At 38.9% G+C, this 72089-nt stretch overlaps 2 protein-coding genes and 2 pseudogenes across 2 annotated transcripts; 3 read left to right on the top strand and 1 right to left on the bottom strand.

Annotated features, from left to right (window-relative positions):
- Positions 1–26065: 26065 nt before the first annotated feature.
- On the top strand, positions 26066–27112 carry LOC134367519 (melanoma-associated antigen B10-like). Its single transcript, XM_063084260.1, has one exon. It carries the CDS (start codon positions 26066–26068, stop codon positions 27110–27112), a length of 1047 nt encoding a protein of 348 aa, XP_062940330.1.
- A 5117-nt stretch (positions 27113–32229) lies between these two features.
- LOC134367974 (grpE protein homolog 1, mitochondrial-like) lies at positions 32230–36473 on the bottom strand (annotated as a pseudogene).
- LOC134367632 (melanoma-associated antigen B10-like) lies at positions 36472–37509 on the top strand. The gene has a single exon (XM_063084375.1). It carries the CDS (start codon positions 36472–36474, stop codon positions 37507–37509), a length of 1038 nt encoding a protein of 345 aa, XP_062940445.1.
- An 11278-nt stretch (positions 37510–48787) lies between these two features.
- On the top strand, positions 48788–49835 carry LOC134367975 (melanoma-associated antigen B10-like; annotated as a pseudogene).
- The last annotated feature ends 22254 nt before the right edge of the window (positions 49836–72089 follow it).

Consider the following 72089-nt stretch of genomic DNA (forward strand, 5'->3'; position numbering starts at 1 on the left):
TATGTTGAACCAAACTGGCATCACTGGGATGAATCCCACCTGATTGTGGTGAATAATTTTACGTATCTGTCGCTGTATTCTGTTTGCTAGTATCTTGGTGAGGATTTTTGCATCTATATTCATCAAGGATATTGGCCTGTAGTATTCCTTTTTGGTTGTATCTTTACCTCGTTTTGGTATGATGATGATGTTTGCTTCATCCTGAAGTTTGGGACTTTTGCTCCTGTTTCAATCTTTTGGAATAGTTTGTAAAGAATTGGTGTCAGTTCCTCTTTGAATGTTTGGTAAAATTCTGCTGTGAATCCATCTGATCCTGGGCTTTTCTGATAACAGCTTCAATTTGTTGTTACTGTTATTGGTCTGTTCAGATTTTCTACGTCTTCTTGGCTCAGTTTTAGGAGCTTGTGTGTGTCCAGAAATTTATCCATTTCCTCCACATTTTCGAATTTGTTGGCATATAGTTGTTTATAGTAGTCTCGAATGATTCCTTGTATTTCTGATGAATCCGTTGTAATATTACCTTTTTCATTTCTAATTTGTGTTATTTGGATCTTCTCTCTTCTCTTTTTAGTTAGCCATCCTAATGGTTTGTCAATTTGATTTATCTTTTAAAAAAACTAACTTTTTAATTCGTTGATCTTTTGTATTGTTTTTTGGGTTGCAATTTCATTATGTTCTTCTCTGATCATAATGATTTCTTTACATCTGCTAACTTTGGGTTTGGATTGTTCATATTTTTCTAGTTCTTTAAGGTGAAGTGTCAGGTTGTTCACTTGACATCTTTCCATTCTTCTGAAGTAAGCATTTAATTTGATAAATTACCCCCTTAGTACTAGTTTTGCAGTATCCCACATGTTTTGGTATGATGTATCATTATTTTCATTAGTTCCAACAAACTTTGATTTCCTGTTTGATTTCCTGTTTGATTTCTTCTTGGACCCTTATGTCCTTAAGTAGAATGCTGTTTAATTTCCATGTGTTTGTATAGTTTCCATAATTTCATTTGCTATTGATTTCTATATTTTAATCCATTGTGGTCTGAGAAAATACATGGGATAATTCCAATTTTTTAAAATTTGTTGAGACATAATGTTTGACCTAATACGTGATCTATCCTGAAGAATGATCCATGTGCAGATGAGAAGAATGAATATTCTGAGGTTGTTGGATGGAATATTCTGTAGATATCTGCCAAGTCCAATTGGTCTAGAGTCTTGTTTAGATCTTGTGTTTCTCTGCTGATTCTTTGACTACATGATCTGTCTAATATTGAGAATGGGGTGTTCAGCTCCTCTGCTATTATGGTATTAGTGTCTATTTCCTTCTTTAGGTCTAATAGAGTTTGTTTTATAAATCTGCCTGCTCTGACATTGGGTGTGTATATATTTATGATTGTTATGTCTTCTTGATGGATCAATCCTTTTATCATCATGTAGTGTCCCTCATTATCTCTTTTAATGGTTTTTAGTTTAAAGCCTATTTTATCAGATATAAGAATAGCTACTCCAGCTCGTTTTTAATTTCTGTTTGCATGGTAAATCTTTTTACATTCTTTCAGTCTTAGTCTATGTGAGTCTTTATGGGTAAGGTGGGTCTCTTGAAGGCAGCATATAGTTGGGTCCTCCATTTTAGTCCTGTCAGCCAGTCTGTGTCTTTTGATTGGAGAACTTAAGCCTTTTACATTAAGAGTTGTTATTGAAAAATGTTGATTTAATCCTAGCATTTTATTGATTATTGTTTTGTATGTCTTAGGTGTCTTTTTTTCCTTTCTGATTTACTGTTTGTTTTCTGTATTTGGTGGTTTCCTGGGTTGGAGATAGCCTTTTTGTTTGTTTGTTTTCTCTTCATGAATGCCATTTTTCTTATACTAGTGGGTTTTGATTTTTCTTGGGTTTTTATGGCAGTGGTAGTTATTTTTCAGGTACCAAACCCAGTACTCCCTTGAGAATTTCTTGTAAGGGCTGTCATGTGGTAGTGAACTCCTGCAGTTTTTTGTTTGTTTGTTTGAGAAATATACTATTTGCCCTTCATTTCAGAAGGGGTAGAGTATTCATGGCTGACAATCTCTGTCTTTTAGTATTTTGAATATATCATCCCATTCCTTTCTGGCTTTTAGGGTTTGTGATGAAAAGTCTGATGTTAGTCTGATTGGGGCTCCCTTATAGGTGATTTGACCCTTTTCTCTTGCAGCTTTTAAGATTCTCTCTTTGTCTTTGAGTTTTGCCAATTTGACTATAACATGTCTTGGGGAAGACCTTTTTGGGTTGAATACATTTAGGGATATTTGAACTTCCTGAATCTGAAGATCTGTGAGGTTGTCTGATATCTCTCAATGCTTTCAATTCTTTTTTCTTTTCTTTCCTTTTTTTTTTTTTTTTTTTTTGTCTGCCTGTGTTATTTTAAACAGCCCATCTTCAAGGTCAGAAGTTCTCTCTTCTACTTCTTTAAGCCTCCTGGTTAAACTCTCTGTTGTGTTCTTTATTTCGTTAAATGAATTCTTCAGTTAGGCAAGCTCTGCTACATTCTTTTTCAGGGCATTGATTTCCTTGTTCGTTTCTTCTTTCAGGTCCTTTATACTTTTCCTCATTTCATCATGTTGTCTAGCTGAGTTTTCTTGTATTTCATTTAGTTTCCTTAGAATTATTGCTCAAAATTCCTGGTCAGTCATTTCAAGGGCTTCTTGTTCTATAGGATCTAGAGCTTGAGAGTTATTACCCTTTGGTGGTGTACTTTCTCTATTTTTCATATTTCTAGTATCTTTCCTTTAATGTTTAGTCATTGTGGCAGGGGTTTCACAGTCCACAGGTTTGACACTATTGTCTGGCTAGGAGGTTGCTGTGGTTGCCAATTTTGTATGGCTACCTCAGTGTCTGCTCAGTTGGCCACTAGTGCCTTGCGTGTATGGTTGCCTTTGGTCTTGGGCCTCTCTGGGGAGCCACCTCTCTGGTCAGCATGCACTCGGCCAGGCTGCTGGGCCACACGGCAGCACCACAGGGTGTGTAGTCTCTGCCAAGCTTCCACCTCCCCTGCTGAATGTCTCCCTGCTCTGCACGCACTGGGCCAGGCTGCTGGGTTGCATGGTGGCACCACGGGGCATGTGGTCTCTGCAGAGCTTCTGCCTCCCGTGCTGGATGTCTCCCTGCTCTGTGCGCACTGGGCCAGGCTGGGGATGGAGACAGGTAGTGGTGGTGAGGCCTACCTGCTGGATCATGTGGCAGCAGCACTGCAGGGCGTGTGGTCTCTGCGGAGCTTCCACCTCCCCTGCTGTACTTCTCCCTGCTCTGCACACTCTGGGCCGGGCTGGGGATGGAGACAGAAACCTTTCTCATTATTTAATGATAAATTTTCTAGTAACGAATTCATCCTTGTTATAAAATTAGGAAGAATTTTTTCCTTTCTTCTGAGATTGGTGATCAAAATCCGATCAATGCATATTGAACATTTGCTCTTGCAAGGAACTGTGGGAAATATAGAGAAATAAAAGATACAGTGTTTGCTTTCAGTAGATTTTATATCTCAGTTAGACAAGGAGAAAAAATAAATACTATAATAATGTGATATTATATTTGAATAATAATGTTTATTATAACAAAGTTGTAAAATATTTTTGTATTGGCATTAAATGTCTAGACATAAAGTTCATATGCCTTCCAAATTTTCAAATATAATTTAATCATGATTTAAAATTAAAAATATAAATACAAACAAAGAGAAAATAAGCCGTTTCACATTTCTCAGTACATCTATTGAACTGTCAGTTACTAAAATTTTACTTGGTTGTTTCCTATTATGCAATATAGAAACTCTGCCATTTTACATTTTTTATTTGTCTTTCTTTTTTTTTTACATTTTTATTTATTCTTAGGGCTTTTTTGACTTACACAAAGACTAGAAAATTTTTTTCACTAAAAAAATGAAAAAAGTATTTTATATGTTTTTATATTTATAGATATGTTTCAAAAAAGGTAGACTATTGGATTTGAAAGAACTGCTTATTTGACATGTAATTTGTAATTAAAATTTAGGAAAGAAGAGTAAAATAATTTATGTTTTATCATTTTTAAAAATTTATTCTATTTTAATTTATTAATATTCAATGTAGTTGATATACTAGTCCCTTTACCAATTCCTCCTTTCCCCCTTCCTCTCTCCCCTTCCCCCCAATCAACATCATATCTGTTCACTGGTCTTAACAAGTTCAAGGAATTATTGTGAAAAATAATCCATTTTTTAAGAAGGAGAAATCATTTGGGTTTTTTTTATAGTATATTCAAATCTGTGATAATATACTGAAATTCATCCTTGTATAAACCAAAGTTACTTAAGGTGTACCACTGATAACTGGATAAGGAAAATGTGGCATATATACACAATGGAATACTACTGTGCCATAAAAAGGATGAAATGCTGCTATTTGCAGCAACATGGATGAACTTAGAGAAAATTATGTAAAATAAGCCAGGCTCAGAAAGAGAAATACCATATGCCCTCACTCATAAATGGGAGCTAAAAAAAAAAAATGAAATAAATAAATAAAGAAGAAGAAAGAAAGAAAGATACAACAATCGCAATAACACATTAAACTTTCAAAAGGAAGAAACAGAACTGAGGTTACCAGCAATCGGGAAGGAAGAGGGGGAGGGGTTAAAGGAGGAATTGGTAAAAGGCCATGAAAAATGATTACTTTGTATAATGTTGAATATACTAATTACCCTAATTCGAGCATCACATATTGCACACAAGTATTGATATTGAACACTCTACCCCACAGATGCGTCAATCAACTACAATTCAATAATAAAAAAGAAAATATAAATATTTTCTACTAGCATATTCATAAATCCAAATTGAGCTTATTTACATGCATAGGCATTTATGAACAAAAATGACAGCTCACCATTCAAATTCCAATAAACAAGCAACTTTAAGAATGCAATTGTTGAAAACACAATTTCTAAAGCTCATATTCACTTATACTTTAAAATTAGAGAAAAATTTTTAATGCAAATAAATCTAAGGCTCTAATGGTGTGCAATTGAAGTTTTTTCTAGATAAAACATTTGATTCCATAATTTCCATGCTATAAATATAAACAAGAGTTTCAATGTGCGTCAAAATGTGAAAATAGGTCTCATGGAAACAGAACAGTCAGTTCTCTAATTTGGCTTGAAATTATTTAGAATTTCTTAGTTATTCTCATGTCAGTATGTCAGAAACATTTTTTAAATTAGCATATGCCTGTGATTTTAAGCAAGAACAATATCAGAATAAAGATGAAAAATGTGAAATGTATGCTATCCATTGAACATGCAACTGCTTGTGGAGAATATCTCATACATCATAAATGGGACACTGCATCAGTTCACCCTTTCCCAGTCAACTGAAAAGGGATGCTCAGCAAAGCAGCTTCCTTGCAGTCATTCAGCCTATAGGATTGATGCTCTGCCATGCATGCGGCACTTGGTTTTGAGGCGGTAGAGGACACTTAGAAATATAATACCCAGTCCTTTCCCACAAGGAGTGCCAATCTGGACTGGGTATAAGTCATGACAATGGATGATAAACCACTGTACAAGAGCAAATAGTAAAACTAGACAGCAATATAAAGAAAAACTGCAAACATTATGTGATAAGCGATGCAGGAGATACATACTCCAGAAGCTCCCAGAAGGAAAACGTCATTCTTGGCTGGTAACATTTGACAATCTTATACCAACAAATTCTGTAACATTAGCCAAACATTTATTATATAAAGTTATATGCAACCATGTATTTCATTTATATCTTTGTAAACATAGAAGGGTGTGATTATAAATAAAAGCATCTTGTTTGATGTAATAAATAAGAGGGCTTAACCTCTGTTTCATTAAATTCTTTGTTTTTTGCTTTGTTTTGTTTTTGGTTTTTGCAGCTGGCCAGTACTGGGAACCAAACCATTCACATTGGTGTTATAACACCAAGCTCTAACCAACTGAGTTAACCGGACACCTAAATTCTTGAGTATTCATTAAATGTGTTTATTTCTGTGGCTACTCTTCTTATTCATATAGGTAAAATACAGGGAATTTTGTTTCTTATTCTTATCTATACCACCTTGTTTGGATTACTTGATTCTCTGAAATTCTAGAAATGTCATTTTATATTATTGATCTCGGTATTTCTCTCTCTCTCTCTTTTTTTAAAAAGAATTATTGTTAGCTTTTCCAATGTATTTAAAAGGAAGCTAGAAATGAGCTCAATAAGGTGGAAAAATCACACAATACTTGTTTTCTAAATAAAGGATGTGATTCGCATTTATGCAGATGTATCAAATAGAAAGTCAGATTCAAAATTGTATATGTAATCTCTTTCTTTCACATCTCTACTGTGCAGTTTTCCTCATTTTGGAAAGCACAATTTTATATACCCACAGAGGTTTTGTTTCATTTTTTATTGATTTCAAGTGATGTTAATATTCACCATCCATACCCTAGAATAAAAATATCTACATTTCCTTATACATTTATTCTTACTCTCCTACAGAAGTTTAATCATTTACCAAAGCTGCTAAGGATTCTTGATTATTTAGTGCGAGAAATAATTTTGATAAAAATTCCTGAACTATTTAAAAGTGGGTAAAAAGATAAACACTGAAGAAATGTGCATCATTAATATTTTCAGGACATATAAGCTTTATAACTGTTCAGCTCTTTTAAAAGTCATGTCACTTTTTACTCAATTTGGATGTTAGGAGGATGATGGCCCTGACTCACGATCAGACATAAATTGATAAAGCCTCTATCAGACTTCAGAAATTATGGAAATAGTACTGCTTGTTATAGACAAGTAGATTCTGCATTTCAGGGAAAATTAAAGCTAAATTTAACAGCCCTCGCAAGTTTAGGCTAAAGGGATATATGTCTTTTCTGCAGAGGGTGTCAATCTTGGGCTGGAGGAAGAACAAACATAGACCTTTATTCAAATACAATATAGACAAAGTTGATCATATGCTAAATCCTACCTCCAAATTCTCGCTAACTACATGATCCAGTACAAGTTTGTTAACTGGCCCTAGCCTTTGTTTTCACATGTGTAAATGAAGATAGATAGCTCAGGTCTCAGGGGTTATTGACAGAAATAAATTCTTGTCTATTAGAAAAGTAACCTCTTTTTCCATTTACTAAACAGATGTTTGTGGGCTGCTTACTGGAGATACAATGGTGAGCAAATATACATGACACCAGTCCTCTAGTATAGGACTGCTAGATAGATGAAGACATTGTCTGCTGCACAGGATGAACGAACAGAAGAGACTTGCTTAAGGGCACGTAAGCATTTAAGTAGGGATGCTCACGGAGGCTGAGAGAGACCTAGGGTATTTCCACATTCTTTAACAGCATTATTGAAATATAATGTACATAAGCATAAAAGTCACCTATTTTGGGGCCGGCCCCATGGCTCATTCAGGAGAGTGCTGCGCTTGGGAGCGCAGTGGCGCTCCCGCCGTGGGTTCGGATCCTATATAGGGATGGCCGGTGCGGGCGACACCAAGCCAAGAGTTGTGCTCCCCTAACCGGTCATGGAAAATAGACAAAAAAAAAAAAGAAGGAAAGTCACCTATTTTCACCTATTTTGAGTGCGCAGTTCAATTAATTTTAACATATTTACAGAGTTGTGCAACCGTCATCATCATCTAACTTTAGAACATTTCCTTCAGCCTCAAAAGAAACGTTGTGCCAATTTAAAATCACCCACACTCCAATCCCCATGCCAGGCAACCACGAATGTACTTTCTGACTCAATTTGCCATTTTATATAAGTGGATTCATGTAATATTTGGTCTTTCTGTCTGATGTTTTCCCCTTAGCATAATGTATTTGAGATTTACTCTTGTAGCATTAAGCAATACTTTATTGTTTATTGTTGCCAAATTGTATTTTATTGTATGGGTTTCCATTTCAAAAATGTGGAAATGTCAAAACACATTTACAAAAAAATAGTATAATTTAAATACTTTATTATAACAAATTAATATGTTAGCACAGAAAGATGTGATAACTCTATGTATGTATTAATAACTGCACTTTGTTTTACATCTAAAGTCGAAACATGACACCTGATCCCTCCATCCCCTGCATACACATGCTATTACATCCTGATTAGTTAGCTAGCATTTAGTACGTACTTACTTACTGGTGGCCTATAACTAGTATGAATGCTTTATAAAGTTTATATAATTTAATCTTCACAGCAACCCAGTGGGATAGGTTGTGTTGATTCTAGAATCAGACTGCCCAGGTACCAATGCCAGCCACTAATCAAGTGTGTGATTTTGGGAAAGACACGATAATTATCAGTGCTTAAGTATCCACTATTAAAAATGAGAATAAAAATAAGATTTAAGAAATTGTTTATTGTAAAGATCAAATTATACATAGATAAGAATTCTTAGAGCATAGAAATTTTAGTGTCAGCTACAATTAATGGAAAAGTAAATTGATGCTCAGAGTTAGGTAACTTTGTCCTGAGTAACCCTGCAAGTAAATACTATGGCCAGGATTCAAACACAGCTAACATGACTCCAGACACCTACAACCTCCTATACAATGGAGGAAAATCAAGAGTCCAGATCAGGGAGATAGGATTTAAATCCACAAATTCTTTTTCCTTAGGCTAAATAGCAAGCCACTTTTCAGATATTGAGTATGCACAGTGTAATTGCCATTGAGTTCAAAGAGCTACTGACAAAGTAAATAGAAACGCATATGCTTAAATTTGATAAAGCCTGATTGACAGTATTGGACACTGGTTATACTACTGAGATTATGTAAAGCTATTGTATGCTCAGAAAACTTGAATCTGTGAAAGTAATCTATCAGATTTTTACTTAAGAAGTGGTAAATGCTGAAATACTTAATGGTAGTGATTGCTTCAGCATTAGATTTCTACCTGCAGTTTTAACTGGCTGCACAGACCTTTTATGACATTTGCAGTGTGCTCAGAGCCCTCCAGGGTAATTTAGTGAAGTTATTATTTTATGAATGTACACACATTTGTTCATCTGTGCATATCCAAGAAAAGAAAGACTTATTACACTAGTAATATCATTTCCAAGGAGGAGTAATCTTGTCTGTACAGGTCAATGAAAGGGTTATTAAATCACTTTGCCCTGTTGCTATTTTTGCAAAGTAGAAAATGATTATTATTATTACTTTATTTCATTTTATTTTTCTGGCAGCTGACTGGTATGGTGATGTGAGCCCATGACCTTGGTGTTATAATGTGCTCTCTAACCAAATAAACTAACCGGCCACCAAAACATGACAATCATTTTAAAGATATCTAAAGAAATTTTAGTGGGGGATATTTGGCATGGCAAGGACAATCCCCAATTTATTTTAATTTTAATTAGTAAATCTTATTGTTTACAGCAGTTTTAAGTTCACAGCCAAATTGAGTGGGAAGTAAAAATAGTTTCTATATATCCTCTGTTCCCACTGATTTATTTTTTATTAGACAACTTTGTCTCTGAAACTGATAAAAATTTGTGAGTTTTGCTAAATTATTGTTTTTAAAAAGTGTAATTATATCAGTTAACTTCATTGTGATTTTGCTATATTCCTGCACATTTCAGAATTTTAAAGGAAGCTGAATTATTTCTTAAATAAAATTATTATTGTGGCATCCTGAATTGTTAAAGCTTTTGCCCTCAGTTGACCCATGAGTCATTTAAGTTACCTACTTCAATTCAAAACCTGCATTAAACTAGATTGTGTCATATTTTTAAGTTCAAATTAATCGGAGTTCCAGTTCATTTTCTGGTGAAAGACATATCATCATAGTAAAATAGAAGGTTCTTCTAAAAAAAAAAAAAAAAAGTCTTAAAATCATCTCTTGAGAAGGAAGATGAGAAATTTATAACTTTTGAGAGCAAGAGAGTTTAACCTTTTATTTACTATGTGAAGATGTGTTCTTCCCTGTACAGTAAGAAATCTAGAAACAAAGAAAAAGGATTTTATTTTTATTTTGTCTTCTATACTAGTTTTTTGCTTGAAAGGTTTTGTCTTTCAGAAATTTTTAGCCAGTTATGGTTATTAAGAGTTAAAGGCACAAATAGGTATTTAAACATTTTTTGTTATCAAGAAAAAAATTCAGGAGAAACAAAAGATATATGTTAGTCACAGGTAAGCCAATATCTGGTAAAATAGTGTTGTTATCTACTAAAAATTCAAGAACATTAAAAAGACACTCATAAGTGGGAGCTAAGAATGACAGACAGACAGAAAGAAAGGCCACAATAAAATGCTGAACTTCCAGAAGGAGGGGACAGACCTATAGTTACTAGAGGTGGGAAAGGGTGTGTGGGAGGGTGGCGGTTAGGCAATAATTGGGTAAAGGACACAAAGAATAATTACAATCTGTGATGATGAACATGCTGACAATATTGATTTGATCATCACACACTGCACACAGATACTGATAGTCAACTCTGTACCCCATAAATATGTATAATTAAATATATTTCTCAAAAATAAATTAAAAAGAAAAGAAAATTTTAGACATTATTATCACATTAGAAAGGGAAACCAAAAGTAAATAAATGTGTGGTAATGTACTTGTCTTTTTAGAGGGACAATGTAGATGCTGAAATGTTTTACAACATCAATAGTGCTAAAATAAATGTATGAATGCATCTTAATTTATGGGCAATAAATGTTAAGGCAAATTAGAATTTTAAATTTTAAAGCAAGATAAAAAATTTTGATCCATCCAATGGAAAGCAGGATGGAGAGAAAAGTAAATAAAGTCAAAGAAATATATTAAATAAGCAAAAGAAATGTGTCCTAACATGTACAATTATAAATCTTTTAAAGTTACTGATTCAAATAATCTATAGAAGAAATACTTAATGTGAAAGGTAAAGGGAAGAACATTTTTTTTTTAAATGGGAAAAGACATATTTCTATCACAAAACTTGAGTAATGATCTCAATTACTAACAAAATAAAATTTAAACCAAATATACAAAAAATTCTATAGTTATAAAAGGAAAAAATAAAACAAAGGAAAAAGAGCAAGAATACATATCTTCATCAATGTAGAACAGACACTTCCCCAAAGAAGACATTAAAATCGCCAATAAATATTTGAAAAGGTGCTCAACATCACTAATCCTTAGGGAAATGCAAATTAAAACCACTACAAGATATCACTTTACACTCATACAGATGGCTATTATCAAAAAGGCAAGAGATAACAAATGTTGGTGAGGGTGTGGAGAAAAGGGGACCCTTTTACACTGTTGGTGGGAATGCGGATTGGTATAGTCATTAGGGAAAACAGTATGGATGTTTCCAAAGAACTAAAAAATAGAACTACCACATGACCCAGAAATCCCTCCTCTGGGTATATACCCAAAAGAGAAGAAATCACCACCTTGCGAAGGTATCTGCACTCCCATGTTCATCGTAACATTATTCGCATTAGCCAAGATACAAGAAACAACCTAAATGTACATTGACCGACAAAGGAATAATTTTTAAAAAGTGGTGTATACCTATACAATGGAATATCATTCAGCCTTATAAAAGGAGATCCTGTCCTTTGTCACAACGTGGATGGACCTGGAGGATGTTATAGTAAATGAAGTAAGCCAGACACAGAAGGAAAAATATTGCATATGTATTCCATAGCATAATGTTGTAAACCTCAAATACACAAAATAAAATTTAATTTTAAAAAAGAATATATAGCATCACAAACCTGTCTGAAACTAACTATACAGCCTCAAAATACATCAACATCTGAAAAAAGTAGAGAAATAGTAGATAAAAAATGAAATCACCATATGTACGTGGAGATTGTTAAAACTTTTATCTCAAAAACTAATAGACTGAGGAAACAATCAGCAGAGATCTTGAATATTTGAATAATACAATTCAATTTTTAGATATTCATAGAACACTTTCCAGGAAATATTCAAAAGGTAGACCAACATTTAAGCCGTAAAATAAGCCTTAATGAAGTCCATGCGATTAATATCAATATCATGATCCCCGATTAAAATGCAAAAAAAATAGAAATTAGTAACAAAAGGTTAGTTTAAATATACCTTATTTTGGAAACTACCCAAAAAATATTCCAAAATATTCTTTTTATTTAAAATGAAGTTATAAAAGAACTTAAGAAACATTTAGAAGTGAGACAATTAAAATACTACATGTTACGATGGAAAGGACACAACTACAAACATATGTAGAAATAATTTTGTAGCTTCAAATTGAGCCAGTATTTTAGTTTTATTTTGCCTACTACTTCTGAAGGCATTCTTTTGGCAAGAATAATTTCTTGATTTTCACTAAATAAACTGAATCTACTTAAAAAAATTGTTGGAAAATAAGAAAGGTTTGAAATAAATGAACTAAAAATTTACCTTCAAGTAGTTTGATAAATAGCAAGAGGTAAAACAAAGTAAACTAAAAGATAGAAAAGAAAAAGGTAGAAATCAATGAAACAGTGATTAAAGTTAAATTAACAAAATCAAGGATTATAGTTTAAAAATATTAACAAAGCAGACAGACTTTTGACAACATAATCAATATAAAAAAGAGTGAATAAAATAAATAGAGAATGAAAAAGTAGATAAATCTACATAAAATAAATAATTTAGAAAATAACAGCATGTGCAAATATACACTTACATAATTGAAAATGGAGCTCAAGTATATTATCACCCAGAAAAACATAAAATGTCCAAATCAATGCAAAAAAAAAAAAAAAAAATGGAGGACTTCAATAGACCAATAGGAATGGCTGTTAATCCCTCTTCTCTCAAAAAAAACAAAAACAAAAACAAAAACAAAAACACTTAAGTACTGGATGGTTTTACACATGTGTTCTATCATACTTTCAAGGAATAGTTATTCCTCCACTTATTTCATGGACTAGGACGCAAAAACCAGAGCACATTTGCCCAGCTCATTTTATGATAATAGGGCAATTTTGATTCCAAAATCAAATAAGGATAATTTCAAATAACAAAATTATTAGCTCTGTTTTCTTATAAATATAGATGCCAATATCTTGAAGAAAACATGAACAGATCAAATCTAATAGTGTGTTAAAAATAATACAACATAATTTAGCAGGGTTATCCAAGAAATGCAAGAATGTTCCAGCATCAGATAATCTATCAATGTTGTTTGCCACATACATAAATTAAAGTGGGATTCCTATAATTATCTTAACCAATACAGAATAAATATTTGATACAGTTCTTTATCAATTTACAATTAAAACTATCAAGCCAAAAATATAAAGAAACCTCTGTTGTGTATTGAATTATGTCCCCCCAAAACTCCCTGAAGGTTGAATTGTGTCCCACAAGTTTTATGTATTAGAAACTTAGCCCCCATTGTGACTGTTAAGAGGGTGGGAAATTCTGTTATGGCAATTGAAAAGTGGAGCCTTGAAGAGGTGATTAGATTGTAAGATCATGCAGTAGTGAATGGATTAAAAATGGTGGTCAGGGGCGTGGTTCTGAGGACTTTAAAAGAACAGAGAGGAGAGTCTGTCTCTCCTTTTCTCTCTGCTTCCACCATCTTGCAATGTGAGACACCTGGGTCACTGTTGCTACCACCAGAAGGACTTTGGACTTCCCAGCCTCAGAAACTGTAAGCAATAAATTTTGTTTTCTTTACAAATCACCCCGTTTCAAGTATTTTGTTATAAGCAACAGGAACAGACTAATAGAGAAAATTGGTGCCAGAGAAGTGGAGTGTTGCTTATTGGAGCCTTGAAGAGGTGATTGGATTTTAGGACCATGCAGCAGTGAATGGATTAAAAATGGTGGTCAGGGGTGTGGTTCTGAGGGCTTTTAAAAAAGAGGAGAGTCTGTCTGTGTGTTTCTCTCTTGCTTCCTCTAACCATGTGATATGCTTGTACCTGCTGGCTGCCTGCCACTTTCCATCATGAGTAGAAGCAGCCTGAGGCCCGCACCAGATGTGGCTGTCTCAGAATTGTAAGCCAAATAAACCTCTGTTCTTTATAAACTACCCAGTCTCTGGTATTCTGTTATAGCAACACAAAATGGACTAATACACCCCCTTATCCTGATAAATTTGTATTCTAATACCCTATAGCAAATATTAAACTTATAAGGTAACTTTAATGCATTTTCTTTATCACTTGAAACAAGGCAAGGGTGTCTATTATCACAGCTACATTTTAATTTATGACAGGAGGACCTAGCCAAAAGTAAAGAAAGAAAAGCAGATATGTAAGGATTGGAAAGTAAGACAATAAAGTTGATACTTTTTGCAGACGAAATGATCATTTACCTAAAAAAATACAAACTCCAGAATTAATAAAAATAAGTTCACCAGCTGTGTTGCTAAAAACAATATCATCCTATAAAAATAATCAGAAATAGCCAATAAGAACATATAAGAGAATAACTTGTCATTCATAATTTAGGAATTAGTTTGAACAAGAACAAATAAGATATTTATAAAGAAACTTTAAAACTCTAGTAAAGAAAACAAAATATTTTATGGTCTTGATTTGGATTATATAATATTATCCAGACATCCATTCTCCCAAATTAATTCTGAAATTCAACAGTATTCCAATCAAAATTACAGTGTAACGTTTAAGGTACTTGATAAACTTACTCTAAACATTGCATGAATGAATAAAAATACAGGAATTGCTAGGCCAATCTTTAAAAAGAAGAATAAAGATGAGGAACTGGGTCTACCAAAAATTAAGACAATAAAACAAAATCACAGAAATAAAAAGAGTGCATTACCAAAGCAAGAAAAGCGCAGCAAGTAAAATACCAAAGTAAGTGAGTTTAGAGACAGACATAGATGGGAACTTGACACAGGTACAATACACACATCAGTGGGGAAAAGAAATTGTGTAACAGATGGAGTTGCGAAAACTGGATCACTGTTTGGAGTAAAATAAAAATAGCTTATTATTTAACACTACATGCAATGCTGGATTATTAACTAGATTAAAGGCCAAAATTTGAATGATAAAACAATAACACTAATAGAAGAAAATGTACAAGGCAAGGATTCATAGGCAAGGGAAGACTTCTTAAAACTTCAAAAATACTAATCATAAGGCAAAAGTTTTATGAATTTGATTACATGAAAATTAAAAATTTCTTTTTAACAAAGAACAACAGACAAATTTAAGTCATAGTTGAAAAAATGTAAAAATGTATTTTTAATATATGAAATAAAGTATTTTATCTTTATATAAAATGATCTGCAAATAAAAAAAGATAACTCCAATTACAAAAAAATGAAAAAAAAGATATAAGCAAACAATTTACTGAAAAGAAATCCCAAAAGATAACAAGTATGTAATGAGATTCTCCAAATTATTGTTAATTAGAGAAGTAGATACTGAAAGAAAATGAGATCACTCTACATCTATTAGTCTGGCAATAATTAGAAAGCTACATTGTGCCAAGTATGTTCAGAGATTTGGAAACACAGACATCTTCATCATTGCCTTGGAACTATAAAGCAGTAGTGTAGATCAGAAGAGTGACCTACAGCACTTAGTAAAATTAAGATTGTCCCTAAGCTTTAGCAATTCTGAGCCTGTGTTTAATACCAGAGAAATTTTTACATCAGGGTACATGCACAAGGATGTTTACTGCAGTGTTGATAGTATGCCTGGAAGATGGAGGCAGACCGCATGTCTATTCCCAGGGGAGTGGTCAGGTAAAATGTGGTGAATGCACAACTTGGAATACTATGAGCAGGGCTGGCCAATTAGCTCAGCTGGTTAGACCAGTGCTCATAACATCAAGGTTTGGGATTTGATCCTTCTAACAGCCAGCCAACTATAAATAAATAAAATAATTTTAAAAACACCAGAAGCAAGGGATTAATTGCACAAAGTGCAACACGTGTAGATCTTAGAAGCATCGATGGAGATTAGCAATAAAAATGAATAAACACAATGAAAATTAAAACATACTACTTTTCACATGCATTAAACATATATGCACACATTGAATCTGTAGATCACTTTGGGTAATATGAACATTTTAACAATATTAAATCCTCCAATCCATAAACATGGGATATCTTTTTGTTTATGTGTGTCTTCTTTAATTTATTTCATCAGTGTTTTGTAGTTTTCACTATACAAGTCTTTCTCCAACATGGTTAAGTTCATTCGTAAGTATTTTACTCTTTTTGATGTTTTTTAAAATAGGATTGTTTTCTTAATTTTCTAGTGTTTTTTTGTTAATGTATAGAAATGCAACTGATTTTTGTAAGTTGATTTTGCATCCTGCAAGTTTACTAATTAGTCTATTTTACCAAGTTTTTATCGCAAGTCTTTAGGGTTTTCTACACATAGTATCATGTCATGTACAGAGACTATTTTACTTCTTTCCAATCTGAGTTACTTTTATTGTTGTTGTTGTTGTATGCGTATGCGTATATATGTATAACTGCTCTGGCTAGAACTTCCAGTATTATGTTGAAGAGTAGTGGTCAGAATGGGCATCCTTTTCTTGTTCCTGATATTAGAGGAAAAGCTTTCAGCTTTTCACTATTTAGTATGATGTTAGCTATGAAATAGTATAAAATGTCTGCATACCATATGTCTGATAAAAGGTTAATTTCCAAATACATAAGGAACTCCTACAAGTCAATAGCAAATAATAATAATAATAATAATCTAATTAAAGAATGGATGAAGAAGTTGAACTGACACTCCTCCAAAGAAGACATACACATGACCACCAGGTATATAAAAGATACTCAACATTATTAATCATCAGGGAAATGCAAAACAAAGTTACAATGAGATATCACCTCACACTTGTTAAGAAGGCTATCACCAAAAACAAAAACGAAAAGCAAGGTAACAAGTGTTGGCAAGGGTATGGAGAAATTAGAGCATTTGTACACTATTTTTGGGAATGTAAAATGGTGCAGCGGCTATGGAAAACAGTATGGAGGATCCTCAAAAACCTGAAAATAGAACTACCACGTGATCAAGAAATCCTACTTCTGGGTATATGTTCAAAAGAATTAAAATAAGGTTATAAAAGAGGTATCTGCACTACCATATTCACTGTAGCATTATTCACAATAGCACCTAAATGTCTATTGATAGATGAATGGTTAAAGAAAATGTGGTATGTACATGCAATGGAATATAATTCAGCCTTAAAAAAAGATGGAAATCCTGCCATTTTTGACAACATGGATGAAACTGGAAGACAACATGCTATGTGAAATAAGCCAGTCACAGAAGACAAACACTACTTTATTCCAATTATGTGAGGTATCTAAAATAGTCAAACACTTAGAAGCAGAGGATACAGTAGTGGTTGCTTAAGGCTGGAAGTGGAGTAAATGGGGTATTGCTGTTCAATGGATATAAAGTTTCAGTTATGCTAAATGAATAAGTTCTAGAGAACTGATTTACAACGTAGTGCCCACAGTTAGCAATATGGTATTGTGTACTTCCAATTATATTAAGAGGGTAGATCTCATGTTAAGTGTTCTTTCTCACCCCCAACCCTCCGAGAAATAAAGGGACAGAGGGAAAATTTGTATGCATATATACAAACTCATCAAATTGTACACATTATTTATTATATTTAAATATTAATTATACCTCAATAAGTCTGTTATAAATTAAAAAAATTAAAATGTATACACACAAAATAATACACATTTTGCAAGAACATATGTAAAGATACTATTTAAATGGTTACCTAAGGCAAGAGGAGAAAAGTCAAAGTAGGGTATGAAGAAAAGGGGGAATTATTCATGTGTTCAGTAAATTAATAAAGACAAAACTGAATCCTTATATAGGGCAATATATTACAAACCAAGTCGACTGATGAGCTACATGATAATTGAGGCTCCTCTCTGTCTCTCTCTCTCTTTCTCTCTTTGTCTATTGTGATATGTATAATAGACCCTTTTAAGCAAGAACCGAAATAATCAGATTATTGTATGATTTGCATGATTTTAGTACTAGTAAAACAATCTGAGCCTACATTAAAAAGAAAGCAGAGTCCTACCTACATTGCTAAATTCATTAGAATCTTAAGGTTCTAGAGAGATTGCATATTATGATACAAATAGAGCATTAACGAGCTGAATCCTCACTCTACAGTGATTTCAGAAAAGAGTTTTAAACTTAACTTCCATGCCAGACATCTGCATGTTTGCTCTCAGCTCCATTCTGGGCCCTTTGCTCTGTTTCTCAGGGGTGTGACACCTGCATACTACATTTCCTAGGCAACCTTGTTTCTGGTTAGCTTTAGACGATGGGTAGCACTGATAGGACATTGGAGGACAGGAGCAGGGGAGAAACCAGGATATTGCTTTCCTTGTTCTCTGCTTAGAGTGGAAGCTCCAGTAAAGTCTGCCTGTCTTCTGTTGTTTAAGCTTCTGCTGAGCATTTTCTTTTTCTTGTTCTGGCTCCACCTGAGCTCTATCCTCCCTGGTAACCCTCTCCTCTAGGTTTTCAGTTCTTGCTTGAGAAGCTTCTCAGATATCACCTATCCCAAAATTCCAAGCTATCCCTTGGTTACCCACCCCCCCTTTTGAGATCAACTAAAATAATTTTTTCTTTTTATTTCTCCAGCCCTAGGGTTGATAGGTGCTTCCTGTGGCTTTTTCTTCTCTGGGTGTCTTCACTTTGCCTACCTGTCAGCCTCTCCAATACCTCTGTACTTAGTTCCCTGTATTAAATTACCTCTACTGAAATACTTGTTTACCTGACCTGACCCTGACTGACACAAGCTGGCAGCAGAAAAGTTCGTTGTGGAGGTTAAATGATACAGTAATATTAATATTAGTAATATAAATAATGACAATATTATGACTATTAAAGTTAAGTATATGCTTATTATGTACCAAATTCTATGCTGAGCACTATGCATGCATTTTATTACTTATTCTCTATTACAACCCTTTAAGAACCCTATTATAGCACCATTTTTTTAATGAGGAAATTAAAGTCCAAAGGATGATTTACCTGATGTAATGTAGATATCCAACGATTTTTCTTCATCATTAGCTACAATTGCTATGGTTTGAAATGTGTCCTCCAAAGCTTCATGTATTAATCCCCACTGTAATACTGCTGGGGGTGTGAAATCCTATTAAGGTAATTGAAAGGTGGGACCTTGGAGAGGTGATTAAACCTCAGGATTATGCTCTAGTGAATGGATTGATCCATTTATTGAGTAATAAGCTGATGGTTTAATGGATGGTAATAAGTGTGGTTCTGATGGCTTTATAAGGAGAGTAAGTGAACAGGTTAACTCTCTTGCTCAGCCACTCCTGCCCTATGATTCTGCATTGCTGTAGAAGAAGGCCCTCACCAGATATGTTCCATGGACTTTGGCCATCCCAGCCTCCAAAACTGTAAGAAATAAATTCTATTTCTTTATAAATTACCCAGTTTCAGGTATTCTGTTATGAGCAACATAAATGAACTAATACATCATCTTATGTGCTGCATAAATCACGTGGGATTTAGTGACCACTATCATGGTTCCTAAAAAAATATCTGTACTAGTCAAAATGGAAGCCCTGACTTTAAATTCTTAAGTAAAACACTGGCTGATGACATATCATGATAAGCACTTTTTAAGGGATGCTACATTTGTTGTTATACATTTTCTACCCTGAAGGAGGCATGGCCATTTTTTGAATAAGTCACATGAGTGGTTTATGGACAGAAAACAGACTGTAAGTTCTACTGTTTCTAAAACCTCTTTAAATCAGAGGGTGTTTAAAAGGAAAGGCACAGTGTGAACACAAGAGCATTGAGTCCAGAAGGCACTGATAATATTTGGAAATAATTCTGTTTAAGTGAAAGGATGACAGAGTTTGTCAATTCCTGGAAGTGTCTAAAAACATCTACGCCTAATCTGGTTTAGTACATTTAAAAGGGAGTGGTGCAGGCAATTAGGCAAGAAAAAGACATAAAATATGTCCATATTGGGAAGGAAAAAGTAAAACTATTTCTATTTGCAGAGAACATAATCTTGTATATAAAAAAGCCTAACAAGTCCATGGAAAAACTATTAGAGCTAATTAACAAGTTCAGGAAAGTTGCAAGATAAAAGAACAATATTCAAAAATCAATTGCATTTCTACACACTAGCAATGAACATTCCGAACATGAAATTAAGAAATCTGTTTCATTTACTACAGCATCAAAAATTATAAAATACTTAGAAATAATTTTAACAAAAGAAGTACAGGACTTGTGTACTGAAAACAACAAAACATTATTGAAAGAAACTAAAGGAGATCTAAATTAGTGGATAGACATTCCATATTTTTGGATCAAAAGGCTTAATATTTTTAAGATGACAGCATTCCTTGAATTGATCAGCAGATTATACGTAATCCCTACATAATTCCAATTGAGTTTTTGTAGAAATCAACAAGCTGTGACTGTAATTCATATAGAAATTCAAGAAAACTTCTGTGTATGGATATACAGTTTTCCCAGCACCACTTATTGAAGAGGCAGCCTTTTCCCCAATATAGATTTCAGTTGCCTTGTCCAATATCAGACAGCTGTAAGCCTGAGGGGAGATTTCTGGGTCCTCAGTTCTGCTCCACTGGTCTGTGTGTCTATTTTTATGCCAGTACCATGCTGTTCTGGTTACTACAGCTTTGTAGCACATAGCTTTGAAGTCAAGCAGCATTATGCCTCCAGCTTTCTTTCTTTCTTCCTTCCTTCCTTCCTTCCTTCCTTCCTTCCTTCCTTCCTTCCTTCCTTCCTTCCTTCCTTTCTTTCTTTCAAGATTGCTTTGCTTATTTGGGGTCTTTCATTGTTCCATATGAATGTTAAGATTGTTTTTTCCATTTCTGTGAAGAATGTCATTGGTTTTTTAATGGGGATTGTATTGAATCTTTGAGTAGTACAGACATTTTCACAATGCTAATTCTTTTAATCCAAGAGCATGGAATACCTTTCCATCTTTTCGCATTTTCTTTAATTTCTTTCCATAGTGGTTTGTAGTTCTAATTGCAGAGGTCTTTCACCTCCTTGGTTAAATTGATCCTCAGGTATTTTATTTTTTGTGGGGCTATTGTAAATGGGATTCCTTTATTTTTCTTTCTGCTGGTTGATTAATTCAGTGTATAAATGCAACTGATTTGCGGGCATTTATTTTGCATCCTGCAAAGTTACTGAAATTATGATCCAGCCTTAGGAGCTTTTTGATAGAGTCTTTAGGTTTTTCTATATATAGTATCAGGTCATCTGCAAATAGGGACAGTTTGACTTCATCTTTTCCAATCTGGATGCCCTTTATAAGAATGAAACTACGTATGTACTTTTCACCATATACTAAAATAAACTCAAAATAGATTAAAGACTTAAGTATAAGACCTGAAACTGTAAAATTACTTCAGGAACTAAGTCTGGGCACAGACTTTATGAACATGAGTCCTAAAGCACATGCAACAAAAGAAAAAATAAAGAAATGGGACTATAGCAAACTAAGAAGCTTCTGCACAGCAAAAGAAAGAAGCAACAGAGTGAAACGCCAATGTAGAGAGTGGGAGAAAATTTTTGCTAACTATGCATCTGACAAGGGACTAATATCCATAATATAAAAGGAACCCAAGCAATTTCACAATAACTCAATTATAAAATGGGCAATGGAGCTGAATAGACATTTTTCAAAGGAAGACATACAAATGGCCAACAGGTCCATGAAAAAATGCTCAGCATCACTAGTCATCATAGAATTGCAAATTCAAACCACATGGAGATACCACCTCACCCCAGTTAGACTGGCTATAATCAAAAAGAAAGTGAATAACAAATGCTGGCAAGGGTCTGGAAAGAAGGGAATGCTCCTGCACTGTTGGTGGGACTGAAAATTAGTACAACTACTATGGAAAACAGTATGGAGGTTTCTCAAACAACTACAGATAGATCTTCCATAAGATCCAGCAATCCCACTTCTGGGTATACACCCAGAGGAATGGAAGTCATCATGTTGAAGGGATACCTACACTCCCATGTTCATCACAGCTCTGTTTACAATATGCAAGATATGGAACCAACCAAAATGTCCATCGATGGATGATTGAATAAGGAAACTGTAGTATATATGCACCATGGAATACTACTCTGACACACACAAAAAAATGAAATTCTCCCATTTGCAAAAACATGGATGAGCTTGGAGAAACTTATGTTGAGTGAAATAAGCAAAACACAGAGGGATAAATGCTGCATGTAGTCACTCATAAGTAGGAGCTACGAGAGAGAGAAGGAAGGAAAGAAAGACCACAATGCTGTGTTGGACTTGCAGAGGGAGAGAACACACCTAGGAATTCAAAGTGGAGTGGGGGAAAGCTGTAGGAGGAGGGAGGTTTTGGATAATTGGGTGGGGGACACAGGGTACAATCGCTATTTGGGGTAATGGCCCTGTTGCCAGTATGGATCTTGCCTTCACATCTAAGACACGAGGGGGGACAATCACCCTTGTATCTCATGAATATTCATAACCAATTAAAATAAAAGAAATTCCAGGGTGCCTGAATACTTAAAGCAGTAATGAAAAAAAATAGACAAAGTTGGAAGACTCAACTTTCTTGATTTCAAAACTTACTATAAATCTATAATAACCCAAACTGTGCAGTACTGTCATAAGAAAAACCATATAGATCAATGGAAAAGGGGTCAGCTTTGAAGTGATATGTTCCCTGTACTGTTGAATATGTTGAAAAGAATATATACACGATCATTAAATGTAAAATAGCAAATGAAATTAGCCCATTATTTAGAAAAAAATATGAATGACCTAATTGGTTCAAACATGAAGAGAAAATTGTAATTGAGGAATAAAAAGCAAAACTGTGGTTAAAGTTCCAGCCACCTTCAAATGTTTCAGGATCAGGAAGATGGGGGCCAGGTAGACAAAATAATCACCAAAATACTGACCACCATCTTATGGAACCACATCCAAAGCATACAAAATGATGAAAAGATTGTCAATTCATTTTCCCAGGCTAGTTCTCTTCAATAAGAGAACCAGCTGAGGACAATCTCAGCTAAGAAAATCACATTTGAGCCAAGCCCATCCACACAGAGGCAAAGAGACTAAATAAATACATAGCAAGTTCCATATAGCAGTGAATTAAATGAAGGAAAAAACAAAAAAGTCTGTATGCAAGAAATGGAAAGATGATATTACATCAGGGAAAAAGCTGCCTAAAATATTGCGTCAAAAGATTAGAAAAAAAAAAAAAAGGCTTTTGATCATGTACTGAGGTGGCGAAAAAGCTTTTGAAAAAATTCAACATAAATGCATGATTAGTAACATTTAGCAAACTAACATTACAGAGGAATTTCCATTTCCTAAAATCTATAGAAAACAAACTTAAACGTGAAATGTAAAATGATGGGAGCATTACCATTAAAGTAAGCAGCAAGACGAAGCAGTGTGCTATGCACATAGCCAGAGGACAAGAATATAAAAACAAATAAAAGTTAGGAATATTAAGAAGAACTAGAAATTTGTGGCTGAAAATATAACCATCATTTTAGAAAATCAGAAGGAAAAGTCCACGGGTTATTCAAATGAATAAGTGACTTCTGAGAGATGATGTATGGATCGCTACTATAAAACCAAGAGCCTTGATGCACAAAGCAGTAATATTAGAACATGGATATAATATATTTATTACTATCAATGAAGTCTAAAATGAAATGAATTTCACTACACAGTACAGTGCAACGCTGGACAAAGTGAAAAGACCTTGGTCTCACAAAATTCTCTGCACATGTGCGTCTTCTCTGTAGAAGTTAAACCTTTGAGAACAGAAAGTTCCGAGATGTCTACATTCGGCTAGTGAAGGGACCCCATGGTCACTGTGCACTTTCTCGGATGGTTCAGAACCTGTTCTGTGCCCCTACCTGGTGCCGCAGCCTGTCCACCTCACGTCATGCCTGGGAAGCAAACTTACTATGTGTAAGGGTTTAAGTTGAGAAACTGTCCAGAGCTTATAGGGAGGTGAAATTTCCGCAAGGATCCTTCAATCAGTGAAGCCAGAAGTCAAACTGGGGATCTACCTCTGAGGACAGGACTTACAGAACCACCCACTCCGCAACACAGGGGGCACCACAGAACCCCGCGCTCCCTACGTTGTGCACCGCCCCTGCCGTCAGCCCTGGGAGGCCCCACGCAGGGGTGACCGGAAGAGGCACACACTGACTTCCGCCTCTGGAGTCTGTGGGACGCGAGACCTTGCCGTGAGACACTTAGCGTCTAGTCAGCAGAGGGAGACGTCCAGACTCAGCCAAAAGGTAAGGCGAAGACGTCGAGTAAGGTTTAAGGCACCCCCTACCCCCAAAGAGAGACGGTCCTCCAGTCCCACCCCTCCCGTCAGCCTCAGAAGGTCCCTGGAAGGGATGGGCCGAGATATCGCCCTCAGAATTACCCTTGTGGGGAATCAAGGAAGGGACAGCATTGGACTTGGGTTTTGGCATCAAGCCAGCAGAGGGAGGGTCCCAGGACCTGCCAAAGACCAGTGAAGGGCCCTGTATGAGTTCAGTGGAATTCCCCCTCCCCATAAAAGAGAGGTCCCTGCAGAGCTTTGCACCTGGTGGAAATGACACACCCATCTTCCAACTTTTAGCGGCTTATGGAGATGAAGGTGTCTCACCAGGGTTTTCGCCTCGGGCCAGCAGAGAAAGGAGTCTCAGGCTCTGCCACGCCTCAATGAAATGTACCTATTTGAATTGTGCAAAAAACAGCCTCCCTAGAACAGTGCAGGCCTTACAGAGCCCCGCCCCTGCTGTCAGCCCAGGAGGCCCCTGGCATGGCTGTAAGGCTGCAGGTGAATCTTTTTTTTCACCTTCTCGCAGGGTTGGGGGGAGGATGCATAAGAGCCTTGTTCTAAGGCTAGATGACTCAGTTCAGCAGAGGGAATCTTCTTCCGTGAACGTTAGAGATAAGTTCAGAACCTCGAGCAAGGACTGAGGGGACTTTCTACCCCAGGGCAAAAGGATCTCCACAGAGCACCAACACTACTATGAGCCCTGGTAGCTCTTCTGCAGAACGGTGAGGCTAAGGTATCTTCACTTTGTCCTTAGTGACCACAGGGGGAGGAGAGCCTAGGTCATTCAGGGTGGTGGTAGGTCATTAAGAGGAGGTTACTCAGGCCCTTTGGCAAGTCAAAGTGTGGACTGAGGGAGGCAGGGTCTACTTCTGTGGTTAGCCTTAGGAAACCCTGGGCAATTGTGTCCTTCTGAGTGCATAATACTCAGGAGAACAGAGGGGGTTTCACAGAGCCTTACATACTGTGTCATTCCTGATGGGGTCCCTGAGGAAGATAGGTCTTAGACCTCCCTAATATCCTCTTCAGGAGAATCAGGGATGTGAAGGCCTTGCTTGGAGGGAATAAGTCTGAGGCCAGCAGAGGGAGGGGAATCAGGCCCTACAAGAAGAAAATGTGAGGATTCTGAGTGAGGACCAAGAAGTCTAATTACAGAGCCTAGAAAGGACATCACAGAGCTCTGCCATTGCTGCCATCCCAGGGTGTCCTTGGGCAGATGTGGTCAGATGAGATTCTCCCTCTATTCCCAGTCCAGGGCATCAGGGAGATGAGAGCTCTGGAATGAGGGAGTCAGGGTCAAAGCACTTAAGTAGAGAAATCACAGGTCACGCCAGAAGTCAAGGTGATGACCCTGACTGTGAATTGAGAGAAACATTTCCTACGCCACAGCAGAGGAAGCTCCACAGGGTATGGACCTGCCAGACTCTGTCAGCCGCAGTAAGACGCAGGCACCACGGGAGAGCTGCAGCCTAACATACACCCTAGTTACTTCCACAGGGTCCTCAGGGGATAGACTCATCAGTGAAATGGAGGGTTGTGGGTTCGTTGAGTAATGCCCTCCGAGAAACCGGCAGAGGTAGCCCTTGATAAAGCCAAGGTGGTGTTGCCCTGCTGAGGAGGATCACACCATCTCATCTTCTTTCCTACAGGTCACTGAATCATCTGCCCTCTGTCCCACACTCCTGCCTGCTGTCTCTGACCACAGTCATCATGCCTCGGGGTCAGAAGAGTAAGCTCCGTGCCCGTGAGAAACGCCGCCAGGCTCGAGAAGAACCCGAGGGTGTGAAGAGTGCTCAAGCCACTGTAGCGGAGAAAGAAAAGTCCGTCTCTTCCTCTTCTCCACATTTCAAAGAAGATTCCCAGAGTTCATCTGCTGCTGGAACACCCAGTGATCAGCAAGAGCCAGGGAAAGCCCCATCCAGCACTGCTGCTGCAGCAGCTGCTTCCTCCACAAGATCTCATGAAGGCGCCACCGGCCAAGTTGAGGAAAAGCCAAATGCCTCACAGGCCCAGGCTTCCACGGAGCACAGGCAGCGAGACCCTGTAGAAAATAAGGCTATAATGCTGGCCCGTTATCTGCTGTACAAGTATCAAAAGAAAGAGCCCATTACAAAGGCAGACATGCTGAGAAATGTGATCCAAACGGATAAAAACCACTTCCCTAAGATCCTGAGCATAGCCTCTAGGAACCTGGAGCTGGTCTTTGGCCTTGACCTGAAAGAAGTCGATCCCAACAGGAGCCTCTACGTCCTTGTCAACAAATTGGAAAGAAGCTGTGATGGAAGAGTGCATGACAACACAGGCATGGCCAAGACTGGCCTCCTGATGATTGTGCTGTCTGTGATCTTCTCGAAGGGCAATTGTGCCACTGAAGAGCAAATCTGGGAAGTGCTAAATGTGATGGGACTATACGATGGGGAGAAGCATGTCATCTATGGGGAACCCAGGAAGCTTTTCACCGAAGATATGGTAAAAGAAAAGTACCTAGAATATCGTCAGGCACCCAACAGTGATCCTCCAAGGTATCAATTCCTGTGGGGTCCAAGAGCCTATGCCGAAACCAGCAAGATGAAAGTTCTTGAGTTTTTCGCCAAGATCCATCAGACCGTCCCTAGTGCCTACCCATCCTTGTATGCAGAGGCTCTGAGAGATGAAGAGGAGCGAGCCCGAGCCAGAGTTGCAGCTAGGGCTCGTACTGCTGCCATGGCCAGTGCTCGTTCGAGGGCCGTTTCCAGCAGCTTTTCCTGCCCCAAGTGAAGGCTGAGGAAAATTCTTGACTGTGTTGTTGAAGAGGAGAGCTAATGTTCTCATTGGTGGAGGTTCCGGTGAGGCGTACAAACTGGCAACAACACAGTGTGTAACGTGTGTGTTCTTGTTCTATGTGGTAACTTGGATATTGGTTTAAATGTTCCTCTTAATAGAAAGCTTGAGTAGGTTTATTTATTTATTTATCTATTTATTTATTTATTTGAGTAGGTTTTGAATCCACATTTATGAGTGATAAGTCATACATTTATTGATGTCTATGAGTTTTAAGAATAAGAGTTTTACTATTTTGTAGAAACAGGTGTGAAATTTACCATCTTATTTAGTGATCTCAAACAAGATAACATAGTAGTGGGTTAGGCATTTCCTTGGAAATGTGAAAAGACACAACAGCAAATTAGTTGGGATCAAGAAATAGTGTGAAAAAAGTAAAGGATTATAAATTCTTGTATTTCCTTGTCATTTGTAGTCTGTTCTGTATAAGTAGGAGATACATTCATGTATATGGTTACCATATTCAAAATATAGGAAAAATTACATCTACGTCATAATAAATTAGACCTCTTGCACCCTGTCTCATTATTTATTTCTCAAACATTATTTGGGCATCTTCCCTTTGAAAGGTTCTGTGCTAATTTAGGGAGCCTAAGGATAAACAAGGCCCACCTATGCCCACTGAATTTTAAAGTCTAAGAGCATCTGTCATGTAATGAAGATGGTGAGATATACCCTAAAACATAAAGGAGAAGTCAAAATAAGGTAGGAGGATGCAATTGACAGCAGTCAAATGCAAATGCCCTGAGGCAGGTGAATTTGGAACCTCAGGAAACAGCAAGTCCTTAAAATGGGTTCATTTTAAGTTAGTGTGGGTTATGGGTCAGATGAGGCTGTGGGGTGGGTGAGCAGGGGCCAGATCCTCAAAAAGGTGTGTCCTGGACTAATGCCTAGTATGGAGAACTGCTTTTAGTAGTTACTTTGGTGTCGTGGATAAACCAGAAAGAATCCATCTCCTAGGGCAGAAATGGAAGGTGTCCTGTATCCTTCCTCAGTGTCCTTTTCCCAGTGCAGTGCACGGACGATGTGTTTTATGCACATCAGCCCCAGTGAGATTCTGAGAAATAAGAGTGATATAACCTGACGTAGGTATACTCTGAAGGCACTCTGCTGGCAATACTCACTCTGGCCTTGCAGATACAGATCCCACTCTATTAAAATGGCATTTTATTAAGTTGTCTTCAGTATAATTGGCAAACTATTAAGGGCTAGATTCTTAATGGAAGTGACATAAATGAAAATAGGCATGGTTTGTATGGAAGGACAGTTGGAAAGGATGGAGGAGTAAGCCTTTGACACCAATTCTAGGAGCCTTAAGTTATATCGAGTTGGGGAGTACTCCCGCACACTCACAGTGAAAATATAACTGCAAAAACTCATATAGTAAGTAACTGAGTTTCACTTGCTAAGCAGTGTTATGACTGATTTGTGTGCTGTGTCACAGAATACAAATTCTCTGCCATTTCTTGGTTTACAAAAAAAAAAAAAAAAAAACATCACAGAGCAGATTTCGGTAGGGTCTGGTCTCAAAATGATAATAGTAATAACTGCCAGGTACTAAAAATGCAACCGATTCCAGGTACTGTGTCAGGGGCTTTCATGCATTACATTCATCCCCGGAATCCTGCACGGCAGGGCTTATCAAGCTCACTTCACGAAGAGCTTGAGCCTCATAGAAATTAGCTATTTTCCTGACTTCACATAGCTCACAAGTGTCAGAATTAGAACCCTGGTCTGAATTCTTTTAGAGCACATATTGTTCCCACCCCTCCTTGCCTAAGACAACCCTATGTGTCTTACTTCATTTTTCTTCTCACTACTGCAGAATGCCTCTAGGCGATGGAAAGGAGGAACCTGGGGCCGGTGTACTAACTCCAGGTGTAATAAATGCAGGAGAAAATGAGAACTAAATATTTGGCGACTGCCTATGGGTCTCATTTGCTAGGGTCCACTTGGTCCTAGCATCAGGGTTTTTTGAAAGCTGAGTTTGCCCAGGTGCCGGCACATGGGACAGACCCAGCACTTCCTGAATTACATTGCTCTTCCCCTGAGTGTGCCCCAGTGGGCCCACAGGCCCAAATCTGCATCCTGACCTGCTGTTTAGCTCTTCCCTGCTTCCTTCCATGAAGACTGCACCCTGCTTGCTGTGGCGAAGAAAGTCCAGAATAACCTTCCTTCCTTTTTCCTGACTTAGAGCATTCCAACTCCCTATAGACATCCCCTACCTCATCTTTCACCATGGAGGCCCTCCGATGACAATAGTCCCTTCCACGTAACTGTTTATTTTGACAGTGAAGTTTAGGTGTCTGCTCTTCTGCTCCGGGTGCTTCAACCACACTCACAAAGATTTTTTCAAATGTACTTGTGAGTAGAGTCATATTTGGTACAGAATCTACTGGTTTGTGAAATATAACCCTCAAGTTAAAGAGGAGGTTTTAGAAAGCAGGTGTGGTTAGAAAGAAAGAGAACGTAATTTCGTGACTTACTTAAGGCTGTCACTGAATCAGTACACTGATGAGTGAACTTAACTAAATGGTAAAAAATTAAAGCCTCCCTCTTAAGGGTTAGATGAGGAAGAACTGAGGAAATCGCTGTGTAGAAACCATCTCCAGAAGCTGGATTCTGCAAAACACTGGTGACTTTCTAGGAGGATATAATAGTTTCCAATGTTGTCATAACAAATTGTCATGCATTTAGGACTTAAAATAACACACATTTATTATTTTGCACTTCTGTAGGGGAGAATTATGTGTTGGTTCTGCTCAGGTTTTCACAAGCCCAAATCAAACCATCAAAGCCTGGCTTCTTACTGGAAGCACTGTGTAAAATCTCATTCCAGACTCACTCAGGCTGTTCTCAGAATCCAGTTCTATGAAGATTTGTAAGAGTGGGAAGAGTTTCCTTGCTGGCTGTCAGCTGGTGCTTCCATAGTTCCTTGAGGCCTCTCTCTAGTCTTTGCCTGGGGCCCCTACTTCTTGAATCACAAACAGTACGTGGAAACGGTCTCGTGTTTGGAATCTAACTTCTCTCTACGCTGCATCTCTCTTCTGTCTCCAGATGGAGAAATTTTTTTGTTTGTAATGGTTCATGTAATTAGACTGGGCCCATGCAGACAATCCAGTATAATCTCCCTATTTTTAAGGTCAGTTCTATAATTTTGATTACATTTGCAAAACGCCTTTGAACATGTCACATAACATACTGATGGGTATCAGGGATAAGGGTATGGGAATGTCTGTGGAGCAATTATTAAGTCTACCACAGATGTAGAAAATGTCTCCCTGGGAGACATGCCAGCTTTGATGAGAAAAGAAAATATAGTTCACCATCATCTCTCTCTACACTTATCTGTATCTGCCCCAGGAAAAAATCCTGGTTTTCCACTGCGCCTAAGTGAACTTGTACAAGTGCTCACATATGTTCATCAACTGGTGGGTAGCAGAGACCTGCATGCACCAAAAGAAAGAAGAAATCTGTCAGTCTACTGAGATTTAGAGGTTATTGAAAGGGTCAGTGCAGAAAGGTACTGTTGAGTGGAGAAGGGTGAACGCTCCCTGTTGAGATTTACAGGATTGTTTGGAAAATTTGTGCGATCATGAATTTGAAAACACGTGACATATTGGTACTAGGAAATGTTGAGTAGCAAGGATATTTGGTATTTTCAGAAACTCCTTTAAGAATGAAGGGGGCTCTTATCATAGCAAATTATAATAGTAGCTTGTTATTAAGAACCTACAATGTAACAGTTAATTGGAGAGACTGTAAGTGTTCATCTACTTTGTGTCTTCCTCTCCATCCTTGGTTCATATGGTGACTTCATTGCCAGTCCACATGTAGTTAGTAAAGTTCATGCAACTACCCTCAACAGTAAAATAGGAGCAGAAGTATGCTTTTACCCTTCAGATCAAAGCATTTAAGAGCTAGTTTTCCACTTCTATGCTTTTCTGTTCCATTCATTAGCAAATATGGAGAGCCCGTGTTGAATTATGGAGCCACATAATGGAATCACCCTGGATCTCTGAGTCACCTGACAGCTGAGGCCCCCTGCCAATCCACATCATTTTTTTTTTTTTTTTTTGCATAAGAAATAAATTTTTAATGTGTTAAGCCTTCCAGGTTTCAGGCTTTTCCCATTATGTCTCATACTTGTACATACTTTATCTGTATAATAGTATTTTGAAATTTATTCTAAGTTTTTTGTTACACACATGCTAGAAAAATACACTGTGAGTTTTTAACATACGTTGATATCAATATTGTTCTGCCTCTTGCCTCTGTCACCGAATAAAATGAAGTCAGAATTTTCCCAGAACACATAGAGATCTATTTCACTCTTTTATGTACTATCTAGAATTCTAAATTTTGTGTGTGCCAAAATTAACTTAACCAATCTCCTGATAGACCCACGAGTTGCTTCCCATTTGCTTCTGTGATTAATAGAACTGATATCAATGTCACAGAACATCAATTCTTGGACAAATTCGTCTGTTTTATTACAGAAAAGATGTAGAAAAGTGCAAATTGAATTAAAGTGGAAAGAATCTGATGATTAAAAATTTCATAAATATTGCTGATATTATTCTACTTCAATAATGTTGTACCAATTTATAGTCTCACCTATTAACGTATGTGAATACATTAAGCTCTCTTAGGCATTTTATTTTATCGTCCTTTTATTTATTTATAATTATTTTTATTTATTTATTTTTCCCGAAGATTTTTTATTAGAATACTTGGACATCACCAGAGTTTGAGCAAGTTATTATTCATGCTACTCTGGAAGTCCTGTAGTGTCCCCTTGACTCTCTTCTGTAAGGAGGTGGGTCTATTAAACATGCAGCACTAAAAATCAGTTACAGACTCAGACTCCCAAACTAGAGTTCATTAACACAACTGAGCAACTGGTTCAATTTCCAGTTTATCTACCAGGTTCTTAAGCTTTCCAACACGGTTGGGGAAAGGATCAAACATATTCTTAGATGAGAAAAGATGAAGCAGCCTTTCAAGAGTTATAGCAAGTGACTTAAAAAAACAAAAATCTGTGCAGGAGGCAGCTACGCTTCCTTCACCACCCATACCAGGGCAGGTCTCAGGGTGCACTCCTGCAGCTTGTACCCCATCTTGCTAGCTAGTGCCACTGTGCCTCACTCCTTCCTCTCATCTGGCATGTGGAATAAGGCCTCGTGTTCATAAGGGTCAAACTTGGCTCCAACAGGGTTCACCTCGAGTAAGCTAAGCTTTGTGAACACCTTCTGAATGTGGACTTGAGTCATTACGAGCCCCTCATAGAGGTTCTTCAGGTGAGGATTATAGTCTTCAATCTCTTCTTTCGAAACACACTGTGTTGCCTTCTCCAAAATGTCTGCAACCTCCAACAAGTCCTTGCAGAAGCCCTGAGTGCCAGATAATTTTGCCTCCTCCACCAATTGTTGGCTCCTCTGCTGCAAGTTCTCAGTATCTGCCAAAGCTCGCTGATATTTTTCCATTGTCGCTTTCAGCTGCTTTTCTAACTTGACCTTCTCTTCCAGGAGGATCTTCTCTGTAGAGGGAGAATCTGCATTCTGTTTATTTTGACACGAGCCCTCTTCCAAGTTCTGGCCATTGTTCTTTTGTTTTGTAGCTGTGCACAAGAACTTAGGAGACAGCCTGAGAGACAACGCCAAAGCTGGGAGACTGCACTGCACCAGCTTGATCACTGTGACTTCTGCTGCCTGCTGCCGTCAAACCTCATCAACCTTTGAAACTTTAGTAAAACTTGATTGAAAACATATTGTCTCACTGTTATTTTAATTTGTATTTCCTTGTTTTCTAAATAAGGTGAACAGAAAATGAACAGAATCACTTACTTATATGAAGTAAAATTTCTGCAGTAATATCTTGAGCACCTGTGGGCCCATGCTTTAGAATTCTGATTTGTCAAAAAGACATTTCTCTTTACACTGAGAATTAAAGATTTGGTTAAAATAATCAGGTGCCAAGAAAGGGGCCCAGAGAGGGAAATCACAGTTAGTGAGGAACATCAGGAGGACTGGGACAAAGAACAGTCTCCAGAATCCGTGAGAGAGATCACAACCTAAAGCAAGTGCAGAGAGCCAATGGAATATGGTAGTCAGAGATCTGTATCCAGAGTTCAGCATGGGGCAGAAAAGGGACCAGAAGGACAGCAGGTAGGGAAACTGGTGGTGTCTTGGACAACTTTCGTGAATAGGTTTGGGAATCACTGAAGCATCATTATGAGCACGAAGTCGTAGGGCAGATGTATTGAGTGAATGGAACAGAGGCATGCCCAGCACCCCACCCTCCCTTAATGACCCCACCCACTTGTCAGGCAGAGTATAGCTAGCTCCTCTGCATCACATAGTGATGAGATTAATAGATTCTTGGACAGCTACATCTCTTCACTGCTCTAGTGGTTCAGTGCATGCTTGCCAGTGTGTGAGGGCTGAGAGCTGCCTTGATGCCAGATAAGAAAAGATATTTCTTCCCCTGTGGATATGGTTGTACTGAGGAGTAGTGGAAGCAGGGTGCAGTTGCAAGGAGGGGGATATGGAAAGGGGAATTCCCTGAAGCTAATTACATCACTGACTTTGCAAGAAAAGGGCTGGTTGGGGACATGTCTTGAGAGAGGATCTAGATAATATCCCCAGCTCGGATTGCCTCCCATTGTTCCTGACTTCATTGCAGAAAAGAGGGCAGTCTTTTTTGTGGCTGTGTCTGTTGCCACCAGACACAGAGGTTGTTCTTCAATGCAAACATTTCCAGGGTAGATGAAGAACCAGTGTAGATGTTGCAGTTCCTTGTTAAATTGACTGGGGGTGACAGGTATTTGTGGAGTCCAAATCCCTATCTTCGTTACTATTATAACTCTGACTTAGTTGAATTGAAAATTAAGATGAAAAGATTCTGTGCTAGCTAATCCCAGAGTTATCACATGATCTATAGTGAGATTTATATCGCCTTTGACTGTGTGGCGAGGATTTGGGACCAGATGTCATCCTCATTCTCACAGTAAAAGGGGTCCGAGACCTTAAGAGAAGTAAAAGTGAAGACCCTGAGGACGTTCTGAAAGAATTGCCCACCCCAATAGAGAGCCCTACCCTGCCATTAGCTCTTCTAAATCCATGCCCGGATAGTAAGCCCAGGTGCTCCTCACGTCACCCTCTGGAGACTGGGATGGGGGATTGTAAGGCGGGTAGTTTGGGAGGAAGGGCTTGGATTAAAGCTGGCTGACTCAGATAAGGAGAAGGAAAAATCCCAGGCTTCCCAAGAGTCAGTGAAAGACCCCTATAGGAGTTGCGACAAAGTCCAATTCTACCACAAAACAGAGGCCACCCCCTCACCCGTAAGAGCACACTCATGCTCTCAGCCCTGGGAGGCCCATAGGGGTGTGGCTGGAATCGGCTTCCCCAACTTTTCCCTCTGAATTCTCAGAGAAGAGAAGGCATTGTTCTCGGCAGTTCGACATCAGGTCAGCGGAGGAGAAATTTCCAGAAGAGTTCCAGACCCTGTCAGGAATTAAGGTAAAGTCCCTGAAAGAGGTATGACGGCACCCCCTACGCCAGAAAAGAGGCTGGCTGGCAGAACCCTACACCTCATGTAAGCCCCGGCAGGCCCTGGACGGGGTTTGCTTGATGCAGTGCCCTTTGAATTCCCGAGATGAAGGGAGGTAACAGCATTGCACCTGCCTTTGGCATCAGACCAGGAGAGGGCGGCATTCCAGGCCTTCCCGCAGTGCAGGTGAAGTCCCTGAGTCACCTGAGGGAACTATCCGCCTTAGATCCAAAGGGCCCCGCGGAACTCAGGCTCCTACTTTCAGGCCTGATAAGCTCCTTATGGGAGTAGCCGGATGTAACGTACCCTGCGTTCCACCTCTGGCGTCAGGGAAGTGAAAATAATTGGTGCTAGGTAAGTCAGGAGGCTCTGCCAGGAAGTGAGGTGGGACCCTTTGTGACAAGGTGCGAGGGTCCTCACTATCCAGGTGAGAGGGCGTGTAACGCAGCGCCCCACCCCTGCGGTGAGCTGTGGCAGACCTCCGACAAAGAACACAGATACAGCACTCTCTGAAGTCCCCCTTTGAAGATTAAAGGAAGGGACAGCATCAGACCGGAGTTACGGCCTCAGGCTAGCAGATGGAAGAGTCCCAGACCTTAAAAGAAGCAAAGGTGAGGATCTGAGTGAGACTTATGGGAACCACCCACCCCAAAAGAGTGCGGTTTCCTCGAGAGTCCCGCCCCTGCTCTCAGCCCAGGGAGTCCCCAGGTGGAAGTGGCTGGATGTGACACATTGTGAATTCCATTACTGGCTTCTCAAAAATGTGAAGGGCTTTACGTTATCAGAGGGACTGTTTACAGGGCCTGCCAAAAGGAAATGTAAAGAACTTGAGTGAAGTTTGAGGGGCCCTCCATCCCAAAAGACATAGGCCCCTGTCAGATTGCTGACAGGCCTTAGATAGGGATGCCCTGATGGAGCACACTCTTAATTCTCCCGGTGAGAACTCACCTGACCAGAGTGTCAGCCTCAGGCCAGCAGAGGAGTTCCAGGTCCCAACAAGAGCAGAGGAGCGGCTCCTGAGTTCTGAGGGAACCATCCACTCCAGATCAAAATGGGCTGTGGGGTAGATTTGTTAGGCTGAGGCCTCTGTACTTCCTCCAGGTGGATCTCAGGGATATCAGGGCCTTGCTCTGAGGGAATAGATCTCAGGTCAGCAGAGGATGGAGTCCCAGGCCCTACCAGAAACCAAGATGAGTGAGGAATGCGACCCCTACCTACCCCAGGATAGAGAGAGTTCCTCAGCGCTTTTCCATTGCTGTCTTCCTGGGTGTCTCCAGGCAGGTGTGGTCAGATGAGGTTCTTCTTCAGTTTCTCCTCCAGTATAGATGAGAGATGAGGCCACTGAAATGAGGGTTCAGCCGTGAAGTGGTAGAGCAGAGGGATCCCAGAACCTGCCAGAAATCAAGAAGATTGCCCCAGAGAGAAACCTCCTACGAAGAACAGAGGGGCCTCCACAAAGCCAGGACATGCCAGGCCTTGTTTCACCCCCACAGTAAGCCCCTGGCACATCTTGCAGGTAGTAATCTAAGACACACTCTAGTCATTTCACAGGCTACTCAGGGGATAGGCAGATCAGAGAATAGGGGCCTTGTGGGTTCCTTAAGTAGCGCACGCAGGAAAACTTGCAGAGGTTGCCATTAATAAAGCCAAAGTGATATCGTTGTGTTGAGTGGGCACATACCATCACATCCTTTCTCTTGTACCAGATCACCTTCCCTTTTGGCTGCTGCACCTGAACAGTCATCATGCCTCGAGGTCAGAAGAGTAAAGTCCGTGCCCAGGAACGACGCCGTCAGGCACGAGAAGAGACTGAAGATCCGGTGGGTGCTCAGGCCACTGTAGCAGAGGAAGACAAGTACGCACCCTCTTCTTCTGCTCGTTTCAAGGGTATTCCCCAGAGTTCACTTGCTGGGACAGCCAGTAATCCCCAAGGGCCTCGGAGAGCCCGATCTACCACTACTGCTGTAGCTGTTTCATACACAAGCTCTAATGAAAATGTCAGCAACCATGTGGAGGAAAGGCCAGGATGCACACAAGACCCAGAAGCCACAGAAAACTTCCACAGAGGCCCTGTAGATGAGAAAGTAGTTATGTTGGTACGTTACCTGCTATATAAGTATGAAATCAAAGAGCCCATTACAAAGGCAGATATGATGAGAAATGTAATCCAAATATATAAGAAGCACTTTCCTGAGATTCTGAGGAGAGCTTCTGAGCACTTGGAGCTGATCTTTGGCCTTGACATCAAAGAAGCAGATCCCAATAGGCACATCTATGTCCTCATCAACAAACTGGATATGAGCTATGATGGAAGCCTGAGTGATGACGGAGGTTTGCCCAAGACAGGCCTGCTGATGACTATCCTGGGCGTGATCTTCATGAAGGGCAATTGCGCTGCTGAGGAGCAAGTCTGGGAAGTGTTAAATATGATGAGAATATATGATGGGAAGAAGCACTTCATCTTTGGAGAGCCCAGGAAACTCATCACCAAAGATCTGGTGAAGGAAAAGTACCTGGAGTACCGACAGGTACCCAGCAGTGATCCTCCACGCTATGAATTCCTGTGGGGTCCAAGAGCCCACGCTGAAACAAGCAAGATGAAAGTTCTTGAGTTTATGGCCAAGATCCATAATACAGTTCCCAGTGACTTTTCATCCTGTTATGAAGAGGCTTTGAAAGATGAGGAAGAGAGAGCCCAAGCCAGACTCACAGCCAGGGCTAACATGAGTGCCATGGCCAGTGGACGTTCCACGGTCATGCCCAGCAGTTCCTCCCAGCTCTAGTAAAGTCTGAGACATTCCTCACTTTGTGGTTGCAGAAAGTCCATATTCCATGTAATGGAAAGTCAGGGTTGGGCTGTTGACAATATAATACGTTTGTGATCATGTTTTATGTGTTAATTTGGGTACTTTTAAAAAAAGATTTTGTTCTTTTTAATATAAGGTTAAACTAGCTTCAGAATCCAAGTTTATGAATGACATTGCACATTTTTTTCTGTATATAAGATTTAAGAATAAGCAATTTTTTATTTTGTAAATACTATTGGGATACTCTCCATCTTATTTAGTGTTTTGAAACAAGATAGCATGGCAGCAAATTAAGCACTTCCTTGGAAACATGAAAGAACTCAGCAGCGTAATAGTTGGGGTTAAGACACAGAAAAAATGTAAAATATAGGTAATGATTGCATGCCCTATTCACTTCTACTCTGATGTTGTTTAAAGTTAAAAGATATATATTTAGGTATGCTTTGATCATTTGAGAATGTATAATTAATTACATTGTTAGAAATTAGACCTCTTGCACATTGGCTCATTTATTCTTAAAACATTAATTGAGCATCTGCTCTTTGGAAGGATCTATGCTAGTACTGGTAATGTCAGGATAAACAAGATCTTCCTGTGCTCATTGAATTTTAGAGTCTAGGAGCAGATATTATTGGAGGGCACTTCAAAAAGTTCATGGAAAGATTCATATTTTCTTTTATTATTTTCCACGAACATTTTGAAGTACCTCATATAAGAAATATGGTAAGTTACAGCCTGTGACCTAAAGAACAAGTCCAAAGAAAGAGTGAGGAAGTGAGGGGTGGGTGGGGGGATGTCCAGATGACAGTATCAAGTGTAAATGCCAAGAGGCAAGTGGGTTTTTTGCCTTAGGAAACTGCAAGTTCTTCAGTGCAAGTCAATTTTAAATTAAGTTGGGTGGTGGGTCAGATGAGGATCTGAGTGTAGTGAGCAGTGGCCATGCTCTCAGAAGTTGTGTCCAGAGCAGTGGCCATGCTCTCAGAAGTTGTGTCCAGTCTTGAAAGACTAAAAGCCTGGAATGGAAAACTACTTATAGCAATTGGCTTGGGATCATGCAGAAACCAGAAAGAAATCTCCACCTAGGGCAGGAATGAAAGGTGTCTTGTGCTTCCCCCACTCCAGGGCAGTTGAATACAGTGCACAAACTAGGTGTTCTATGCACATAATCTCTAATAAGTGTCAGAATAATAAGAGTAATACTATGTTGACATGGGATTCTCAGAAGCTACTCTGCTGGCACTCTTTGCTCTTGTCTGGGAAAGACAGAGACTGTCTTTGTTTCGTTTCAGAATACCAGAGACTGGGTAACTTAAAAAGAAAAGATATTTATTAACCACAGTTCTGTGTCTTTTGAGTGGGGAGTAGAATACATTGACATTTAGTTTTGCGATTGAGAAGTATTGTCTTATTCCTGGCACTTTCTAGCTTTTTGTTTAAATGCTAACATATTATTTGTTCCTTTCTTCTTTGATTATTGATCATCGCTGTCTGTGGGGGTTTTTTGAGTTTGTAAGATTTAGTTTCTTTTTTAATCTTTCTCACTTGCATTTGTGTTTTACTAGTGTGTTTTGTTCTTACTTGTGAATTCATGGCAGTGATTATTGTTTTTTGGATCCGCATGCAGGACTCCTTTGAGGATTTCTTTCGGGGCTGGACATGTGGTGATGAACTCTTGCAATTTTTGTTTGTCTGAGAAATAGACTGTTCCTCTCTATTTCTTAAGGATAGCCTTGCAGATACAGTATATTTGACTGGCGGTTTTTTTCTTTTAGTATTTTGAATATGTCATTCTATTTTCTTCTTGCCTGTAGAGATTCAGTTGAGAAGTCTGATGTTAGTCCAATGGAGGCTCCTTTATAAGTGACTTGACACTTTTCTCTTGCTGCATTTAGAATTTTCTCTTTGTCTTTGAGCTGTGCCAGTTTGACTATAATGTGTCTCAGAGAGGATCTTTTGGATTGAATCTGCTTGTGTATCTTTGAGGTTCCTGGATCTGAAGGTCTCTTTCTCTATATATACCTGGGAAGTTTTCTGTTATTATTTCATTGAATAGATTTTGACTGTCTTTACCTTTCTCCTCTCCTTCTGGAACACCCATGATTCAAATGTTTGTGTGCTTAAAGTTGTCTGCCAGTTCTCTTAGACTTTCTTCATTTTTTAACTCCTTTTTTCATTTTTGTTGTTCCTTTTTTTTTTTTTTTTTTTTTTTTTTTTTTTTTTTGTCTGCGTGAGTTATTTTATAAAGACTATCTTTAAGTTTGGAAGTTCTTTCTTCTGCTTGTTTTAATCTGCTGGTTAAGAAGTTTTTATTTCACTGAATGTGTCTTTCAGTTCCAGGAGTTCTGTTACATTCTTTTAGAAGGTATTATTCTCTTTGTAAATGTCTTCCTTCATATGCTGGATATTTTTTCTCACTTCATGGTGTTGCCCAACTGGATCCTATCTTATCTCATGGAGATTCCTGAAGATAGTTATTAGGAATTCCTTTTCAGTCATTTCAGGGGTTTCCTCTTCTGTAGGGTCTGGTATGTGAGAGTTACTAAATCCCTTTGGCAATATCATATTTTCAGTTCCAACCCCCACCCAGATTTCCATTATCTCTATGTCGATTTCTGGTCATCTTGTAGATCAGTTGCTTCTTCTTTTACTCTGGAGTGGACTTTGAGTAGAAAGATTTTTTCTTCTTTTTCCAGGCTCCTCAAGTGACTCTTCTTGTGCCAATAATGTAAAATGTGCAGTAGGCCTCCTGCATGGTGGTTGTGAATATTATTGTGGTAGCAAGCTGTCCTTATGATGGTAGATGCTGTGGTGGTGGCTGTTTTGGACCACCTCTGCTGGAGCTGTGTGAGGCCTCCCCACTGCTGGTGGCATGGGGTCCTGCCTTCTGTATGGTTGGGAATGTGTGGCAGGGGTGGCTGGCTGGGTTTTCCACCTTCCTGGGGCCTGCCTGCTGTTAGCAGCATGAGGTCCTGCCTTCTATGCAGGTGGGGCTTATTTCTCACTGTTCTGGAGACTGGGAAGTTCAAGATTAAGGTTCCAGCATCTAGCAAGGTCCTCTTGCTGTGTCATTCCATGGGGGAAGGTGTGAGGGTGAGAGAGAAAAGGGGACTGAACTCGCTCTTTTATAATGAACCCACTCCCATGATAACAACATTAATCCATTCATGAGGGCAGAGACTTCATGGCTTTTTTAAATTTTATTTTGTCGATATACATTTTAGCTGATTATTGCTAATCACCTCTCATTAGGCCTCATCTTCGAACATTGTTGCATGAGAAATTAAATGTTCAACATATAATTTCATGGGGGACACATTCAAACCATGTTTGAGTCCATTCCATTAGTAGGGTATTTAAAGTATGTTATCTTTAGTGTGATTTGTCTACCTCAAGGCAAAGGATAGCTGTTTTGATGGGAGTGAATGAGGGAGTCCTTGACATATTTTCTAGGAGCCTTGAGTTGCACCGGGTTAGGGAAGATTCACCCAAACCACAATCAGTCTATCTATATCTGTATGTATGTATGTATGTATGTATGTATGTATGTATGTATTTGTCTATCTATCTACATCTATCCATATTCTCAAAGAGTTTCTTAGCAAGTAAGTAACTTTTACTTGCTAAGAAAAATTTTGACCGATTTGGTGTGCCATGTCCTAGAGCACTGCATGTTTTCGTGACATCTCCAGGTTAAAGAATAAATTAAAAATTTTCAGGAGAGGAGGTACGTAGTGTTTAAAACCAAAGATATAATAGTAATAACTGGTCAGGAACCCAAATACATGCCGGAACTTTGCCAAGTGCCTTGAATAAATTAGTTAAATTCCAACAGTCATACTTTGCAAGGATTACATGAGCCAGGGAGCAAGATGTCTACCTCAAGACTACTTCACAGAGAACCTGAACCTTGTAGAACTTTGCTTTTTTTCCAAGTTCATGTGGCTTATAGGAGACAGTGCTGAGACTAGACCTCAGGTCTGAATACTGCTGCAGCCCACACTTTTCCTCTCCTCTCAGCCTGAGATAGATCTTGGGTCTATTTATTCATTTCTGTTCTGACTGCTCTATGATATCTCTCAGGTGATGAAAATAGATGTTGTGGCCAAGTACTAAGATCAGGCCTCAAGAAGGAATGTGAAAATGAACATCAAATACAATTTCGGACTGCCTGTGGGCCTCATTTGCCTGAGCTCCTCCTGCCCCTAATCCTGGGGCTCCTAGATCACTGATTCTGCCCTGGTCCCAGCATTACAACCTGTCCTCTGGGTCTTCCCCACTGTGTCCACCATACTGTCCAAACTAGAACTGACCCACTGGCCAGCTCTTCACTGCATCCTTCTTTGGGGCCAGCACCTACTCCAGGGTAACAGACAGCCCAGACTCACCTGTTTCTCCTTGACTATATTAGTCAGCTTTGTGTGGCTATCACAGAATACCTGAGACTGGGTAATTTATAAAGGACAGAGGTTTATTTGGCTTACAATTCTGGGACACATATGTCCTGCATGGGCCTCAGACTTCTTCTACTCATGGTGGAAAGTGGCAGGCAGCCGTCAAGTACAAGCAGATCACATGGCAAGAGGAAGCAAGAGAGAGAGAGGGACATGCCAGGTCTTTTAAACAACCACCTCTCCTGGGAACTAATAGACTGAGAACTCACTCACTACCCCATCCCCTTGGGAGAGCAATTAATCCATTCATGAGGGATCCACTCCCATGACTCAATCAGCTCCCAACACCGCCACATTGGGGATCAGATTTCCACATCAGTTCTGGAAGGACAATACCTCCCAACTCCATCACTGTCATAGAAGGTTCCAGCTTCCCGGGGGTCCCATCCCTCACCATGGACAGTTTCTGACAGCAACAGACCCTTCCTTGTAATTTTTAACCTCAGACAGTGAAGCTTAGACACCTCTTCATCTCCTTGGGTACCTCCACCATGCTCTCAAAGTGTTTTCAAATCTTCTGGTGAGGAGAGTCTGAATTGCTAAAGAAATTACTGGTATTATACCCTGAAACAGAGATACAATACTGAAATATAGAGTGGAAATTTTAGAAAGTAAATCAGATTAGAAACAGAGAAGGTTTTAATCTGTTGGCTTTTTGAATCTGGCTACTGAATCCATACACTAATAAGTGAGCTTAACTAAGTGGTCATAAACCAAAATCTCCCTCCTAAGTTTTAGATGAGGAAAGACCAAGGAAATCACTGTGTAGCAACCATATGCAGAGGCTGAGATCTTAAAACTCTAGTCTTCCCATGAAGCTATGGTAGATTTTATGGTTGCTGTGAGAATTACCACAAATTTAGTGTTTTAAACAGTTCACATTTATTATCTCTGTAGGGTTTATTATCTATATTTCTGTAGGTGTGAAGGATGGATTCCGTACTTAGATTTTCACAAGGCTCAAATCAAGCTTTCATCCGGCTGTCCTCTGATTGTGCAGCTATTAGAATTTCCTTCTGACCTCATTCAGTTTGTTAGCAGAATCCAGTTCTTTAAGGTCATAAGACTGAGGCCCTCTGTCTTTACTGACTGTCAGCTGGAGCTGCATAGATTTTTGAGACTTCTCTCTAGTCGCTTCATGTGAGCCCTTTCATCTGAAGTCAACAATAGCAGGTGAATCCTTCTCATACTTGGAATCTTTATATATATATTTTTACACTTGGAATCTTTCTAAATTCTCCCTCTGCTGCATCTCTTTTCTGCCACCAGCCAGAGAAAGTGCTCTGCTTGTAAATATTCATGTTCTGAGAATTGGTCTTACCTGGATAACCCAGTATAATATCTGTAAGTTTGGTTCCATATCCTAAATGTATGTGAAAAGTACCTTTGGCAATATAACATGACATATTTACTTTTCAGGGACAAGGATATGGGCATCTTTATGAAGCAATTATTCATCCTACCATCGATGAGGAAAATGTCTCCCTGGCAGACACACCAGCTATGATAGGAAAAGAAAAAAAAATCATCATCATTCTTTTGCCTCTTCTCTGTAGCTGCACAGGAGAAAATTCTACATTTTCATTGTGTGTAAAGACACCTGCACAAGATTTCAGGCACGTTCATCAGGTGGTAGGTAGCAAAGACTCACAAGCTGGGAGCTAAAAAGAAGAGGAAAATTTTCTGGCTTTTGAGATTATTGCAATGGTCAGTAGAGAAAGGTGCTGTTTGGTGACAAGTGGCAAACCATCTTTACTGAAGTTTATCAGGTCCTTTAGAAAATTGGTATGATCCTACATTTTTTAATTTGCAGAGACCCTTTATTTATTTATTTTTTTTGGTTGTGAATATTCATGAGATACAAAGCTGATTGTCACCCCTCTTGCCCAATATGTGAAGGCAAGATCTATACTGGCAGCATGCTCATTACCACAAATTGCAATTATCCCCCATTTCCCCCACCCATTTATCCCCAACCTCCCTTCTCACCTCTTCCCTCCCCACTTCACTTTGTATCCCAAGGTATGTTCTCTCCCTCTGCAAGTTGAACACACCACTGTGGTCTTTCTTTCCTTCTTTCTTTCTGTCTTAGCTCCCATTTATGAGTAAGTTCATGTGGTATTTATCACTCTGTGCTTTGCTTATTTCACTCAACATGTTTCTCCAAGCTCATCTATTTGGTGACTATAGGAGAATTTCATTCATTTTTATGGCAGAGTAATATTCCATGGTGTATATATACCAAATTTTCCTTATCCAATCATGTGATCCTACATTTCAAACTGCCTGTCACATAGTATGTGCTAGAAAAATTTGGAAAATTGCAAAGCAATTTCGGCCATATCAAAAACTTCTCCAAAAAGGAAGAAGGCTTTTGTTATACAAATTATAAAAGTTGCAACTTACTGACCATCTACTATGCAAGTGTTTATGAAGAGTCTGCAAGTGCTGATCCACTCCATGTCTTGCTCTCCTTCCTGGGTAAACAGCGATACTACATTCCCAGTCCTCTTGTAGTTAGAAAGGGTCATGTGGCTACCCTTGCCATGGAAATGTGAATAGAAAAACTGTGTGTCATTTCCAGGCCAAGGCATTTGAGAGTCAGGATGCCACTTCTATGCTTTCCGGTCTATTCAGCAGTAAACAGGGAGATCCCATGTTGAGATGTGGAGCCACGTGCTGGATCCCTAGGTAATCTGACATTGAAGACCCCCCTGCCAGCCCACATCATATTTTATGTGCATAAGAAATAAACTTTCATTGTGTTAAGGCTTTCATATTTCAGGCTTGTTCTATTAGATTCACTAGTAGTGACTTTATCTGAATACTACACAGCTACTATTTCTGTTGTTATTGTTACTTAAAGGAAAACGTGTATATATTTTTGATGCTTAAATTCTAACATTATGGATATATCACAATTCCACTTCCTTACAACGTTTCTCCAAAATTCAGCCCTTGCCAGAAGTGACCAAAATTAAACACCTTGAGTCAATTATTTCTGAATATATTCTAGTTTCATTTTACATACATGTGGTGGAAAAGAATATTGTTGATTTTTAACCTGTATTTATAACGATATACATATTGTTCCCTCACTTATAAGGAGTAAAATTTCTGCAATAATATCTCGAGCACCTATGGGCCCATGCTTTAAAATTCTGATTTGTCTATAAGACATTTCTTTCTATACTGAGAAAGAAGGATTTGGTCAAAATAACCAGGTGCCAAGAAAGGGGACCAGAGAAGAAAACCACAGTTAGTGAGGAAATCAGGAGGACTGGGACAAAGAGCAAACTCCAGAATTCATGGGAAAGGGCACAACCTTATCCAAGTACAAAGAGCCAATGGCAGATGGTAGTCAGGGATCTGTATCCAGAGTCCTGCATAGGGTAGAAAAGGGACCAGAAAGAGATTATGCAGGGAAACTGGCGGTGTCTTGGACAACTTTCATGAATAGGCTTGCGAGTCTCTGAATCATCATTGCCAGCACGAATTTGTAGGGTGATCTGAATGGGCAGATCTATTGAGTGACTAGATCAGAGGCATGCCCTACACTCCACTTTCCCTTAGAATGTCCCCCACCCACTTGTCAGGCAGAGTATAGCTAGCTCCCCTGCATCACCTAGTGATGAGATTAATGGATTCTGGGAGAGCTACATCTCTTCATTGCTCTGGTGGTTTAGCACATCCATGCCAGTGTACCGGGGCTGAGAGCAGCCTTAATGCCCGAAAAGAAAGGATATTTATTCCTCGTGGATATGCCCCTCCCAACTCTTAGGTTGAGGCTGTGCTAGTGGGTTGGGCTGGTAATTAGCAACAGTTAAAGAAGGGCAAGTAGTACCAATGAGTCATGGAAGTGGGGTGCAGCAGTAAGGAGGAGGATATGGGAGGGGGTCTCCCTGAAGCTAAATACCTCACTGACTCTGCAAGTAAAGGGCTGATTGGGGACATGTCTTGAGAAAGGATCAAGATGTTATCACCAACTCAGATTGCTCTCCATTGTTCCTGACTTATTTGCACACTGTAGAGAAGATGTCCTTTGGTTGTGTTTGGTGGCCTCTTGCTACTAGTTACTGAATGGAATAGGGGGCTGGCTCAATATGCGAACTTTAAAAAAAAATTTATTGAATCAAAATTGATTATACGTATAGTTGGGGTTCAGCATTGAGATATGTTGATCAAATCAATATTAGTAGCATGTATATTGTTGCAACCTTTTACAAAGGGGATGAAGGACCATTGTAGATGGTGTTTAATTGACTGGGGGTGACAGGTAAATGGGGGATACAAAGCTATATCTTTATCACTGTAATAAGCCCAACTTGATTGAATTATGAATTAAAAATTAGGTTCTTCATCATCAATTCTCAAAGTTATCCCATGATCTGTAGTAAATGGAGCAAAATCTAGAACTGCGAAGTAAGAACTGTGGACTAGAGTGTGAGGCTGAGGCAAGCAAAGGGAGGACTCCTTTACTTCATAACAGAAGTAAAGGTGAGGACTCTGAGTGAGCACCAACCCCAAAGCAGAGGGAAAGATACAGACCTGCATCCCCGTTGTTAGCCTTGGAAATCCCCCAAAAGAGGTGGCTGGAAAGTTTCCCCTGAATTCTACCTCTGGCATTTCAGGGAAGTAAATGCCTTGATCTGACGTGGGCAGCATCACACCAGTATAAAGAGCTCCAGGTCCTGCTTGAAGTCAAGGTAAAGTCCCTAAATGAGTTTGAGGGGATCCCCACAGCAGAAGAGAATGATCCCCACAGAGTCACGCCCCTGCTGTCAGTCCTTTTAGATGCTGAGCAGGGATTGTCTGATTTTTCTGAATTTTCTCTCTGGGGGTTCAAGGAGGTGAGGGCATTTTACCCAGGTATTGGCCTCAGGGTCGCAGAGAGTTGCGTCCCAAGCTGTAACAGAAGTCAATGTGGGCACTCTGTGATCTCTGAGGAAAGCACCCACCCAGAACAGTCGGGCAGCACGGCGACCCGCACATGCTGTCATGTCTAAGAGGCTCCGTATGGCTGTGCGGCTCAGAAGCCCCTTCACTTCACCCTCTGAAAATAGGAGAGTGCTATGGGGAGGCGTTTGTTCCAGGCTGGCTAACTCAGGTCACCAGACGGAGGAGTCCCAGCCCAAGTCAATAAAAGACCTTTCTGTGAGTTCTGAGAGAATCGCTCACTCCAGACCACTGTGGGCCCTGCGGAGCCCGCCCCTTTGTCTGCACTGCTGGAGCCCGGGCAAGGTTTGCTGGAAGGGCTACGTCCTCATATCCGCCTTGAGGTCTCAGAGACGCATTGGTGTGAGAGGGGTTGTGTCAAGTTCCTGAGAGGGGCTGAGGGAGAGTTCCACATCCTGCCCGGAATGAAGTAAGGACCCTGAGTTCGGTGTGAGGGGACCGCCCACCCCAGACAGTTCTGCCCCTGCTGTCAGCTCTGACAGAACCACACAGCAATCGTCGATTTCACGGTCTCCAGGCCTCTTCTAAATTCCCACTGAGGAGACTGAGAGGGATGTGGGTATTGGACCCGGCGCAGGCTTCGGTCCCGCAGAGTCTGGGAGGAGTAAAGGCAAAGACGCTGAGTGAGGTCTGGTGAAACCAGCAACCCCAGAACAGAGGGGATTTTACAGAGCCCCGTCCTTACTTTCGGTCCTGAGAGGATGTGGCTGAGGGTGGATTGATGTAAGGAACCTGACTTTTGCCTCTGCTGTCTCAAAGAAGCGAAAGGCTTAGAATGTGAATGGGGTGGTGTCAACCCAGCAGAGGGATGAGTCCCAGGCAAGTCTAAGGGTCAAAGCGGAGATAATGACCCAGGTCTCAGGGAACCACCCACCTGGAACGAAGGGGAACTCACAAAGCCCCACACCCACTGTCAGCCCAGGGAGGCCAGGGGCAAGGCTGTGAGGGGAGGCACTGCCTCACACTGTAGTTGGGGGTCGGGGGAGGTTCAGGGAGCTGAGGTCTTTGGGCTGAGAGGGGCAGCCTTATGTCATTAGAAGGAGGAATCCCAAACTTATGTGGCAGTCAGTGTGAGGACCCTGAGTGAGGACTGAGGGGACTATCCACCCCAGAACAGTAAGAGTCACAGAGTCCCATCCATGCCTTCAGACTTGACATAACATGTAGCAGATATATTAGGCTGTGGCATCCCTGACAGTCTCTTCGGGGCTTTCAGGGATGTGAGGGCCTTGCTCAGAGGGAATATATCTAAGTTCATAAGAGGGAGGGATCCTGGGCCCTCCCAGAAGCCAAGGTGAGAACACGAAGTGAGTACTGAGAACATTAATTACCCCAGGACAGAGAGTCCTACAAAGCTCTGCCTGGGCTTTCATCCCTCTGTGTCTCCAGGCAGATGTGGTCAGATGAAGTTCCCTTCAATTCATCCTCTGGTTTGTCAGAGAGATAAGGGATTTGAAATGAGGGGTCAGCATCAAAGCAGGAGGTCAGAGACACCCCAGGTCTTGCTATAAGTTAGGTGATGACCCTTAATGTGAACTGAGAGAAAGACTCTCCTACCAAAGAAAAGGGCCACTGCTTTAATCTCCAGTAAGCCCCAGGCAGATCTGACAAGTAGCAACCTAGGGCATACCTTAGTTAGTTCCACAGGGTCTTCAGGGAACAGGCAGATCAGGGAATAGGAACATTGTGGGTTCCTGGAGCAGTAATTTCAAGAAATACTGCAGAGGTGGCCTAAGCTAAAGCCAAGGAGGTGTCTCCCGGCTGAAGTGGGCTAACCGTCTTCTCCTTTCTCCTCTAGGTCACTGAGTCATCTGCCTACCTGCCTACTGTTCCTGTCTAAATTCATCATGCCTCGAGGAAGGAAGAGTAAGCTCCGTGCCCATGAGAAACGCCATCAGGTCAAAGAAGAGCCTGAAGAGCTGCTGGGTGCTCAGGCCACTGCAGGAGTGCGAGGAGAGTTTTCCTCCACTTCCTCTTCTCATAGAAAGAGTATTCCCCAGAGCTCAATTGAAGGGGCAGCCAGCAATCCCCAAGGGCCTGGGAGAGCCCCATCCACCGCCACTACTGATACAGCTCTTTCATATACAAGAGCTAACGAAAGGGCCAACAACCAAGTGGAAGAAAGGCCAAGATCCTCCCAGGCCCAGCACTCCACTGAGCACCTGCCCAAAGATCCTGTTGATGAGAAGGTGCTTTTATTGATCTGGTATCTGCTGTACAAGTATCAAATGAAAGAGCCCATTTCAAAGAGATATGCTGAGAAATGTAATCCAGATGCACAAGAGGCACTACCCTGAGATCCCAAGTAGAGCTTCTGAGCACCTGGAGCTGATCTTTGGCCTTGACATGAGGAAAATGGAGCCCAATATGCACATCTATGTCCCTGTCAACAAGCTGGAAACAAGCAGTGACGCAAGGCTGAGAGATGATGGAGGTGTGCCCAAGACCGGCCTGCTGATGATTATCTTGTGTGTGATTTCCACAAAGGGTAATTGCATCACTGAGGAGCAAATATGGCAAATATTAAATGTTATGGAATTATATGAGGGGAGGGATCACTTCATTTTTGGGGAACACAGGAAGCTCATTACTAGAGATTTGGTGTGGGAAAATTACATGGAATACCGGCATGTGCCTGATAGTGATCCTCCAAGCTATGAATTCCTCTGGGGTCTGACAGCCCACACTGAAACAAGCAAGATGAAAGCTCTTGAGTTTTTAGCCAAGGTCCATAATACCATCCCCAGTGCCTTTCCATTATGGTATGAAGAGGCTTTGAAAGGTAAGGAAGAGAGAGCCCAAGCCAGAGTTGCAGCTAGAGCTCGCAATAGTACCATGCCAGTGCTTGTTCTAGGGCCATGTCCAGCAGCTCCTCACACCCCTAGTAAAGTCTGAGGCATTCTTCACTTTGTGGTTGAACAGAGAATTCCGTGTTCTAAGTTGGAAAGTCAGGGTGTGGCTGGTGACAACACAGTGTATAACATTTATTTTCCTGTTCTGGTCTGTGTTCCTAGATAATTTTTTTAAAATATTGTTCCTTTAATCAAGAAGTTTAAGTACCTTCAGAATATAAGTTTGTGAATAACATTGCTTAAACATTGATTGCTGTGAACCAAATTAAAGAGTAAAAGTCTTATTATTTTGTAAAACAAATTAAGAAATGTTTCATTGTATTTAGTGATTTGGAACAAGATAGCATTACAGCAAATTAGGCATTTTCTTTGAAATGTGAAAGAACTCAGCATTGTAATAGCTAGGAAATGATTAAGTTTTGCAAAGATGAATATGCTAATTACCCTAATTAGATCATCACCCTTGTATACATATATTGAAATATTACTTTATACCTTATGAATATGTACAATCTATATGTTTCAATAAAAATTAATGTCAATAAATATATTAAAAATAAAAGATTATAAAAATTGTTGGTTTCACTTATCATACACATTTATATATATGGACATGTTTAGTGTATGCAAGAATAGAGGAGAAATAAAATGGTAATAAATTAGACCTCTTTCTCAGGGGCTCATTTATTTTTTCTCAGAGAATAGTTGAGAATCTACTCTTTGGAAGGCTTGTGGTAAGACCGGGAATGCTAAGATGAACAAGAATTTTTCCTGAAATTTAAAGTCTTAAATCAGCCATCATGAAAGAAAAGTGGTACATGACTTAGTTCAGGTTGCTATAACAAAACATTATAGATTTGGTGGCTTAAACAACAGTTCTGGAGGTTGGAAGCCTGAAATCAGGTTGCCAGGTCGGGTTCTTGGTGACCACTCTCTTCCTACTTTACAGTCTTCTCATTGTTTTTTCACATGGTGGGGTGAGCTCTAGACCATTCATCCCATTATAAGGGCTCTAATCCCATTCATAAGGGCTCTCCCCTCATGTCCTAATTATCTGTCAAAGGCCCCACCTCTGAGTACCATCGCATTGGGGATTTAAGCTTTAACATATGAATTTGGGGGGGACACAAACATTGAGTACCTAGCATTGGGATAACCCCTAAGCAAAAGGACAAGGCAAAAGAAGGTGTGAGAATCTGGAGGCTTGGGATGTAAGCAGTCCAGTGTAAATGCCCTGTGGCAAGAGGGTTTGGAGCCTTGGAAAACTTTAAGTCCTTCATTGTGAGGTAATTTTAAATTAAGCTGAGTGGTGGGTCAGATGAGCCTATGGGAATAACGAGCAGGAGCCAAAACCTCAGGTGGTGTGTCTCAGAGTTGACAGACTAAAGTCTGGAAAGGAAAATTGCTTTTAGCAGTTATTTTTCGATCGTGAATAAACCAGAGAGAAATCTCCCCCTGGGGAAGGAATGAAGATGTCCAGTACTTTTGTCTCAGTGCAGGTGAACACTGCATAAAAAGGTGATTTACACACATCATTGCGAGTGAGTGTCTGATAGAGAGTGATGATACTCCTATGAGATGGGATGCTCAGAAGCCGCTGTGCTGGCGATCTTTGCAGTGAAAGGCAAAGCACATCCATCAAATGGGCGTTTGAATTAGGGTATGTTGTATGTTATTTGGGAAACATTAAGCTAAAACTAGATTTTTTATGGGGTGAAATAATTGCAAATACAGGTGGTTTGAAAGAAAGGACAGATGGGATGGAGGGATTGAAATCGACCTTGACCCAATTTCTACTGGCTTTGAAGTGGGTCAAACTGTGTAAGACTCCCCCACACCAACAATAAATAACATATTCTCAGAGAAGTTGTAGAGTAAGTAATTTAGTTCAATCATCAAAACAACAGTTTGGCTAATTTGGTGTGCTATATCCTAGCTGGCTGCAAATTCTCTGACATTTCCTGGATGAAAATCCATTCAATGAACAAACAAAAACCAGGAAGGAAATTGCTAGGTTTGGGGGTCAAAATAATTATAATTATAACTGAAATTTATCAAAACCCTATATATTTCAGGCACTGTGCCAGGTTCCTTGAATAAATTGGATAGATCCCAACACTCTTACTTTATAAGGAATACATGAGCCAGGAGTTGAGAGGACTATTTATCAAACCCACTTCACAAAGAATAAGAGGCTTAAAGAACTTTGCAATTTTCCTGAGTTCACCTCTCTTGTAAGCGATAATGCTAGCATTAGACCCCTGGTCTGAATACTTCTAGGGTTCATGCTGTTCCCACTTCAAGCCTAAACCGACCTTGTGTCTCTTATTTCATTTCTCTTCTCACTACTGCATATTGTCTCTGGGCAATGAAAGGAAGGAGCTGGGGCCTATGTACTAACACGAAGTGTAATAAATAAAGGAAAAAAAATGAGAATTAATCACCATTTGGGGACTGCCTGTGGGCTTCATTGCCTGGGGTCCACTTCTCCCTTGCTCCAGGATTCTCTGAGAGCTGAGTTTGCCCAAGTGCTGGCACATGGAACTGACCCAGCACTTCCTGAATTACATTGCTCTTCTCCTGAGTCTGTCCCACTGGGCCCTCATGCCCAAATCTGGATCCTGACCATCTCTGGATCCCTGATGCCCAAATCTGGATCCTGACCAGCTCTTTCCTGCTTCCTTCCATGAAGACTGAACACTGCTTGCTGTGGGAAAGTCCACAATAACCTTCCTTTCTTTTTCTTGACTTAGAGCATTCCAACGACCTGCAGACGTCCACTGTCTGTTCCGCTCTTGATCTTGGAGTCCCTCTGATAACAACAGCCTCTTCCACATGATTTTTTACTTTGGCAGCGAGGTTTAATGTTTGCTCATTTGCTCTCAGAGATTTTTCCAAATTGACTTGTAAGTAGAGTCTGATTTGGCATAGAATCTACTGGTTCTTGTGATATAACTCTGAAGTTGGAGATTTCAGAAAGTAAATGAGGTTAGAAAGAATAAAGAATTTATTCTGATGACTTATTTGAGACTGGGCACTGAATCCATACACTGATGAGTGAGCTTAACTAAGTAGTCAAGAATAAAAACCTCCCTTATAAGTAGGAAATAATGATAGATCAAGGAAGTCACTGTGTAGCAACGATCTACAGAGGCTGGATTCTAACAAACCCTGTAGTCCTCCCAGGAGATAGATTGCTATGACTGCAGCAGCAAATTACTAAAATTTAGCATTTTACCACAACAAACATTTATTATCTCACATCTGTGGGTGACAAATCCAGTTTGGCCCTGCTGATTTTTCTGCTCTGTATTTTGCAAGTCCCATACCATGCTATCCGTGGCCAGGCTATTTTTGTGAGGCTATGGGAAGAATCTTCTTCCAAGCACATTTGGGTTGTTGGTGGATTTAAGTTCCTTACAGCTACAAGACTAGTGTCCCTCATTTCCTTGCTGCATTCAGCTGGAGCAACCATAATTCCTCAAGGCCTCTCTCCAGTCCTTGTACTTGGGCCCGTTCATCTTGAGTCAGCAACTGCACGTTGGGTCCTCCTCACACTTGGAATCATCTAAACTTCTCCTTCTGCTGTACCTCTCTTCTTCCGCCAGCCAGAGAAAGTTATCTGCTCATAAGGGCTCATGTCATTAGGTTGAGCCAACCTGGATAATTCAGAATACGTCGCTATTTTAATATTGGTTTCATAAACTTAATATATCTACACAGTGACTTTGGCCGCATATCATATTCACGGGTTTCAGGGATAAGTGCACGGACATCTTTTTGTAGCAATTATTCTCTCTAACACTAATAGAGAATATTTCCCTAGCATGCTAGCCTTTATGAGAAATGTAAAACGAATCCCCATGCTTCAGCTGACTCTTGTCTGTATCTGCCCCAGCAGAAAATCCTGGTTTTTCAGTGTGTGTAAAGACACCTGTACAAGTGTTCAGGCATATTCATCAAGTGGTGGGTAGCACATATTCACAAGTTACGATTTTGATCATGAAGTGACAGGAAGAAGGAAATTCTCAGTGTACTGAGATTATTGTAAGGGTAAGTGCAGGAAAGGGCTGCTAAGCTAAAAAGAAATTAAACTCTCCTTGCTGATATTCATAAAGTGTCCTTTAGAAAATTGTTGTGATCTTATATTTGAAAACACCTGTCACATAGTATGCACTAGAAAAATTTGGCAAATTGCAACAGTTTTGGCCTTCTCAGAAACGTCTCCAAGAACGAAGAAGGCTTTTATTATACAAATTACAAAAGCTGCAACTTACTGACCATCTACTACGTAATTGTTTATGGAGCATCTGCAAGAGCTGATCTGTACCATGTCTTCCTCTCCTTCTTGGGTACACAGGGAGACTACATTCCCAGTCCTCTTGTAGTTAGAAAGGGTCATGTAACAACCCTTGCCGCTGAAATGTGACTAGAAAAAACACGTATCATTTCAAGTCCATCCAAGGCATTTGAGAGTCAGGATGCCACTTTTATGCTTTCTGGTCTATTCAGCAGCAAACAGGGAGATTCCATGGTGAGATGTGGAGCCACATGGTGCAAGCAGCCTGCATCCCTGGATCAACTGACAGTGGAGACCCCTGCCTACTCACAACAAATTTTATGTGCATGAGAAATAAGCTTTTGTTGTGTTAAGCCTTTCAGATTTCAGGCTTGTTCTATTACATCTGCTTGTGGTTACTTTATCTGAATAGTACACAACTATTATTTCTGTTGTGTCTTACTTAAACGTTCTGATTACAAAAGTAATAGTGCATATATTCTTGCCGCAAAAAAATTCTGACCAAATGGATAAATCGCAAATCCTTTTCCTTAGTGCATTCCTCCAAAATTGAGGCCTTATTATTTTAAAATATGCTTTGAGCTTTTCCTTACTTATAGGTATTAGAAAAATACATTGTGTGATTTCAATATGACTGGATAGTGACGTATTTTTCTGCCTCTTGCTCTTGTCACTTAATGACATGAATGCAGGATCTTTCTGTGAGAGCATGTATAGACACATTACACCCTTTTACCTACTCTCTAGAGTTCTAAAACGTGTACATGCCATAATTGATTTAACCATTCTTTTCCTGTTGGACAAATAAGTTTGTTTGCATTTGTTTCTATTAATAATAAAATTGATATCAACATCCTCGAACATGAATTATTGGGCAAATGTGGATATTTTCTTATAGGAAAGGCATAAAAAACTGAAAATTAGGATAAATTGTAAATACTGTGGTGATTGTAAATTTTTATGAATATTGCTAAAATTTTATTCCAATAATGTGGTCTCACTTTGTATTCTCACATATTAATGTAGGTGAATATCCTAAACTCTGACAGAAATTTTATTTGATCAATTTTATATTTGTCCAGTCTTTTGAGTGGAAGTATATTCTCACTGTTATTTTATTTTGTATTTCCATGTTTTCTAAGTATGTTGGTCAAGAATTAATTTAATCCCTTATCCACACAAAGCAGGATTTCTACAGTGATGTCTTCAGTTAAACAATAGGTCTAGGAATGGTTTAAAATACTTATATGTCAATAAGACTATTCCCTTTACTTAAAGAAGCAAGGATTTGGTCAAAATGACTAGGTCCCAAGAAATAGTCTAGAGAGAACATCATGAGGCCTGGGGGGATAGAATAATTTCCAGAGGCCATGAGAGAGAATACGTGCTTAACCAAGTCCAAAGAGCCTGGGACAGGCTGGCAGTCAGGGCTCTGAAGTCAGAGCTCAGCACATAGTAAAAACGAGACCAGAAGGAGAGAAAATGTGGAATATCAGAAGGTCCTAGACAACTTACAGGAGTAACTTGAGGAATCAGTCTGAAGTTGTAGAGTAATCTGAGTTTGCAGATCTATTGCCTGAAAGGACCTAAGGCATTCCTGATACCTACCTTCCCTTAGACTACCCTCAACTCACTGTCAGGCAGATATGTGCCTGGCATCACTCAATCATGTGTGTGTTTTTTTAAATTTTATTTTCAAAGCTATTCGATTTTACCAATTGTCTTTTATTATTTTTATTATTGGTTATGAGTATTCATGAGATACAGAGCTGGTTGTCACCACTTGTATCCAAGAAGTGAAGGCCAGATTGACACTGGCAGCATGCCCATTACCACAAATTGCATTTGTACCCTGTGTCCCACACCCAGTTATCCCCCACACCCCTCCCCCTAACCCTTTCTCCCCTCCCATTCAACTTTGTATCCTAAGGTATGATCTCTCCCTCTGCAAGTCCAACAGACCACCGTGGTCTTTCTTTCCTTCCTTCTTTCTCTCTTAGCTCCCACTTATGAGTGAGTATATGCAGTATTTATCCCTCTGTGCTTTGCTTATTTCACTCAACATAAGTTTCTCTGAGCTCATCAAATGGGAGAATTTCATTCTTTTTTATGGCATAGTAGTATTCCATGTTGTATATACACCACACTTTCCTTATCCAATCATCCATCAATGGGCATTTAGGTGGGTTCCATGTCTTGGTTATTGTAAACAGAACTGCGATGAACATGGGAATGAAGGTATCCTTTCGACATGATGATTTCCATTTCTCTAGGTATATACACAGAAGTGGGATTGCTGGATCACATGGAAGATCTATCTGCACTTGTTTGAGAAAACTCCATACTGTTTTCCATAGTGGTTGTACTAAAATACAGTCCCACCAACATTGCAGGAGCATTCCCTTCTCTCCACACACTTACCAGCATTTGTTATTCATTGTCTTTTTTATTATAACCAGTCTACCTAGGGTGAGATGGTATCTTAATGTAGTTTTAATTTGCATTTTCCTGATGACTATTGATGTTGAACATTTTGTCATGCACCTGTTGGCCATTTGTATGTCTTCCTTTAAAAATGTCCATTCAGCTCCTGTGCCCATATTTTAATTGGGTTATTTGTTTTTTTACTGTACAATTGTTTGAATTCCTTGTATATTATGAATATTAATCCCTTGTCAGATGTATAGTTACCAAAAAATCTTTCCCACTCTGTAGGATGTTGTTTCACTCTGTTGATAGTTTTCTTTGCTGTGCAGAAGCTTTTTAGTATGATATAGTTCCATTCGTTTATTTTTTTTCTTTTACTGCTTGTACTTTCGGGCTCATGTTCATGAAGTCTGTGCCCAGACCTAGTTCCTGAAGTGTTTCACCTATATTTTCCCATAGTAATTTTACAGTTTCAGGCCTTATTATACTTAAGTCTTTAATCCATTTTCAGCTGATTTTACTATATGGTGAGAGGTGCATATCTAGTTTTGTTCTTCTGCACATGGATATCTAATTTTCCCAGTGCTACAGGTTGAAGAGGCAGTCTTTTCCCCAATGTAGATTTTTGTTGCCTTTGTCCAATATCAGATGGATGTAAGCCTGTGGGGTGATTTCTGAGTTCTCTATTCTGCTCCACTAGTCTGAGTGTCTAATTTTATGCCAGTACCACACTGTTTTGGTTACAATAGCTTGGTAGTATAATTTGAAGTCAGGTAGTGTTATGCCTCTGGCTTTATTTTATTTTATTTATATATTTTATTTTTTTGCTCAGGATTCCTTTGGCTACTCAGGCTCTTTTGTTGTTGCATATGAGAGTTGGGATTGTTTTTTACCATTTCTGTGAAGAATGACATTGGTATTTTGATGGGGATTGCATTGAATCTGTAGATCACTTTGGGTAGTATAGACATTTTCACAATGTTAATTCTTCCAATCCAGGAACATGGAATATCTTTCCATCTTTTTGTGTCTTCTTTAATTTCTCTCAGTAGTGGTTTGTAGTTCCCGCTGTGGGCATCTTTCAGCTCCTTGGTCAAATTGATTCCTAGGTATTTGATTTTTATCATGACAATTGTAAACAGGCTTACTTTCTTTATTTCTCCTTCTGTTAGTTCATTGATTGAGTGTATAAATGCAAATGATTTGGGGGCATTTATTTTGTATCCTGCAATGTTACTGAAGTTATTAACCAGCTCTCAGAGTTTTTTGATAGAGTCTTTAGATTTTTCTATAAATAGTATCATGTTTTCTGCAAATAGAGATAGTTTGACTTCATCTTTTCCAATCTGTATTCTCTTTACTTCTTTCTCTTGCCTGATTGCTCTGGGTAGTAACTACAGTACTATGTTAAAAAGAAGTGGTGAGAGTGGGCATCCTTCTTTTGTTCCTGTTCTTAAGGGAAAGGCCCTCAGTTTTTCCCTATTCAGAATGATACTAGCAGTGGGCTTGTCATAAATGGCTTTTATTGTGTTAGGGTTCCTTCCTTCTACACCTAATTTGTTGAGAGTCTTTATCATAAAGGAATGTTGAATTTTGTCAAATGCTTTTTCAGCATCTATTGAAACAATCATAGGGTCTTTGTCCTTGGGTTTGTTGATGTGATATATCACATTTATTGACTTTTGTGTGTTGAACCATCCTGGCATCCCTGGGATGAATCCCACTTGATCAAGGTGTATAGTTTTTTTAATGTGTTGCTGTGTTCTGATTGAGAATATTTTGTTGAAGGTTTTTGCATCTATGTTCATCAAGGATATAGGCCTGTAATTTTCTTTCTTGTGTGTCTTTATCTGGTTTTGGTATCAGAGTCATGTTGGCCTCATAGAATGAGTTTGAGAGAGGAGCTTCAGTTTCAATTTTTTGGTATAGTTTGAGGAGAATTGGTATTAACTCCTCTTTAAAAGTTTGATAGAATTCAGCTGTAAAGCCATCTGGGCATGGGCTTTTTTTTTTGTTGTTGGAAGATTTCTTCTTACCACTTCAATCTCATTGCTTTTTATTTATCTATTCATGTTTTTGATTGGTTCAGTCTGGGTAGAAACATATCCATAATTTCCAGATTTTCATATTTGTTGTCATACAGTTTTTTTTATAATAGACTCTAATGATTCTTTGTATTTCTATGGTATCAGTTGTAATGTCTCCCTTTTCATTTCTGATTATTTTTATTTGGGTCTTGTCCCTTCTCTTTTTTTGTTAACCTAGCTAATGGTTTTGTCTGTTTTATTTATGTTCTCGAAACACTGACTTTTTGTTTTTTTGATCTTTATGTCTCTATTTCATTTAGTTCTGTGATGATCTTAATTGTTTATTTCCATCTACTACCTTTAGGTTTGGATTGTTCTTGTTTTTCAAGTTCTTTGAGGCATTGAACTCTTTCTGTTATTTTTTTTTTTTTGATTTATAAAAAAATGAAATTTATTGCTTACAGTTTCTGAGGCTGCAGAATCCAAAGTCCATCTGGCGGTGGTGACAGCAATCCTGGGGTCTTGCATTGCAAGATGGTGGAAGCAGAAAGAGCAGAGAGAGAGAAAGACAGACTCTCCTCTTTTAAAGTCCTCAGAACCACGCCCCTGACCACCATTTTAATTCCATTCACTACTCCATGGTCCTACAATCCAATCACCTCTTCAAGGCTCTGCCTTTCAACTACCATAATATGATTTTCCACCCTCTTAACAGTCACAGTGGGGGGTTAAGTTTCTAATACATAAAACATGGGGAACAAAATTCAAGCTTCACTGAGTTTTGGGGGACATCGCTCAAACCAGTACATTCTGCCCCTGCACCCCGCAAACTCATGTCTTTTCAAATGCAAATACATTCATTTCATCCCCAAGTTCTCAACTTGTTTCAACTCAAAACTCCAAAGTTCAAAGTCCCATCTGTGAAATCAATACAAGGTATCTACTTCCAAGATACAATGGTGGGACAAACATAGCATATATATTCCCATTCCAAAAAGGAGAAATAGGTCAAAAGAAAGATATAACAGGTCCCAAACAAGTCTGAAACCCAGCAGGGCAGGCATTAAATCTCAAAGCTGGCAAATCATTGACCTTGACTCCATGTTCAATGTTCTCTGCCCACCGGTGTGAGGGTTGAGTCCCCAAGTCTTCTGGCAGGTCCACTTATATAGCTTTCCTGGTCTCAAGTGATGCTTTAGCTCTTGCAGGCTGGTGTCACTTGCTGGTAGCTCCACAGGTCTGGGGTCTCCATGGTGGTCCCACTCTCACTGCTCCACTAGGCGGTTTCTCTGCTGAAACTCTGACCCCACTTTCTGCTCGGTATTGCTCTATGAAAGGTTGTCTGCAGTGACTCCGCCCCTGTGACAGATCTGTTCCTGGGCCGCCAGACTTTTCCATACATTGTATGAAATCAGGGTGGAGGCTCTCAAGCCTCCACAGCTCTAGCATTCTGCAAGCCTACAGAACCAACACCACATGGATGCTGCCAAGGTTTCCAGCTTGCATTTTCGAAAGCTGCACACCTGGGGCCAATTTACCCACAGTTGGAGTAGCCACAGCAGCTGGGGTGCTGGTGCTGGAAGCAGCAACCCAAGGTGGTCCCGGGCAGTGAGAGTGTGGAGGGTGCTTCAGGCTTGTTCCCCAATATCATGTTGTCTCCCTAGGCCTTTGGGCCTGAAATGGGAGGGTTGGCCCCAGAGGCTTCCGCAATGCCTTTAGGGCCTTTTTCCCTTCTCTTGATAATCAAGTTCTTTTGTGTTAATCTTCTTAGTACCATTGAATTTTTCTTCCAAAAATGCTCTCTGCTTCTCTACCACATGGCCAGGTGCAAATTTTCCAAATCGTTACACTCTGCTTCCCTTTTAAATTCTGGTTTTGGGTCATGTCTTTGCCACTATAACTCAGTGTAGGCTGTTAGAAGTAGCCATGCAGCTTCCTGAAAGTTTACTGCTTAGAAATTTCTTCTACTAAGTACTCTGGTTCACAACTCTGAAGTTTCAAATTCCAAAAAGTCAGTTTCTGAGGCTGGGAAGTCCAGAGTCCATCTGCTGGTGGTGACAGTGAGCCAGGGGTCTCACATTGCAAGATGGTGGAAGCAGAGAGAGCAGAGAGAGCAAAAGAGCCTTTCCGTTCTTTTGATGTAAGAACTTATTATGATAAATTTACCTCTTAGTACTGCTTTTGCAGTATCCCACAGGTTTTGATATGATGTATCTTTATTTTCATTGGTTTCAAGTAATTTTTTGATTTCCTGTTTAATTTATTCTTGGACCCATAGGTTGTTCAGGAGCCTATTGTTTAGTTTCCATGTATTTGTATAGTTTCCAGTGTTTTGCTTATTATTAACTTCCGGTTTTAATCCATTGTGGTCTGAAAAGACACATGATATGATTTCAATTTTTGAAAATTTGGTGAGACTAGATTTGTGACCTAATATGTGGTCTATCCTGGAGAATGTTCTATGGACTGATGGAAAGAAAGTATATTCTTTAGTTTTTGGGTGAAATGTTCTGTATATATCTGCCAGATCCAGTTGGTTTAAAGTGTAGATTAAGCACTGTGTCTCTTTGTTGATCTTTTGGCTGGAAGATCTGTCCCATGCTGAGAGAGGGGTGTTCAGATCACCCACTATTAACATATTAGAGCCTATTTCTTTAAGACTAAGAGTGTTTGCTCTATATATCTGGGTGCTCCAGTATTGGGTGCATGCATATTTATGGTTGCTATATCTTCCAGCTGGATAGATATTTTTATCATTATATAGTGGCCTTCTTTGTCTCTTTTTATGTTTTTTGGCTTAAAGTCTATTTTCTCCTCTATAAGAATAGCTACTACTGCTCACTTTGGGTTTGCATTTGCATAGTATATCTTTTTCCATCCCTTCACTTTTTGTCTGTGTGTGTCTCTACAGGTGAGGTAGGTCTCTTGAAGACAGCATATGGTTGGGTCTAGTTTTTTAATGCAATCAGTCAGTCTGTGTCTTTTGAATGGGGAGTTTAGTCCATTCACATTTAGGGTAGTTATTGACAAGTATTGTTTAATTCCTGTCATTTAATTACTTCTTGCTTAGATGGTTTTAATATCTTTTGATCATTACTTCTCCTTTTACTTCTCTTCTGCAACGTTAGTTGGGAATTTAAGGTGGGATGACTTAGCTTCTTTCTCTTTCTCATTGGCATTTTTGTTTTAACAGTGGGTTTTGCTCTTTCTTGTATATTTGTGATAGTGGCCACCATTATTCAGATTCCGGATGTAAGACTCCCTTGAGAATTTCGTGCAGGGCTGGTTGTGTGGTGGTGAACTCCCACAACTTTTGTTTATCTGGGAAATATACTATTTCTCCCTCATTTCTGAAAGAGAGTCTTGCTGGGTAAAGAATTCTTGGCTGGCAATTTTTTTCTTCTAGTATTTTGAATATATCATTCCACTTTCTTCTGGCCTGTAGGGTTTCAGTTGAGAAGTCTGCTGTTAGTTTCATGGAGGCTCACCTATAGGTGACTTGTTGCTTTTCCCTCACTGCTTTTGGAATTCTCTCTCTGTCTTTGAGCTTTGCAAATTTTACTATAATGTGTCTTGGTGAGGATCTTTATGCACTGATCTGTTTGGGGACCTTTGAGCTTCCCAGATCTGAAGGTCTGTATCTCGCCATATACCTGGGAAGTTTTCTGTTACTATTTCCTTGAATACGTTTTCAATACCTTTTCCTTTCTCCTCCCTTTCAGGAATACCAATGATTTGGATGTTAGAGCACTTGACGTTGTCTAATATCTCTCGTAGATTTCCTCATTATTTTTAATTCTTTTTTTTTTGTCTGCTTGAGTTATTTCAAAAAGACCATCTTCAAGCTCTGAAATTCTTTCTTCTGCTTGCTCTACCCTGCTGAGCAAGCTCTCAATTGTGGTTTTTTTTTTTATTTAATTGAGTGAATCTTTAATTTCTAGGAGTTCTGTTACACTCTTTTTTAAAGTATTAATTTCTTTGTAGATTTCCTGCTTCATATTCTGGATATTTTTTCTTGTTTCCTTGTGTTGTCTAAATGAGTCTTTTCTTAGTTCTTTGAGTTTTCTTAAGATCATTGCTCAGAATTCTTTTTCAGATACTTCAAGGATTCCCTGTTCTGTGGAGTCTGAAATTTGAAGATTACTGTAATCCTTCAGAGGTGTCATATCTTCTTGTTTATTTGTATTTGTAGTATTTTTTCATTGATGTTTGGTCATTTCGTAACAGGTTTGCTGCTTCTATTACACTGAGGTTGGTTATGTGGATAAACATTTCTGCCTCTATTTACAGGCTTTATCGGTGACCTTTTATATCCGTGTAGTCTAGTGAAGAGCAGGTTACCTGTGGAGTGGCCCTGCCTGCTACTGTGATGTTGAATTGTCCTTGCCTGACAGTGGGTGTGGTAGTGGTTATATTACACCACCTTGAGTCCTGTTCCAGAACCTGTGGCCTGAGTATGAGCCACCAAAGGGTCTCCTTGGGTCACCTAGGCTGGGGCTGGGGCTGGCTGTGAGGTCCTGGTGCTCCCCTCCAAGTCCAAGTCTGGGGGGAGGGGTCAATTGCTCCTCCCACGTCTCCTCAGCTCGCCTTGGCTGGGGCTGGGTCCAGTAATGTTTTTGATGGAATCTGGAATCACTATGTTTCTTCACCATTCTGGTGGGCTGTACATCTTTGACAGTGTACTGCAGCTGTGAGCTGTTTCCATGGCAGCTGGAGAAGGGTATTTCTTTTCCATCACTGAGGTTGGTGATACATGTTTGGGGAGGATGGTGAGCAATGACAGTCTAGACAGGCCAGGGAATACAAACAAGTAATGCAAGATAGTGCATAGCTACCAGCAGTGGGAAGTCAGATGGGGAAATTCCCCAGGGCTGAGTACTTCAGTGACTCTGCAAATAAAGGGTTTGTTGTAAATATGTCTTATAAAGAAATCTAGATACTATGCCCAACTTAGACTTATTCCCTTTGTTTTTGAGTTCTTTGCAGCCACAGAGCAGACATCCAGTGGCTCTTTTTGGTGGTCTGTGTAGCCACCAGAGATTTCCTGGGGTAGTGGGCTGGCCACAGGTGAAATCATTTTGCAGGAAGAATGGAGAACTACTGTAGATGGTGCAGTTCATTGTCAAACTGGCTGAGAGTGATCATGACATTGATTGAGAGTGATGGTGATAATTGAATGAGAGTGATGCTAGGCTCCGAAGCTCTATCATTATTATTGTAATAACTCTGACTTGACTGAATTAAAAAAACGTTGTACCAGCAGTTCCTTACATTTTTAAAGGATCTGTAATACACTTAGTTACCTTTCCCTGAGAGATGATGGCATTGGACCATAGTGTCAGCCTCAAGCCAGCAAAGGGAAGAATCCCAAGCACAAACAGAATTAAATAAAGGTGAGGACCCTGAAGGAGGTCTGGAGAAATCACCCACACAAGAACAGGCTGCCCTTCCCTGATGTCAGTCCTGGGAGCTCCAGGCATATTTTTGAGGTGTGGGAGTCCCTTCACTTCACCCTCTTTCAACTAGGGTGGAGGGTGGTAATGTTGGGGGCATACAGTGTTCGTCTTGGTCTAATGCTGGCCGTCTAATTTCAGCAAGGGGATGAGTCGCAAGCCTGTCCTGGAGGTAAGTTGAGAAATCTAAGTGAGGACTGAGGGTACTTCCTGCTCCAGAAAAGAGGGGCCAGCACAGAGCCCCACCCCTGCCTTGAGGGTCCCTAAGCAGGGGTCATAGTAATGACCCTATACTTCTGCCTCTAACATTTCAGGGTAGTAAAGGCTTTGACGTGAGTGAAGAGGTGTCAGGCAGGTCAGCAGATGGAGAACTCCAAGCCCTGCCATGAGGTAAGGTAAGGACCCTGAGTAAAGCTTGTGGGGACCATCTGTCACAGGTCAGAAGAGTCCCACAGAGTCCAAATCCTGCTTTCATCTCTCGCAGGTCTCAGAGAGGGATCTCTTGATTTAGCCTCTTCTGAATTCCCTCAGTAGGGACTTGAAGCTGAGTGTATTAGCCCAGGATGTTGATTTCAAGTCACCAGTTGGAGTTATCCAAGCCTTGCCACAAGGTAAGGTAAGTCTGAAAGAACCTTCCACGAAAGAACAAGGGGCCCCACAGAAACCCGCCCCTGCTGTCAGCCCTGGTAGGCCCCCAGGCAGGGGTGGTTGAATGAGTTTAGACCTTTGTGGACACTGATTAAGTGTACCACAAATTGCACTATTAGTGTTTATTTAAAACCTTTTATTTTAAAAAGAGCTTAATTAAAATAGTTTTATGTTTACAGAAAAGTTGCAAAGGTAGTAGGGAAGTTTCCCTTATACTCTGCATTCGCTTTCCCCTGTTGTTAATAACTTATGTTAACATGAAGCATTGTTCCAACGTAACCCTGGATATTGAACAGGAAGGTGTGGCAGATGGTCTGGAGCTGCAGAGGCAGGTTGTGGGCAATAGCCATAGTACAAGACTTGATGTGCTAAAAATGACAAGGAGTTAGCAATGGATCCAGCAGCACTTTTATTTAGTTCGATTACAGTACAGGTTTAGTTCAATTACAATAAGCTGATTATGCGTCCACCATATATGTGGATTTTCTTTGCTTTTTAAAAAATTAGTAGATTTTATTTTTGGAGTAGTTTTAGGTTTACAGAAAAATTGAGCCAGAAGTATAGAGAGTTCCCATGTATCCCCTCCTCACTCACGCCTGGTTTCCCTTATTATTGACATCTTGCATTAGTGTGGAATATTCGTTACACTTGAAGAATAATATTGATACATCATTATTAACTAAAATTCATAGTTTACATTAGGGTTTATTTTTAATGGGTTTAATGAAAGCATAATTTTACGTACACACCATTACAGTATCATACAGAATAGTTTAACTGCCCTAAAACTTTCCCCATCCCTTTACTTTTAATCTATCTGAATCATGATATTCAAGGTGGATTTCTTGTTGACAGCATATAGGTGAGTCTTTTATTTTTTATCCAATCCTACAATTTGCCTTTATCTGGTATGTTTAGAACATTCACACTTAAAGTGATTATTGATATAGTTGTATTTAAATCTATTATTTTTGTAACTTTTCTATCTGTTGCATTTGTTATTTATGTCTCTTTTTTTTTTTTTTTGCATTCTCTGGTTCTCAGCATTTTATGATTCCATTTTAACTCTTCCTGTGACATATCATTCAACATTAAAAAAAAAAAACTTTTTTTTCTTTGGTTTTCTTAGGATTTACAATATACCTATTTAAATAATTAAGTCCATCTTCAAATAACACTGTATTGTTTCACTCGTAGTGCAGATTCCTTATTATAACAGTTTACATTCCTCCCTCCCATCCCTTGTGATATTGTTCTCACTTATTTCACTTATCCGTATGCTATAATCACCCGTACATTGTTACTATTGTTGGATCCCAATTCAAACAAAGCAACTATAAAAAAGCAATTGGGGGATAGATGTGGAAATTTTAAAAGAGATTATTTAAACAGAATATATTATAGAATCTTTGTTAATGTACAGTGGTGTTTTTAAGTCCTTGTATTCTAAACATACTGAGGTATTTATGGGTAAAATAATACGATGTCATGGACTTGCTTTAAATATACCACCAGAAAGTAAAGGTATGGGTAAGGGATAGATGAGAAAAAAAAAAAAAAACAATTTTTTAGATTAAGAATGATAAAAATTAAATATTTTTCCCCATTTATTCCTTCTCTGATGCTCTTCTTTTGTGTTCATCAACATTTCTGACCTATATCATTTTCCTTAGGCGTGCTGAACTTATTTTTACATTTCTTGCATAGTAGATATGCTAGCAATGAATTGCCCCAGTTTTTGAGTGGGAAAATCGTTATTATTCTTTCACCTCTGAAGGATAATTGTGTTGGATAATTGCACTTTTTTTTTTCTGTTAACTCTTCAAGGATTTACATTTACTCTCTTCTTGCTTGTCTGGTTTCTGTTAAAAAGTTTGCTGTAATTTTTTCGCTTTCTTCCTCTATAGAAAATGTGTCACCCCCTAATGATATCTTAGGTGTACCTTGATAGTTTTGCTACTTATCTTACAGGTATTTTCTGAGTTGCTTGGATCTATGGTTTTGTGTCTCTCACTTATCATAGAAAGTCCTTGGCTCTTATTGCTTCAGATATTTCTTTCTGCCCCATTCTTTCTCTGTTTTCTGACATTCTAATCACCTGCATACTATGCCTTTGATATTATCTTATGGTTCTGTTAATTTTCAATTTTTCTTCTGTTTTAATTGGGGAGGTTTCTATCAACCTATTTTCAGGTTTCCTGATTATCTCTTCAGCTGTGTCACATTTACTAATATGCCTGTCAAAGGCAATCTGCGTTTCTCTTACCGTGTTTTTTATTGCTGGCATTCATTTTTGATTCTTACAATTTTCATCTCTCTGACAACATTACCCATTTAATACTGCATGTTGTCTATCTTTTCAATTAGGGCCCTTAAAATACTAATCGTACTCATTTTAATTTCTTTGATGATTTCAACATCTATTAAATGGATGAGTCTGGTTCTGATGCTTGCTCTATCTCTTTAGATTGTGTTATTTCTTGCTTTTTAGTATACCTTATAAGTTTTTGTTGAAACCAGACATGTGTTAGCTACTGTGGAAAGTATGTTTTTAGTGTGAAGATTGATATTAACACGGTTAGGAGTTGGCCTGTTTAATGTTTGTTGTAGCTATAGGTACCAGAAACTTTGAATTCCTCTAGTGTCTTTGATTTTGTCTTCTCTCCTTGCTTTAGGGTTTTTCTTTATATTGGTCCCCAGAGAGCATTTGTGTCCTGCAAGTCTTTCAGCTGTAATCCGCTGTTATCATACTGGAGGCTTGCTGTTGTGGTGGTATGATGTGGGAGAGGGAAAGTGTTCTATTTTTTTTTTTTAAATTAAATTTCAGTGTTTTAGTTGTCCTGCTTCTAGGGAGAGTAATCATAAATGTTTCCATCCTTCCTCCAAGAGTATCGCTCCCCACACACCCACCCCAGTCCTCTGCTTCCTTACTTGGCTTCAAGGAAACCAATCTGTTTCTTTGGAGCCCTATTCTATGCTGACTAAGTTTTTTCTTAGGTGAAACAGGAAGGCTGAAATGGGCTAGAGTGGGGTGGAAAGTAATTTCCCAAGTAGGATAAGGTTTCTTTGTTACCCTAGAGAATAGACCTCTGTTATGGAGAAGAATCTGGGAGATTACACAATAGTTATTTATTCCTCTCCTTCTGCCAGAGGCACCATGGGATTTCTCTCAGGACCTCCTTGTGAGAACCTGGTGGGGTTCTTGGAGGGAAACCCTGTAAAAGTCTGGGGTCCCCTCTGTGATTGCAACCCTCGGGAATTTTGCAATCTCACACTAGTTTGCATTCAGCCTACAGCAATTTGTCAGCATGACTGGTGAAGTAGTTGATTCTACTGCTATGGCTTCCAGCAGCTTCCACTTTAGGTAAGCAAATTACTGTACTTATCTGAATGTTCCTGTTTTTTTTTTTTTTCTTTTTTCCAGATTTCAGGAAGGCAGTTTGTCCTGTGGCCTCTGTAACCTCAGCTCTCTGTTGGATCCAAGGAAAGTCTTGATTTTCTTTTTATTTTTTCTTTTCCTATTTCTTGTTGTAAAGATGGAAGTGATGGCTCCTAAGCTCTTTATGTTGAAGCTAAAACCAAAAGTCCTTCAACACTTTATTCTGAAATTATTTTAGATTTGTAGAAATTGCAAACATAGTACAGAGAGTTCCTGTACACTTTTCTCCCAGCTTTCTCGGATGATACGAACTTACATAATGATAGTATAATTATGAAAATTTGGAAAATGACATTGGTCTAAAGTTATTAACTGAAGTCTAATTCAAATTTAGTCATGGCTATCATGCAGTCATTGTTTTTATTGCTTTCGGTTTGTTTCATGTTGCTTAATTTGATGTATAGATTTTTTGAATTTTCCACATGTATAGATTTTTTTAACCACCATTAAGATCAGAATACAGATTGTCCCGACAGATCAGAGAAATGCCCTAGTATGTCCTCTTTATAATTATACTTACCCTCAACTAGCCCTAAAAACCACTGATCTTTTCTCAGTTATGATAATATTAATAATTTTAAGAATTTTATGTTAATGGAATAACTATTAGAGGCTGTTATTTTTTACTCATCAAAATGCCCTTGAGATCCATCCAAGTTTTTTCTTGTATCAATTGGTTGTTCCTTTTATTGCTGAGTAGTATTCCATTGCATGGATGTACCATGGTCTATCCATTCATCTGTTGAAAGACACTTGGGTTGTTTTCAGTTTTTCACTATTATAAATAAAGCTGCAGTGAACAATTTTAACCTCTGCAGGGTGAATACTCAGGAAGGGCCTGCTGAATCGTATGGTAAAAATATGCTTAATTTTATAAGAACCTTCTAGATTGTTTTCCAGAGAGCCTGAGCCATTTTATATACCTGATAATTTACTTTTCCCTAAAGGACAATAATGTTGATCATCTTTCCATCTGCCCCCCATCTACTCTCTTCCATTCACACTCTTTGGTAAAGTGTGTGTTCAAATTCTATGCCTTTTTTATAAAATTGGACTCTTTTTTATTAATGCTGAATTTAAGGAGTTCTTGGGGATAGAAGTCCTTTGTCAGATATGTGATTTGTACATTTTTTCCCAGAATGTGACTTGTCTTTTATTCACTTAATGGTGTCTTTTGCAGCCAAATGTTTTTAATTTTGATTAAGTTCAGTTTAGCAATTATTTCGTTTATGGACTGTGGTTTTGAATTCAAGTCTAAGAACTCTTCACTGACTTCTATCTAGGTCACCAAAATTTTCACCTACATTTTTTGCTAAAAGTTTTACACCTTTATGTTTTATATTTGGAGCTGTGATCCATTTTAAATAATTTTTATCGAAGGTATGAGATTTAGGCTATGATTCACTTTTTTTATTCTGTAGAAGCCCAATTTTGACAACATCATTTGTTAAAAAGACTTCCCTTTCTCTAATGAATTGCTTCTGATAGGTTGTCAAAAATCAGTTGGTTATATTATTATGAGTTTACTTATAAATTATTTTGGTTGATTGGTCTATATGCCTATCTTTCTGTTAATACCACACTGACTTGATGAATGAATTTACATAGTTAGTATTACCACTGGGTGATGTAGTTCCTCCAACTTTATTTTCTTCAAAATTGTTTTATCTGTTCTAGTTCCTTAAGAATCAGCTTGTTTCCCAACTGCTCCACAACAACATCCTAGAATGTAAAATAATAATAATTATTATAATAATAAATTAATTTAAAAAGAATCAGCTTGTGTATATCTACAAAATGTACAGCTGGCATTTTCATAGTAAATGTCTTAAACTTAAAGATCTATTTGAGGAAATTTCCCAGCTTTACTATGATGATTATTTTAATTCATGGATATGGTGTTTCTCTTTAAGTTTTTAATTTCTTCCACTGGCATTTTACAGTTTTCAGCTTACAGATTGGGTACATGTTTTATTTAATATAAAACTAAGTATTTAACTTTTTAGTTACTGTATATAGTACTATGAATTTTAATTTTGGTTTCCAGTTGTTATTGCTAGTATGTAAAACTATGATTGTGTTCTGCCACAATGATTATATCCTGCAAATTTATTAAAGTAACTTATTAGCTAAAAAATTGGGGGGATTTTTTTTTTTTGGTAGATTCTTTGGGATATTTTAGGCAATCATATCATCTGCAAATTGAAGCATTTTTTATTTTGTTGTTTCCAATCTGCATGCCTTTTATTTCCTTTTCCTGTAGTATTGAAGTGGCTACGACTTCCAGTACTATGTAATAGAGGAGTGATGATGAGAGTGCATCTACTTGCCTTATTCCCAATCTTAATGGGAAAGCACTCAATCGTGCACCATTAAGTCTGATATTCACTGTAAGGGGTTTCTGTTTGTTCGTTCATTTATTTGTTTATAGATGCTCTTCATTACTCTTAAAGTTCTTTTCTATTCCTAGTGTGCTGCAAAGTTTTATAATTAATGGGTGTTGAATTTCATCAGACTTTTTTCGTGTATTATTTGCTATGTTCATGTGGTTTTCCTTCTCTCTTCTGTTAATACAGTGAATAGTATTAGTTGATTTTGAATATTCAACTAGCCCTATATTTCCTAGAATAAACAGCACTTTTTCATGGCTTATTATTTTTTGTTTGCTGGACTTGGTTTGCTAATATTTTGTTAAATGCTTTTGTTCAAGAAGGTTATTGTTTTGTAGTTTTCCTTTATTTTATTGTCTTTGTCTTGTTTTGGTGTAACAGTAATGGTGGCCTCATTAATGAGTTGGAAAGTTCTTCTTTTATATTTTCTGGATGAGGTTGGATAGAATCCGTGTTATTTCTTTTTAATATGTTTGATAGGATTTGCCAGTGAAACCATCTGGGCCAAGAGAATTTTTTTCAGATTTTTAGTTATGAATTCCACTTTTAAAATCGTCATAGGATTATTCCGGCTACCTATTTTAACTTGGAAGAGTTTCGGTAGTTAATAGTGCCCAAGCAATTGGTTACTTTCATTCTGGGTTGTCAAATATATGTATATAAAGTGGTTCATAATATTTTCCTACTATCCTAATAATGTCTCTGGTCTGTAGGAGTATTTTTTCTTTCTTTTCTGATGTTGTTCATTTCTATCATCTCTGCTTTTTTCTTTGTCAGCGATGCTGGACGTTTATCAATTTTATGCTATCTATTGAAAGAACCAGAGTTTGAGTTTACTGACTTTCTTTATTGTTTTTATTTTCAATTTCATTGATTTCATGTCTTTATGTATTTCTTTCCATCTGTCTGATTTTCTATTTTCCTGAGAAGGAAACTTAGATTATTGATTTGTGATATTTCTTTTTTTCTAATATAAACGTTTAATGGTATACATTTTCTTAAAAGCATTCCTTTATTTGCATTCCACAAATTTTTAAATGTTTCATTTTTCTTTTCATTTAATTGAATGCATATTTTTAATTTTCATTGAGAAATTCTCTTTGAGCTACATGTTATTTACGACTATGTTGCTTAATTTTTAATTGGAGATTTTCCCGTTTTGTTTCTGATATTGATTTCTAGTTTAATTCCATTGTGATGGAAAATATAGTTTGTATGATTTCAATTATTTTGCAATTTTAAGACATATTTTATGACCCAGCATATGGTTGTTCTTAGTGAATATTCCATGTGTGCATAAAATTCTCGTGTATTTTGTTGTTGTTAGTGGGTCAGTGTATTATAAGTTTTAACTTTATCCTGTTGTTTGACAGTGTTGTTAAGTTCTATATCCTTAATGATTTCCTTTCTACCAGTTCTTTTGATTCCTACTGCAGAGTATTGAAGATCCCAACTATAATCATGGTTGTGTCTATTTCTTGTTTCAGTTCTGTCAGTTTTTAATTTAGGCATTTGAAACTCTGCTTTTAGTTGCATCTTTAAGATTATTATGCATTCTTGGTGAATGGGCTCTTTTATCATTATTTAATGTCTTCCTTTGTCACTGGTAATTT

Source organism: Cynocephalus volans, chromosome X, assembly GCF_027409185.1.
Source record: "Cynocephalus volans isolate mCynVol1 chromosome X, mCynVol1.pri, whole genome shotgun sequence".
NCBI lineage: Eukaryota > Metazoa > Chordata > Mammalia > Dermoptera > Cynocephalidae > Cynocephalus > Cynocephalus volans.

What these genes read in the sequence shown, in the direction of transcription:
- LOC134367519 (XM_063084260.1), top strand. Translation starts at nt 26,066, where the DNA reads ATGCCTCGGGGTCAGAAGAGTAAGCTCCGTGCCCGTGAGAAACGCCGC.
- LOC134367632 (XM_063084375.1), top strand. Translation starts at nt 36,472, where the DNA reads ATGCCTCGAGGTCAGAAGAGTAAAGTCCGTGCCCAGGAACGACGCCGT.